At 39.9% G+C, this 57,119-nt stretch overlaps 5 protein-coding genes and 3 long non-coding RNA genes across 14 annotated transcripts; 6 read left to right on the top strand and 2 right to left on the bottom strand.

The window, feature by feature from the left end:
* Positions 1 to 264: 264 nt before the first annotated feature.
* Positions 265 to 2,572, top strand: LOC143413639 (tripartite motif-containing protein 16-like). Its single transcript, XM_076876943.1, has one exon. It carries the CDS (start codon positions 444 to 446, stop codon positions 2,100 to 2,102), a length of 1,659 nt encoding a protein of 552 aa, XP_076733058.1. The 5' UTR covers positions 265 to 443; the 3' UTR covers positions 2,103 to 2,572.
* Positions 2,573 to 4,049: 1,477 nt separating this feature from the next.
* On the bottom strand, positions 4,050 to 7,039 carry LOC143413702 (uncharacterized). Of its 3 annotated transcripts, none has more exons than XR_013094315.1 (4): positions 6,976 to 7,039; positions 5,329 to 5,913; positions 5,155 to 5,235; positions 4,050 to 4,149 (listed from the first exon to the last, which is right to left on the bottom strand). It is a non-coding gene; the product is annotated as an uncharacterized LOC143413702 (long non-coding RNA). The 3 variants fall into 3 exon arrangements; XR_013094316.1 differs by lacking the exon at positions 6,976 to 7,039 and having other exon boundaries at positions 5,329 to 5,529; positions 5,749 to 6,028; XR_013094314.1 differs by lacking the exon at positions 6,976 to 7,039 and having other exon boundaries at positions 5,329 to 6,028.
* Positions 7,040 to 10,180: 3,141 nt separating this feature from the next.
* LOC112432078 (tripartite motif-containing protein 16-like) lies at positions 10,181 to 12,495 on the top strand. Its single transcript, XM_024800723.2, has one exon. It carries the CDS (start codon positions 10,368 to 10,370, stop codon positions 12,024 to 12,026), a length of 1,659 nt encoding a protein of 552 aa, XP_024656491.2. The 5' UTR covers positions 10,181 to 10,367; the 3' UTR covers positions 12,027 to 12,495.
* Positions 12,496 to 15,099: 2,604 nt separating this feature from the next.
* On the top strand, positions 15,100 to 15,794 carry LOC105940518 (uncharacterized). Of its 2 annotated transcripts, none has more exons than XR_013094162.1 (3): positions 15,100 to 15,245; positions 15,328 to 15,400; positions 15,684 to 15,794. It is a non-coding gene; the product is annotated as an uncharacterized LOC105940518 (long non-coding RNA). The 2 variants fall into 2 exon arrangements; XR_013094163.1 differs by having other exon boundaries at positions 15,506 to 15,794.
* A 773-nt stretch (positions 15,795 to 16,567) lies between these two features.
* LOC106674464 (serine/threonine-protein kinase pim-2) lies at positions 16,568 to 27,658 on the top strand. Of its 3 annotated transcripts, XM_076876549.1 has the most exons (12): positions 16,568 to 17,609; positions 19,021 to 19,094; positions 20,088 to 20,213; positions 22,605 to 22,841; positions 22,967 to 23,092; positions 23,216 to 23,310; positions 23,449 to 23,496; positions 23,581 to 23,799; positions 23,889 to 24,069; positions 24,156 to 24,326; positions 24,416 to 25,512; positions 27,463 to 27,658. In XM_076876549.1, exons 3-11 carry the CDS (start codon positions 20,195 to 20,197, stop codon positions 24,505 to 24,507), a joined length of 1,188 nt encoding a protein of 395 aa, XP_076732664.1. In that variant the 5' UTR covers positions 16,568 to 17,609; positions 19,021 to 19,094; positions 20,088 to 20,194; the 3' UTR covers positions 24,508 to 25,512; positions 27,463 to 27,658. The 3 variants fall into 3 exon arrangements, with proteins under 3 accessions (XP_076732664.1, XP_076732665.1, XP_076732663.1); XM_076876550.1 differs by lacking the exons at positions 16,568 to 17,609; positions 19,021 to 19,094 and adding an exon at positions 19,273 to 19,289; XM_076876548.1 differs by lacking the exons at positions 16,568 to 17,609; positions 19,021 to 19,094; positions 20,088 to 20,213 and adding an exon at positions 21,281 to 22,218.
* An 849-nt stretch (positions 27,659 to 28,507) lies between these two features.
* Positions 28,508 to 40,753, top strand: LOC143413669 (uncharacterized). The gene is made up of 3 exons (XM_076877001.1): positions 28,508 to 30,346; positions 32,342 to 32,381; positions 38,584 to 40,753. Exons 1-3 carry the CDS (start codon positions 28,695 to 28,697, stop codon positions 40,282 to 40,284), a joined length of 3,393 nt encoding a protein of 1,130 aa, XP_076733116.1. The 5' UTR covers positions 28,508 to 28,694; the 3' UTR covers positions 40,285 to 40,753.
* Positions 32,390 to 35,286, bottom strand: LOC143413582 (uncharacterized). The gene is made up of 3 exons (XR_013094186.1): positions 35,223 to 35,286; positions 33,581 to 33,781; positions 32,390 to 33,487 (listed from the first exon to the last, which is right to left on the bottom strand). It is a non-coding gene; the product is annotated as an uncharacterized LOC143413582 (long non-coding RNA).
* A 6,287-nt stretch (positions 40,754 to 47,040) lies between the features above and the next one.
* LOC101480093 (tripartite motif-containing protein 16) lies at positions 47,041 to 52,993 on the top strand. 2 transcript variants are annotated; one of them, XM_014413269.3, is made up of 2 exons: positions 47,041 to 47,169; positions 50,643 to 52,993. In XM_014413269.3, exon 2 carries the CDS (start codon positions 50,826 to 50,828, stop codon positions 52,521 to 52,523), a length of 1,698 nt encoding a protein of 565 aa, XP_014268755.3. In that variant the 5' UTR covers positions 47,041 to 47,169; positions 50,643 to 50,825; the 3' UTR covers positions 52,524 to 52,993. The 2 variants fall into 2 exon arrangements, with proteins under 2 accessions (XP_014268755.3, XP_076733004.1); XM_076876889.1 differs by lacking the exon at positions 47,041 to 47,169 and adding an exon at positions 47,643 to 48,086.
* The last annotated feature ends 4,126 nt before the right edge of the window (positions 52,994 to 57,119 follow it).

The following is a 57,119-nucleotide window of genomic DNA, read 5'->3' as shown; positions in this document are numbered from 1 at the left end:
TTAGAAAATGTCAAAATATAAAGTTTGATTTATTTTTATTCATCACAGCATCCTAAACTTTGCTGAACTTTTTGAAATATAAAATGAACTCGCTGAGTGTTGACTGTCACATTTCAAGGGACCAAGTAAAGATAAACTATTAAACTTTAACTGGGTCAGACTTGTTACTGCATGTTGTAATCACACATAACACACCCTGCATCATGTGATTGGCTCTTGGTCGCTCTGTAAGAATATTTCTTTCGTGCCTCCCTTCACAGATGTGTCTGTATCAGGATGGGTCTAAACAACATGGTGTAAATGCAGTTGCTGGTGAGCCTCATTTCCTGTAGGAGGTGAACAAGAGCAGAGATCTGTTTCCCTTCAGAGCACAGAGGTTGTTTCTGTTCAGAGGAAGTGAAACTGTCTGACAGTCACTGAGAGACGGTGAAACGGCACAGCACATGAATCAAATGGATCAAACAAAATTCTGCTGTTCAGTCTGTTTGGATCTACTGAAGGATCCGGTGACTATTCCCTGTGGACACAGCTACTGCATGAACTGTATTAAAAGCTTCTGGGATGAAGAGGAAAAGAAGAAAATCTACAGCTGCCCTCAGTGCAGACAGACTTTCACAGCGAGGCCTGTCCTGGTGAAAAACACCATGTTAGCAGATTTAGTGGAGGAGCTGAAGAAGACTGGAGTCCAAGCTGCTCCTGCTGATCACTGCTATGCTGGACCTGAAGATGTGGCCTGTGATCTGTGCTCTGGCATGAAGCTAAAAGCCGTGAAATCCTGTCTGGTGTGTTTGGTCTCTTACTGTGAGAAACACCTTCAGCCTCATTATGATGTGGTTCAATTAAAGAAACACAAGCTGGTGGAGCCCTCCAAGAAGCTCCAGGAGAACATCTGCTCTCGTCATGATGAGGTGATGAAGATGTTCTGCCGTACTGATCAGCAGAGTATCTGTTATCTCTGCCCTGTGGATGAACATAAAGGCCACGACACAGTCTCAGCTGCAGCAGAAAGGACTGAGAGGCAGAGAGAGCTGGAGGTGAGTCGACAAAACATCCAGCAGAGAATCCAGGACAGAGAGAAAGATGTGAAGCTGCTTCAACAGGAGGTGGAGGCCATCAATCAGTCTGCTGATCAAACAGTGGAGCACAGTGAGAAGATCTTCACTGAGCTGATCCATCTCATCCAGAAAAGAAGCTCTGATGTGAAGCAGCAGATCAGATCCCAGCAGGAAACTGAAGTGAGTCGAGTCAAAGAGCTTCAGGAGAAGCTGGAGCAGGAGATCACTGAGCTGAAGAGGAAAGATGCTGAGCTGAAGCAGCTCTCACACACAGAGGATCACATCCAGTTTCTACACAACTACCCCTCACTGTCAGCACTCAGTGAGTCTACAGACTCATCCAGCATCAATATCCGTCCTCTGAGCTACTTTGAGGATGTGACAGCAGCTGTGTCAGAGGTCAGAGATAAACTACAGGACATTCTGAGAGAGGAATGGACAAACATCTCACTGACAGTCACTGAAGTGGATGTTTTACTGTCACAACCAGAGCCAAAGACCAGAGCTGGATTCTTACAATATTCACGTGAAATCACACTGGATCCAAACACAGCAAACAAACAGCTGTTATTATCAGAGGAGAACAGAAAAGTAACATACGTGAGAACACAACATTATTCTGATCATCCAGAAAGATTCACCAATTGGTTTCAGGTCCTGAGTAGAGAGAGTCTGACTGGACGTTGTTACTGGGAGGTGGAGTGGAGAGGGGGAGGAGTTTATGTAGCAGTCGCATACAAGAATATCAGCAGAAAAGGAGGGAGTGAATGTGTGTTTGGACGTAATGACAAATCTTGGTCATTAAATTTTTACAACAACAGTTATACATTTCGGAACAACAACATTGAAACTCCTGTCTCAGGTCCTCGTTCCTCCAGAGTAGGAGTGTACCTGGATCACAGAGCAGGTATTTTGTCCTTCTACAGCGTCTCTGAAACCATGACTCTCCTCCACAGAGTCCAGACCACATTCACTCAGCCGCTCTATGCTGGACTAACATTTTGGTTAAATTATGGAGATACTGCTGAGTTGATTAAGCTCAAATAGACTGAAGTCTTTCATATTGTGGGTTTAAATCTGTATTTTAGTTTTCATTTTATTTTCTCTCCATCATTTCTGCACAGAGATCAGCTGTCAGTCAAACATTATGGGTGGTACCTCCACATCTTCTAGTTGTTCTCTTGATGTTTCTCAGTTTTTAAAGGAGATCTTTCCTGTGACTGTTTATGGAGGCTATCACTGCTCATCATCATTTTGATTTACTAAAATATTTCTCCACATGAAAATGTAAACTTCTCTATCCTCTAAATGTTTCTGGAATATTTGTATTGAAAAATGTCGACATTTCTCTTTATGAGTATGGCAGACCATGTGTGTGTGTTTGTGTTTGTTTTTGTCAAAATCATCAAACAAATGAGGAAAAACTGTGATTTTAATGAATGAATTCATATATTGTGTTGATGTTTTATTGTGTGAATAAACTGGAAGGTTTGACTATAAATCAAACTTTGAACAAAGTCTTTTCTTCTGTCTTCATTCCAGGATCTCACTCAAATCTGATGCAGAAAATATGAAACTAATCTGAGAGAATAACTGAAGCAGTTTTCCTCCTGAAGCATCACAAAGTTCAGAGTTCATGTTTAGAGCAGAAGATTCAGCAGTCGCTCTGTGACCTTTCAACTTTCTTCACTAAAACAGCCTCATTACAGAGAAACAAGTCACATTTTCTTCATGTTCTTAAGTCCTTTCAAATGTTTTTAATGGTCCTTGAATGCAGCATCAGTGTCGCAGGTTTAAAAGGTCACTTTCTGTTGTGTTCAAAGATTTCCTTCAGATATGGTCTTTAATCAGTAAAGCCAGTGATACAGCAGTGTCATTAGCTGTGTTATTGGCACCAGGCTGTGTTTATGTATGTATTTAATTCTGTCTGAGGATGTCTTCAGCATGAAATGATCATTTGCTCAGCTGCTGTGTCTCATCTCTTATCAGACATTGGTTGGAACAGAGTTTTGTTGCTGACCATCTGACAAGAGGGTGAAGAAAAGCTTCAGGCTTCATTTGGACACTACGTTGGACAGAAGTCTCCACAAAAATGACTCAGAAACACAAATATTATTAATGAAAGTCCAAATGTCAAAAAGGGGTCATACATGATCCTGAGAAATGTCCTTGAACATTTGAACATGAGTCAGAGGGTTGTCAGGTTTCTACACTGCATCGTGGCATCAAGCCTGAGATGTCTGTGGAAACAAGTATGGAGGACACAAATGCACAGACGCAGTCGAGCTGTTTACTGCTGATGAGGAAGGAAAATAGTCTGTTGGATATTAAAGCAGCATTTATTAGAGTAAGAACAGATACTTGTGTCCTTCATTTGATCCCCGTCAATTTACAGAAGACTTAAGGACCCTTTGACTTCTAACATACAGCTGCATGTTTACAATTTTATTATTGATTTATTTCTAGCAAAGCGAGACTTTACTGATTAAAGACATATAATCAGACATATTACTGTTACTCTCTGAAAAAGACTCACATAAAGCAGATTTATCACAAGCAAACATCAAGACACATCCTTCATGGCTTAAAGTTGCAGTGGGACTCTTTCGCCATCTGGTGGTTGTAACAGTTATGACAACTGTTCCTGCATATATGTCCCTCCTCAGTGTGAAGAAGACTGGACTCCAAGCTGCTCCTGCTGATCACTGCGTGTTCCTCCTGTGTCTAAAATCTATTTCCATTATGAATCAGGAAACTGTTTGCACCAATCATAAAGCCAATAAAATACGTCACACACTAAGAAATAACAAAAAGGAATTGTGCATTTCAAGGAGATTTTTCCCTCGTTTTTTGAAATCATAAGAATACAAACTAATGCAAGACTGTCATGTTTTCATAAGTTTGTAGAGACACTGTTCTGTTGTATTCTAGGACATCAGTCACTTTTTAAATGCATGCTACTCCTCATCATCATCATCAGCATCATCATCAGCACCCATGACCTCCTTTTAGTCTTTGTTTTGTTATTTTTCAGAGTTCAGGAGACGTTCTTATGGGATTTCCACAGTGTACAAGTACTGTTTAGAGCCTTTACCTAAAAGAAAAGAGTAAAGTACAAAGTAGATTTACTCACTGCAGGAAAATAATGCCTCAATCTGATATATTGTCTTATATGACAAACTGAAAGTGATGCATCAAAGTGTAAGCAGCATTTTCCTGTTACAGCTTGTCTAGATGGAACTGATCTGATCTCCTTTATGTGCAGGTCGATATCCAGTGGGTTTGCTAAGGGTCACAGATGAGGGGCTGTGTGAGATGTTTAATGGGAAAGGAAATAAAACCATTGTTCCAGACCTGCAGCTAAGATACTCGAGTATCTTCAAATATGAAGCTGAGTATTACTTCCATACTTTCCTCCACTGCTGATGACCTTGTTACCTGCTGCTCCCTGTTAATGATCAGCCTCAGTTCTGATAGTAAACTGTTGGCTCTCTGGGGGGAAGAAAGAAGTTTGTATTTGTTTAAGATACAATGAAATCATATTTTGACATATTGGAAGATGACATGGAGCTGAAAAAATACTACAGGTATAAATGGAAACTACAGTTTATTTCTGTTATTTCCTGTGATAGTGTTTGTACACTCGCTCATGATAACTGTTCATTCAGCTGCTGTTTTTGTCTGCTGGACATCTTTAGCTTTCAGTAAGGATGCATTCATAGATCAGCACATCTTTTTGAACCACATTTCTTATGAGACTCAGAGTTTACATTTTGGAAATGTGGTGAGACCTGGGGTAGAAAGAGACTGAAGCTTCAACCTCGGCAGTTTTGTGTGTGTCTGAAGCAGAAAGATAAGAACTGTGTGGCCAACTCATCACACACATAATCCTGAATCAGAAAAACAGCATCAAGTGTTGTAATTGTTAAACACAGAAGTGTGATTTATATGTGGTTTTACTGATGGTTAACACAGTCGCACAAACACCTGAAACTGATCAAAATATAAAACAACATATTAAACATAAATATGTGCCAGTTACCAGAACTTATATGTGGTTTCACTGAGGTTTAATTCTGCTCAGTTTATCAATACTCACTCATACAAAAGTTTGTTATGTTTTATTGATTATTTGGCTTTAGGTTTTCCAGTTTTCCAGCTGCTGCTGTTTAATGTTTGCCTGGGAAAAGAAATTTCAGTTAGTGTGGGAAGTTTGGTTAAGCTGGTGGAAAACAATACTGTTACACTGACCTTTTGGATAAGATTGTCTTACCTGTGGTTTCTCTGATGTGCACGACAAAACAGTCTCCAGGCAGCTTGAGTGCCCATTTAAAGGTTCCTGGTGGTACCAAGTGATTGAAGAGAGGATTGAAAAGCCATATTAGTTTATTGTAGATTGTAGTCAGTTGGCCAAGCTTGTAATGAAAAACGGTTCATTACTCGAAGCTTTCATCACAGTCCTCTTTGGTGACATCTGGTGGACAAATATATGAAGAGCAGCTTGAGTCTGCAGCTTATAATGAACTGCTTCATTATGATTGCCCACTCTGCAGAGCTGACAGCTTGTGTTTGATGTCATGTGACAGTTCTGTGTGATATCGGGCTGATATGTTGCTTTGAACGTGAATTTTTGGGGGGTGAAAAAATTATGTTATCATCAATCAATCATGTGGTCAGAAGAATCTGTGCTTACCTTGCAGGAATGTTTTCAATTGACAGATTGGGAAGTTTTTATTCAGTCTTGATGCTTTGGTGGATGTTAGCTCATATGCAGGTTTTGTAAAGACATGATTATACCCCTTAAGCGTGCTAAAGTGTACCCTAACAATAAGCCATGGGTCACCAAATGCATCAAATCCTGTTTAAGGAAAAAGAGACAGGCTTTTAAAGAGGGGGCTGTTACTGACTTTCAGGCAGTCACCAAAGACTTGAAAATCGAGCTCTTGAAAGCAAAACAGATCTACAAAAACCTTCTTGAAAGAAAATTTGCTGCAAAAAATTTGGGGTCTGCCTGGACTTGTATGAAAACCATATCAGGGTTTCAAAATCCCCAGAGCAGCAGTCAGATCATTGTAGACGGTTTTAAGCCAGACAGAGATTTGAATATGCTTGATGCTCGTTTTAGTTCTTCTGAACTGAAACAGAAACTGAAAGTTACTCAACACTTCATCACTGAACTCAGCGATGTCCAAAAGGCCTTTCATACAGTTAATGTGAACAAGAGCCAGGGCCCTGATAACATTAGTGCCGCCTAATTAAATCTTGTGCTAAAGAGCTCAGTCCTAAATTTCAGCTTATTTTCAATAAATTCTTTCAAATACAAAATGTGCCCTCGCTTTGGAAGGAAGCTGTCGTCGTTCATGTCCCTAAATCTAGTCGTCCAAACGTCCTGAATGACTTCAGGCCTGTTGCCTCACCTGAGTTGTCATGAAAGTCTTTGAAAAAATCATCAGAAATGTGATTATGGAAGAGATTGAATATCAGCTGGATCCAATGCAGTTTGCGTGCAGGCCCAACAGAGGAGTGCAGGACGCGCTTTTGACTCGACTAAATCTGATTCTTAAACATGTAGAGAGTAAAGGGACTTTTGCAAGACTTCTTTTCATTGATATTTCTTCTGCTTTTAATACAATACAGCCCCATATTTTAATGAAAAGACTTTTAGAAGAGTTTGAAATCAGGAAAAACCTGGTTTGCTGGATTTTAGATCTTTTAACTGACAGGTCACAAAGAGTGAGAATAAATGGGGTTCTGTCTGACCCAGTGTTCTCCTCCACAGCTTCTCCTCCAGGGTCTCTTATCGCCCTTATTATTCATTCTCTTTACAAACACGTGTCAGAGCAGATATGAAAACAGGGCCATCATTAAATTTACAGATGACTTTGTTATTGTCAGCTTACTGAAAGAGGGTGAAACTCACCACGGTCCAATCATTGATGACTTTGTTCAGTGGTGGGAGGAGTCTTATCTCCAATTGAACATATCTAAAACAAAAGATAGGGTTATTGATTTTAGGAAACAACTAAATGGGCACAGAGTCACTTTAATTAAAGGTCAGAAAATAGAGCAAGTGCAATCATATAAATATCTTGGGACCATAATCAATGAAAAACTGAACTTTTATTGCAAATCGGTCTGTAAAAAGGGTCACCAGTGCCTTTACTGCCTCAGGAAACTTGCTCATTTCCACATTGAGCGAAAGATTTGAACTTTGTTTTCTTGTTCTTTTATTGAGTCTGTTTTATCTTTTTGTTTGGTGCCATGGTTCAGTCAGACCTCTGTCACAGAGAAAAATTGACTGAATTAGTGAGTGAGATGGTCCAGTCGTCTGATAGATGAGTCACAGGCCTGTTTAGACTCCCTGTACTCTAAACAGGTACCACAGATGCTTAATCAATCCTTAAAAATGGTTCCCATCCTCTACGGGGTGGATTTAGCTTCTTTCTTCAGGACGGAGGTTTCTAGTTCCAAGATGCAGGACAAAGCATTATAAAAACAGCTTTGTCCCTGCTGCTGTCACTGAACTCAATAAGAATTGTTTTTGATTTGATTCACTTTGTTTAATTACTAAATATGTGTTTTGTCAGGTTTCATTAGGTGTGTGTGTTTGTGAAGGGAGGCCAAATGCTATCATTGTTCTGTAAAGCAAATTTACCTGTGGGTATAAATAAAGTAACCTTAACTTAAAGCTTATAGGAGGTTGTGAGGTCACTGCTTCCACCTGATTATGTAATTAACCAGCAGACTGGTACGTTTATATATAATATACTATAAGTTATATCATTATAATTATGTGTACATCATATTTCTTATGTACATTTTAGACCTGGGAGCAGAAATGCTGATGAACTGGTTTTTATTGAGGAACAGGCAGAGCGTCCTCTCTTCCTGGCTCCATGTCTATAATTATGTCACACACTGATTCGCTCACACAAAACCACCAAAACACGGCACAAATCCCACCAATGGTTCAATTCCTTATAAATCTTTGAATCAGGTACTGAAGCAGTGACGTGCTGAATGAAGCTTCAGACGTCATTGATCACGTGACTCTGTTCAGTCAAACCAAGCCTCAGCACAGCGTTTCTGAAGCAGTGTGTTGATTTTTTGACACACGTGCCGGAGCTTCAGCTTCAAACGGGCCGTCACCATCAGAGTTGCTGGAACCATGTCCCACTACTGGCTACTCTGTTTTATTCTGTGTTAAGTTTTTGAATGTGAATTTTCTGTGTTAAGAATAACAAAGAAAATGTAATGAAGTGATTTTAAAGTTTAAACTTTGTGTTAAATCTTGTGAGTCAGAGAGAGAGAGAGAGATGAGGTGTGGGTGGACATCAGATGATCAAATGTCAACAACCTGATTGGCCCAAGTGTGAAGATGTGACGTCCAGTGAGGGAAGGGGGGAGAAAGGGTGAGCAGGTATAAAAGTGAGGTGAAGAAGAGATTCGGGGTTCTTCCCTTTTGTCCTCTGTGAGATGAGCAGTTCAGAAGTTTGGATCTAAGAGGTTCACAGTTAAAATTCCAGCAGAGACGCTAAAAGGAGAACCACAGTCCAACCTGTGAATGTTTTTAACCCTTTGTGAAACAACAAAGGCATAAATATGATCATATCAATATTATCTACTGGGTCAGACTCATAGGATCAGGGATTAGAACTCCTTTTATCAGAGAGATGAAATCTACTTCCTGTACAGGGTTTTTTTGTGGGCCTACCGATCGACAGAAACTAGAGTCAATAAAAAAACTGGACATTGGCTCAATGTGTGTGTGGCACAGGCAAACAAGGACTGAGCGCTGTGTAGTCCCACATAAAGTCAGACACCTGCTCACCCTAGGTGGACCATGGCATGGTCTATATGGAGGACACAGACACTGCTGAAAACATGACTCTGTCTGGTTTAGATGATCAAATGTCTTTACTTTAGGAGGCTGTGGCTCAGAGTACATTCACATAATGCCTTTGAATAAATGTAAAAAGCTTGTTTTGCTCCTGCTTTGATTTCTTTGTCCAGGTAGAAATTCTGCTTTTTGCCTCTAAACTCTGAAACAGTTTGAAACAAAGTTTGGCGCTCTAATCCTCTCTGTGTTTGTCCTTTGGTCAGATGGTGATATTGAATGAAATATTCCAGTATTCAGTAGCTCAGCAGCTTTGTAACATGTGGTTTTGCACACTGTTCAAACCTCAGATGTTTGTGTAAACAAGTGTGGAGGACACAAACTGACGGGGGGAGGAACGACATTTACTGTTGATGTGTCTGACATTTAGTCTCCATGAGTTCTCATAAGACTGAAGAACTCTGTGATCTCTAACATGCAGCTGTATGTTTTGAAATCATGTGTCTCATTCTCTGGACTTTACTAGACAACGAGTGAAGAACATATAACGAATATCATCTTTAAAGTGATGAATAATAACTCTGCCTCTGTGTCTTCATAAAAAGATCGTACTTCTGAAAGGTCAGAGGGCAGCATCCACTCTGGGTTTACACAGTTTTGCAGGTTTAGCTCTTCTGAAGTTCAGCACCTGCTTTTTCAACCAATCAGAAGCCAGTATTGTAGAGAGTTCATATTTCATTTCATGCAATTGAATAATTTTGAATGTTTAGGTGAATATTTATATTTAGAGTATTTTCTCGATCAGTGTCTTCAGTCCTGACCCTGAGTGCGTACATTTAAAAATAAAGTGATATAACTTCTTTTACATTACTGTGAACTTCTTGTACAGTTTGACAGCTGATTGTTGTCGTGTTTGTCGTCATATGAAGATCGTTTCCTAAAGAGGACTGAACAGTCATTTAGCCTCTGGCTCCATCCATGAATCTGATGTTTGCTGTATAATCTGTGCTGTTAATAGTGTAATGGAACATATAATTTGCACATATAATTTCATATGTAATTATGATGATCTTTACCCATGAAGATTTTAAATGAACGATAAACAAAGGCCAAGAAAACTGAGTTAAACTCCTGAGTCTACTATATATTTGCACCATGAAGAAATGAATTGTTAAAGTTTAACTGGGTCAGACTTGTTACTGCATGCTGTAACCAAACATACCACACCCTGCATCATGTGATTGGCTCTTGGTTGCTCTGTAAGAATATTTCTTTAGTGCCTCCCTTCACAGATGTGTCTGTATCAGGATGGGTCTAAACAACATGGTGTAAATGCAGTTGCTGGTGAGCCTCATTTCCTGTAGGAGGTGAACAAGAGCAGAGATCTGTTTCCCTTCAGAGCACAGAGGTTGTTTCTGTTCAGAGGAAGTGAAACTGTCTGACAGTCACTGAGAGACGGTGAAACGGCACAGCACATGAATCAAATGGATCAAACAAAATTCTGCTGTTCAGTCTGTTTGGATCTACTGAAGGATCCGGTGGCTATTCCCTGTGGACACAGCTACTGCATGAACTGTATTAAAAGCTTCTGGGATGAAGAGGAAAAGAAGAAAATCTACAGCTGCCCTCAGTGCCGGAGGACTTTCACAGCGAGGCCTGTCCTGGAGAAAAACACCATGTTAGCAGATTTAGTGGAGGAGCTGAAGAAGACTGGACTCCAAGCTGCTCCTGCTGATCACTGCTATGCTGGACCTGAAGATGTGGCCTGTGATGTCTGCACTGGAAGAAAAATGAAAGCCTTCAAGTCCTGTTTATTCTGTCTGGCATCTTATTGTGAGAAACACCTTCAGACTCATAATATTGTTGCAGCTTCATTCAAGAAACACAAGCTGGTGGAGCCCTCCAAGAAGCTCCAGGAGAACATCTGCTCTCGTCATGATGAGGTGATGAAGATGTTCTGCCGTACTGATCAGCAGAGTATCTGTTATCTCTGCTCTGTGGATGAACATAAAGGCCACGACACAGTCTCAGCTGCAGCAGAAAGGACTGAGAGGCAGAGAGAGCTGGAGGTGAGTCGACAAAACATCCAGCAGAGAATCCAGGACAGAGAGAAAGATGTGAAGCTGCTTCAACAGGAGGTGGAGGCCATCAATCAGTCTGCTGATCAAACAGTGGAGCACAGTGAGAAGATCTTCACTGAGCTGATCCATCTCATCCAGAAAAGAAGCTCTGATGTGAAGCAGCAGATCAGATCCCAGCAGGAAACTGAAGTGAGTCGAGTCAAAGAGCTTCAGGAGAAGCTGGAGCAGGAGATCACTGAGCTGAAGAGGAAAGATGCTGAGCTGAAGCAGCTCTCACACACAGAGGATCACATCCAGTTTCTACACAACTACCCCTCACTGTCAGCACTCAGTGAGTCTACAGACTCATCCAGCATCAATATCCGTCCTCTGAGCTACTTTGAGGATGTGACAGCAGCTGTGTCAGAGGTCAGAGATAAACTACAGGACATTCTGAGAGAGGAACGGACAAACATCTCACTGACAGTCACTGAAGTGGATGTTTTACTGTCACAACCAGAGCCAAAGAGCAGAGCTGGATTCTTAAAATATTCATGTGAAATCACACTGGATCCAAACACAGCAAACAAAGAGCTGTTATTGTCAGAGGGGAACAGAAAAGTAACATTAATGAATCAACAACAGTCTTATTCTGATCATCCAGACAAATTCACTGGATCGTGGCAGGTCCTGAGTAGAGAGAGTCTGACTGGACGTTGTTACTGGGAGGTGGAGTGGAGAGGGGGAGGAGTTCATGTAGCAGTCGCATACAAGAATATCAGCAGAGAAGGAGGTGAATGTGTTTTTGGACGTAATGACAAATCTTGGTCATTAAATTGTAACAACAACAGTTATACATTTTTGTACAACAACATCCAAACTCGTGTCTCAGGTCCTCGTTCCTCCAGAGTAGGAGTGTACCTGGATCACAGAGCAGGTATTTTGTCCTTCTACAGTGTCTCTGAAACCATGACTCTCCTCCACAGAGTCCAGACCACATTCACTCAGCCGCTCTATGCTGGACTGTTGCCTTATTATTATGGAGCCACTGCTGAGTTGATTAAGCTCAAATAGACTGAAGTCTTTCATATTGTGTGTTTAAATCTGTGTTTTAGTTTCATTTTATTTTCTCTCCATCATTTCTGCACAGAGATCAGCTGTCAGTCAAACATTATGGGTGGTACCTCCACATCTTCTAGTTGTTCTCTTGATGTTTCTGAGTTTTTAAAGGAGATCTTTCCTGTGACTGTTTATGGAGGCTACCACTGCTCATCATCATTTTGATTTACTAAAATATTTCTCCACATGAAAATGTAAACTTCTCTATCCTCTAAATGTTTCTGGAATATTTGTATTGAAAAATGTCGACATTTCTCTTTATGAGTATGGCAGACCATGTGTGTGTGTTTGTGTTTGTTTTTGTCAAAATCATCAAACAAATGAGGAAAAACTGTGATTTTAATGAATGAATTCATATATTGTGTTGATGTTTTATTGTGTGAATAAACTGGAAGGTTTGACTATAAATCAAACTTTGAACAAAGTCTTTTCTTCTGTCTTCATTCCAGGATCTCACTCAAATCTGATGCAGAAAATATGAAACTAATCTGAGAGAATAACTGAAGCAGTTTTCCTCCTGAAGCATCACAAAGTTCAGAGTTCATGTTTAGAGCAGAAGATTCAGCAGTCGCTCTGTGACCTTTCAACTTTCTTCACTAAAACAGCTTCATTACAGAGAAACAAGTCACATTTTCTTCATGTTCTTAAGTCCTTTCAAATGTTTGTAATGGTCCTTGAATGCAGCATCAGTGTGGCAGGTTTAAAAGGTCACTTTCTGTTGTGTTCAAAGATTTCCTTCAGATATGGTCTTTAATCAGTAAAGCCAGTGATACAGCAGTGTCATTAGCTGTGTTATTGGCACCAGGCTGTGTTTATGTATGTATTTAATTTTGTCTGAGGATGTCTTCAGCATAAAATGATCATTTGCTCAGCTGCTGTGTCTCATCTCTTATCAGACATTGGTTGGAACAGAGTTTTGTTGCTGACCATCTGACAAGAGGGTGAAGAAAAGCTTCAGGCTTCATTTGGACACTACGTTGGACAGAAGTCTCCACAAAAATGACTCAGAAACACAAATATTATTAATGAAAGTCCAAATGTCAAAAAGGGGTCATACATGATCCTGAGAAATGTCCTTGAACATTTGAACATGAGTCAGAGGGTTGTCAGGTTTCTACACTGCATCGTGGCATCAAGCCTGAGATGTCTGTGGAAACAAGTATGGAGGACACAAATGCACAGACGCAGTCGAGCTGTTTACTGCTGATGAGGAAGGAAAATAGTCTGTTGGATATTAAAGCAGCATTTATTAGAGTAAGAACAGATACTTGTGTCCTTCATTTGATCCCCGTCAATTTACAGAAGACTTAAGGACCCTTTGACTTCTAACATACAGCTGCATGTTTACAATTTTATTATTTATTTATTTATTTCTAGCAAAGCGAGACTTTACTGATTAAAGACATATAATCAGACATTACTGTTACTCTCTGAAAAAGACTCACATAAAGCAGATTTATCACAAGCAAACATCAAGACACATCCTTCATGGCTTAAAGTTGCAGTGGGACTCTTTCGCCATCTGGTGGTTGTAACAGTTATGACAACTGTTCCTGCATATATGTCCCTCCTCAGTGTGAAGAAGACTGGACTCCAAGCTGCTCCTGCTGATCACTGCGTGTTCCTCCTGTGTCTAAAATCTATTTCCATTATGAATCAGGAAACTGTTTGCACCAATCATAAAGCCAATAAAATACGTCACACACTAAGAAATAACAAAAAGGAATTGTGCATTTCAAGGAGATTTTTCCCTCGTTTTTTGAAATCATAAGAATACAAACTAATGCAAGACTGTCATGTTTTCATAAGTTTGTAGAGACACTGTTCTGTTGTATTCTAGGACATCAGTCACTTTTTAAATGCATGCTACTCCTCATCATCATCAGCATCATCATCAGCACCCATGACCTCCTTTTAGTCTTTGTTTTGTTATTTTTCAGAGTTCAGGAGACGTTCTTATGGGATTTCCACAGTGTACAAGTGCTGTTTAGAGCCTTTACCTAAAAGAAAAGAGTAAAGTACAAAGTAGATTTACTCACTGCAGGAAAATAATGCCTCAATCTGATATATTGTCTTATATGACAAACTGAAAGTGATGCATCAAAGTGTAAGCAGCATTTTCCTGTTACAGCTGGTCTAGATGGAACTGATCTGATCTCCTTTATGTGCAGGTAGATATCCAGTGGGTTTGCTAAGGGTCACAGATGAGGGGCTGTGTGAGATGTTTAATGGGAAAGGAAATAAAACCATTGTTCCAGACCTGCAGCTAAGATACTCGAGTATCTTCAAATATGAAGCTGAGTATTACTTCCATACTTTCCTCCACTGCTGATGACCTTGTTACCTGCTGCTCCCTGTTAATGATCAGCCTCAGTTCTGATAGTAAACTGTTGGCTCTCTGGGGGGAAGAAAGAAGTTTGTATTTGTTTAAGATACAATGAAATCATATTTTGACATATTGGAAGATGACATGGAGCTGAAAAAATACTACAGGTATAAATGGAAACTACAGTTTATTTCTGTTATTTCCTGTGATAGTGTTTGTACACTCGCTCATGATAACTGTTCATTCAGCTGCTGTTTTTGTCTGCTGGACATCTTTAGCTTTCAGTAAGGATGCATTCATAGATCAGCACATCTTTTTGAACCACATTTCTTATGAGACTCAGAGTTTACACTTTGGAAATGTGGTGAGACCTGGGGTAGAAAGAGACTGAAGCCAGCTTCAACCTCGGCAGTTTTGTGTGTGTGTGAAGCAGAAAGATAAGAACTGTGTGGCCAACTCATCACACACATAATCCTGAATCAGAAAAACAGCATCAAGTGTTGTAATTGTTAAACACAGAAGTGTGATTTATATCAAAGTCAAAGTCAGCTTTATTGTCAAGGACCATATACATACAGTCATACACAAGAATTTGAAATTGCAATCCTCCCATGGCCCCCAGTGTACACTAAAACAATATAAAGATAAAAGGATAAAAATAAAATAAAAGTTTTATGCACAACACAATACAATTGTAACAAGTGTCACCTGGCAGTTTGTTGCTCGCTGCCAGGTGATTGGCTGAAGAGCTGTGAAAAGGTAGTGGGTGTGTGGGGTGAAGTCAGCGCTCTTCTGTGGAAAAAACCAGAGGCAATTAATTCACTCAGGTGCGAGTGGGTATACTGTCGGTAAGAGACTTTTGCCATTTTTTGTTTGGATCTTTTGCTATTGCATGTGCCTATTTTTTAATGTGTCATTGGACTTTTTTAGTGTGACCACGAATTTTAATAGAAGAATTGATCAAGCCCTAGATCGACTGCGCGCAGGGAAACTGATCAATATTGTAGGTATATTGAGTGTTTGTTTTAGTTTCATGATTTTGAATGGTTTTATAAAATTGCTATTTTATTGGGTAATATTTTAATTGATAATGTTGTTTGTTTTTCAGCTGTGCTGTCTCTGCTGTCCTTTTTTTTGTTCTTTTGATTGATTTGTAATTTTGTTTTGGTTAGTCCGTCCAGCCGTAGAGGCGGTTATTGATTGAGAGTAAGTTTTGTAAGGGCGGACTAACCTCTCTTTTGTTTTTTTTATTTTAATTGTTTGTGCCACTTCCCTTTATCTCTCAGATCACAGGCCATACATAGCACTGATTCCCAGCTGCGCTGAGACCCGAATTGTTTGCAGTGTGTGCCACGATTGCAGTGTCACTAAGCGGGGTGTGACGGGTTGTAGTGTTATTTCGCACCGTTTGTGTGGTAAGTCTCATGCGCAGCTGGGATATCGGCAGGATGTGTTGTAAGTCCTGTCTGGAAACGACTGGGAATTTGTATGTTTAACTTATGTAATAAATAAATGATCAATTATTTCTTTGCCCTGTTTACTCATCCCTTGTCCTCGGTTACACAATACTATACAGTTATTTAAACAGCAGTGTCCAACACAATCATAGTGATTGTGGACAAGTTTGTGTGCAAGTGGGGGTGGGGCGGACAGTGAAAAAGTAATAGTGTTGGGTCAGAGTTCATATGTTTGGGGGGTGGGGGGTTCAGAGGAAAGAGGTTAATGCAGGTCTGGAGTTCGTGTGTGAGAGCAGGGAGTGAATTCAGCATCCTGACAGCCTGATGGATGACGCTGTCGCTCAGTCTGCTGGTTCTGGCCCGAAGGCTGTTCAGTCTCCTTCCTGATGGCAGCAAACTGAAGAAGGTGTTGGACGGATGAGTGGAGTCACCTGTGATGCAGATAGGGTTTCCAACCGTCCCTTAAAAAACGGAATCGTCCCGTATTTCGAAACAAAAGTACACGTCCCGTATTGAGCTAATAAGGGACGCACTTTGTCCCGTAATACAGTGAGAATCAAAAGTAGTCTATAAATGTTAATGGAATTAACGCTTTGTTTGAAAACATAATTCCCAGCCCCTCTCCTGCTTTGTGACCAATGAGCTGACAGCACACTTATGACAATTCGAGTATGACAATTCAGATTACCGCTCATCTCATTGGTCGAGGAAAGGTCGCTTACGGAGAAAATACCGGAAGACAACAGATGACCACAACAACAAGCATGGCCAACAGGGAAACAAACGCCGACACTGCGGTGCAAGTCTCGGACGACAGTACACCTGGGCAGTAAAGCTGGGCAGACACTGTGCGATTTTTTTCAGTCACGTTATTCAGCTCCTGCTCAAACTGCACGATTGACGCGCAGGGGTTAGAAGTTGGTAGGTCACGATGCAGGGTCTCACACTATACCGCCCGATGCTCTGATGCGACCTGAGTGCTCACACTGTGCGTCCATAAAATGAAGGTTATAACAGAAAATCTGTCGCTCGCTCTCTCTGTCTTTCACTCACACAGACACGCACACCACCAACATCAACTTTGCTAAATTGCTAATGAAAAACATGATCAGGCAGCTGTGATTGAGCAGCAATGTAAATCCAACTATTTTCACGGTTGTTGTGGTCGTGATAATTTTGTGATGCCACATCGAAAAGGCTCGGATGAGCTTTCCAAAGTTCTACAAGTTGTGCCTCCATCGCTTGTGTCCAGTTCACACGCTGCACAGCCGTGCTGCTCCATCTTTTTCACCGACGTTTACGTGTTTGCGCGTGAGCAGTGTTAGCGGCTCACGAGCGATTGATATCGGGAGCTGGTCGTGAGGTGTTAATCGCTTCTCGTTACCCCACGTATACTACACGATGCACGATGAAGGCCCAAATCGGGCCGATCGCCAAATCGGTCGCACGACTCAAAAGTCGGCTCAAAATGGGCCAAAAATCGCACAGTGTAAGCCCAGCATTAGAGCAGCAATGTTTGTTTGTTCAGACAAAGAAAAAAAAGGCTGCAAAAGTACAGGGAGGAATGGGAAAAGGAAAACACCTGGCTGGGAAAATGCACGATAACACCTATAAAGCGCACTGCACTGTGTGCCGGCGCACTTTTTCCATAGGCATGCTTCTAGTGGTGGGCACATGAAGAACATTAGGGGCGTGAAAGCTCGGAGAACCCTTAACCAATTTTTTGTCCACCAGGCCACGGCAGAAGCAGATATGGTATGTAAACACTGGTTTGTTTTTTTCAAACCCTCTGGTTAAGGTTAATATGGGCATGTGCAGTGAATATCAGCGCTATGTGGCCAGAAGTGTGATAATATAATTTATTTTGTGTAATAAACAACTGCAAGGATAGATGATTACAACAAATAGGTGACTAATACATAAAAGTAATACATAGATTAATAATGATGATGAGTTATGATGTGTAATCATGGGAACAAGTGGGTTTACAAACAGGAGCAGCTGATTAGCATTAGAAAAGCTGAAATAATACCTCAACTGAAGCCAATTGTACTAAATGCACTATATGTGCACTGTTACAAGAATATTTTTCGTTCTATTGTTTTCTATTAATTTATATAATTTTAAGTTAAGCAGGACAGAGTTCTTTTAAAGAAAGATTTACTTATATTCTCAAAAGTTAAGCATGACAGGCTTCTATTTAAGAAAGAGACCTGTTTTACTGTGTTAATGTTGTCATTTTGAGCTAAAAATAAATGGCTAAATGATCATTTGTTTCCCATATGGTCATATCACAAAGAATATGCATCTGCTTAAATCAAATTCAAGTCAAATGGTTAAAAAATAATTTCACACACAAAAAAAGGGCTACAAAATTCACCACACTGGGAAGGGTGAACTGGGTTGCCCGGCCCTGGCCACGAGGTGTCTCTTATTTATTTTTCAGGGAGTTGGCAACCCTACATAGCAGCCACCCAGCCCAGCTCTAGAATTTTCTTTTCCTCCCTTGATCTGATGAGGAGTGTTGTTCTTGTGCCCACTGCCAGCTGGAAACTTGGGTACATTTAATATGAGCCGCTGTAGATAAGTTTATGAAACATTTGTACTTGAAACTGATGTTTTAATGTGTTGTTAGACAGAGAAGTCATGAGCCGAATCCGACAGGCATTGGCCATTGCATGAACTCCTCTGGGGAGTTAGCTTGCAGCACATGTTCAAATTGAATGTTCTGGGTCTTATTATGTTGCAGCGAGATTCAAATCCACAACTGCGATGTTTTTGTTAAGGAAGAAAGCTAAATGTTGTAAAATACGTGAATGAAGTTATTACCGGGCTGGATAGCAGACTGTTAGCAAGCTAGCAGCTAAGGAAACCTGGCTACCTTTCCAATATGGCGGCTGATACAAGGTCAAATATCAAGATTATGTGCTTTTGCCTAAGAAAATTTGGTTAACAGCATTTATTTTTTCTGTTAATATTTTTTATATGGACCAGCCTGTACCTTTATGATGTTAAGACTGCTAGATGAGCTGTTAGTGACACTGAGTTAGTCATGACTATGCTTTCTGTGTTTTTTCCCTCCCCTTTTGGTATCCTGTTCCTGCTGGATGAACCACTTCATGATCATCCTCATCTGATGACTCCGCTGCGCTATCCTGCCTGGTAGATTCTCCTTGCTGCAGGTGTATGCTTCTGCCAGCTGGATGCTGTTACTGGATAGTACACTGTTCCAATGGAGTGGTAGGAACAAATTGAAACACACTAAAAGAAAAGGGTTATTGTTTAAAATTGTGTTTTAATAAATGTGTTAATGTTAATTAAGTGTTCATTGTGTGCTGGAGGTCCTACTGGTCCTATGGTGGAGCAGCTACTACCTCTCCTTTAAGAAACTTGCCTCTGATGGGATCCAGATATTTGGGACACATTTCAATTCTTGTAAGGGTTTAAAAAATACACAAACTTGGAAGAGTTGACTGGATTTGTACAAAATGAGATGGCTGGCAATGGAAAGATGCAATTCGATTGTTACATGTTTAACTCTTTAAAGCCGGTCGGAGCGGGCACGCTCTGTTTTGCGTAACTATTTTTAAATCCCTGTAGAACCGGGAACCGCGTAAGCTAGCGCAATAATTTTTTTGCATATGAATCCAGAGGAGTTGTACTTACATCTTATGCCATCAGCTTGTCCTAGGTCACAGTTTCCTTCCACATATAGCTTTGCAAAAATTGCATAAAAAGCGCTTGCAGTAACAAAAACATAATATTCCAGAAACACGCTTTGCCGATCCGATCAGCTGTTCGTATTCCAGATGTATTTAATTTTCAATCAAGATGGCAGAGCTGTAATCATGCTCTAAAATTATATATTGTAATATGACAATTGTAAAGTTACTTAACCTGTGAGTCCTTGGTAAAGACATTCTCTTCAAAGTGAACGCTGCAAAGATGAGATGCAAGTTTCAAGTACAGTACATTTCAAGTACATCCTTCTTATGTTAGCTAGCCACTAGTTCAGTCTCTGTGCTACACCATCACCTACAGGACAACTGCAAAACAACAACAACAACAACAAAGAACAAAAAAACAAAACATGTAGTTAAGATGATGGTTTTTAATTAGCTGCTGTAAAACAATGTAATAACAATAAATAAATGCAACATGACATTAACTGCTTTTTAGGTAAGTACTTTATGTACTTTTGGAGAACTGTTAGATCATCCATGTTTTCTACAGTCATTGGTTTGCTGGACAAAGTGGCCCACCCGAGGGGTTCCCTGCCATTGACCAGCAAGCCACCCTGGCTGAGGATCATCTGATTGCCAGGGCAGAAGGAGCAGAGCATGCCAGGCAGTCATGGAGGTACAGCATCCTAATAAGGTGTCAAGGGGGTATACACCAGGCTTTGGTGGACACGGGCTGCGCACAGCTCCTGGTTCACCAAACCCCGCTTTGCCCCGGGACATTATTGGTGTTGCAGTGGGTGGAGGTTACATGTGTACATGGGGGCATTCACAGACAAAACACATGGAATAAAGGCTGCAGTCAGTTATATTTTATCTCAGATAAACTAGTCAGTGTTTATTAGTGTTTGCTCAACTAGAAGTCTTCATAGTAGCATCCACACATCAAGTCTTTAAACAAATAATGAAAGGATAATGAAAGAAAGTTTAATGTGAAATTACTGAATTATATGAAATATTATGGCTTTGTCTGCCAGAGTGTTTTTCTTTAAACTACTTGGAGCACTTTTACTGGCAGTCAGTGATGTCACTAAAAGGCAAGCTTCTTATGTTGTGTTGCCATAGTCTCCGGAGTTGACTTTTAAAGCTCACTTACAGAACTGACTTATACAGCTTAGTTAGAAAAGTCAAGCATCCAGACATTTGAAGGACTATTCACTCATTAAGGTGACATTTTCTATTTTAAAAGTTCTCAAAAAATTAAAATGAAAAAGGAAACAAGAAAAGTTACGACTGAGGCAGATAAGAAAGATCCAGGAGATCAAAGTAAGTAAAAAAAAAAAAAAAAAATCCCCCAAATAACAGAATCTACATTTCTAACAAGGTTGAGGCTCTGTGTATAAAATGATTCATTTTTAGAGGATTTAAATCCTGGTTTTGATTGAAACTAACGTAAGTGCAACATGTCTAATCAAAGAAAGGTTACTGGGGCACTTTGTCTTTTGGTAAAATAATGTGACAGGTTTATTCTTGGACTGAGCAGTGAAAACAGAGCAACAAGTGTCATCAGTATCTAGACTTAGTAGACCTAGTATGGACTCGTGTTGGTGTGTGTGAGGGATAACTGAGGGAATAAGACACAGGATGAGAGCACAGCTGCGAGAAATCACAAACAACAAGACCATGGGGAAGGAAAACTGAAAACACTAACATAGTCTAAGGAGCTTAGAAAGAAAACGTCTGGACTTCTTTAAGTTGCTTGAAGACGTTCAAGCAAAGTTGAAGTTCTTTTCATCCGAGAAGGTGAAACATCTTCAAGCAACTTCAAGTCCAGACGCTTTCTTTCCAAACTCCTTAGACTACGATGACCTAGATGACTGAGAACCTCCAGAGACATGAAAACACTAACATAGCACACAAGACTATCAAAGTAAAACAGCAAACAAGAGACTTTTACAAAGACACAGAGTTGACACAGAGACATGACTGACTGGGGAGAAATTGGGGAACATGGAAACAAGAGTGACTAGACATGACACGTGGGACACAGGGGCAAGGCAAAGTAACAGAAACCTAAAGCCTAAGAATATAACACAAGAAGAAAACAATAAAGAGAACCATAAACATACATAAGAATAATCAATGAATATAAATGAACAAACACAAAACACTGGGTCACAGACTCACTACCATGACAGTTAAATGTACAATAATAAATACTTTAAATCAGATGACAATGTAGCTGACACTGTGTTTATTAGTGTGTGGTCAACCACAAATCTTCATACTGTCATCCATACATGAGGTCTTTATACAAACGATGAAAGATAATGAAAGAAACTGTTTAATTGATATGAAATGATTGAATTATATGAAATATTATGGCTTTGTCTGCCAGTGTTTTTCTGTAAACTACTTTGAACTACTGGCAGTCAGTGAAGTCACTGAAAGGCAAGATTCTATGTTGTGTTGCCGTAGTTTCCAGAGTTTACTTATAAAGCTCACTTACAGAATTCAGTTAGAAAAGTCAAGCATTTGAAGGGCGCACATTTGAAGGAGTATTAACTCAATATTAACTCATTACGGTTTACATTTTCGAGTTTAAAAGTTCTCCGAAATTACAATGAGAAGGGAAACAAGGAAAATTACCACTCCAGCCGATAAGAAAGATTCAGGAGATCAAGGTAAGTAAAATAATAAAATCAAATCCTGGTAAAATCCAAATCCTAGAAACGTTGACACTGTGTGAATCACTTTTAGAGCAATTGAATCATATGTTTGATTGAAAATAGCTTTAATACAAGATGTCTAATCAAAGAAAGGTTACCGGTCTTTTGGTAAAATAATGTAATAAGTTTATTCTTGGACTCAACAGTAAAAACAGACCAACAAGTGTCATCAAGATCTAAGACTTAGTAAACCTAGTATCAATTCGCACTGGTCAGTTTTTTTTATCCCAAGAATAAACTTGTGATAATTTAAGCAAAAGCAATTTCAAATTCTTTGCCAAACTGCTTCCAGTCCTGATGTCGGGGACTCTTTTTCACCACTGTGTTGTTGTTGTTTATAGATTGTAAGAGCAGGACTGCTAAAAGAAAGGCCAGTCCTGAAAAGAAGACCCCAATAAAAAGGAGGAGGGTCGCTGAGCAGGCTGGTCCTTCCACCAGCTCAGATGTGGTCAAAGGAGTGAAGCGCAAGGTTGTGCAAGATGAAGAGGGCACAACAAAGAAAGCAAAGAAGGCTAAACTTCTCGACCATATGAGCGGTGACAAGGAGCAAGCATCCTCCTTGTTGGACTCTGGTAAAGGTAGGCTAATTAGTTGAATAAGGGGGTAGATTAAGTGTGGTTGCTAGGTTTAAGATATTAGTGTTTAGTGTTTGTGTCTATCATCCAGTGAGCTGATGTGCTTTTGGTGTTTTCCACATCTCCAGACTTGAACAACAAACAGGTGTGTGCAAAAAATGGCAAAAGAAAGGCCACGGGAGACAACAGAGAGCCACCCAAGAAAAAAAAAAGGAATGTGGACCAGGACAAAAAATCAGTGGCAGACCAAAAACGTAAGTAGCAAGCAGCTTGGGTTTTATATTCAGGGGAAGGGCAAAAGGAACATTTATGCTACAGAGGAGAGTAATTTGTGTCACAGCTGTAATAAAACAAGATTTGTTGTTTTGTCTGTTCAGGTGAATTCCAAGCCAGATATGTGGAGGAGCACCAGCTCGGAGAAGGAGGCTGCGGAGCAGTGTTTGCTGGCTACCGGATAGAAGATCGTTTTCCAGTAAGTGTTCAGATGATGGTAGTAAGACAGGCAGTAACGCAGATAATGGATAATATCGTAAACTGAGACGTCTGCTGTGTTTCCACCTTTCATTATGTCATACTGAGGAAATGCTCACCAATGCTCTGTGTCTTCTAGGTTGCCATCAAACACATTCCCAAAAATAAAGTCTACTGCAAAGTGGCGGTAAGCATCCAACACTTGAATCAGTTTTACATTACTGGATTGAATGCGGCGTTCCTCATCATCCACTTTGTTGTAATATTTCAGGATGAAAGCGGGAAGAAGCTCTCAGTGGAAGTGGCCATTATGGTTAAACTTGCAGGTGAAGCAGAAGGGTCAGTGGGAATATCTGCACCTGTGTCCTTGCTGGAGTGGTTCGACCTTGGCAAAGAGCTGATCCTGGTGCTGGAGAGACCTGTCCCCGCTGTGGACCTGCAAAAATACAAAGCAGAACATGGAAGAACTTTAACAGAGGACAAGGCCAAGGTAGGTTGACTGGGAGAGCCTTAGACTGTACAGCATTCAATCAAGGCAGAAAAGCATTAACTCATTATTGTGTTTTTCATCTTTTCCAGGTCATTCTGAAGCAACTAGTTGATGCTGTAAAGGAACTTGAGGATAAACACATCTTTCATCGGGACATCAAGGGACCAAACATTCTGATTGAGACCGGCTCAGATGTGCCTCGAGTTCGCATCATTGACTTTGGACTGAGCTGCTTTGTTAAGCAGCGATCTCTGTATCGCATCTTCTATGGTAACATATTCTGCTCCTGCTTTTCACAGATGTAACAATTTGTGTCTTTTGTTTTAGAAGAAATTGCAATTGTGTCTGTTTGTTAGGCACTCCTCTTCACATCCCTCCCGAGTGGTACATTAGGAGCTGCTACAGGTGTGGACCCACCACGGTGTGGCAAATGGGAGTGGTGTTGTATGAAGCGCTTCATGCACGATACTTTAGTACCGCGAGGTTCCTCACAAAGAAACTGAGCATCAAAAAGCGTCTGTCCACAGGTAAGAAAACTTCACACTTCCAGATTCACTGATGCCTTGGATCACTAGAACTATCATCTTCATCTTTTTGATCTTTTCTTTCTTTCAAGAATGCCGGAATTTCTTGGACGCATGTTTAGCTTTAGTCCCGGAGAAGCGCCCAACACTGGAGGAGCTCCAGCTTCACCCCTGGCTAAGATAACACACACAAACACACAATTCACACCTCATCATATAAGTATGATACGTTGTAGTAACTTCCTTCCTTTTTTCTGTTGGACAGGAGTAGATAGAATGGGTCAATATTAAAAAATAATAAATAAAAGTTTAGCTTTTTTGGAGTTCCTGTAACCCCCCCAGCCATCCCAGGAAAGGGGATCTCTCTTTGAATGGGCTTTCCCGAGGTTTCTTCCCATCGATCTGGCCCCCTGGGGAGTTTTTCCTCGTCTTCATAGAGAGCTTGGGCTGGGTCAGGAGCTCCATCAAAACTGTCTTTATTTGATGACATTAAAGTCATCAAATAAAGATGTGTTTTACTTAAAGTAAAATTGGATCAGAATAAAACTTGTTTAATTCATCTTTGCTGAGGATTCTCCTTCATTACTATTTTGTTTTGTTTTGTTTTTACCCATGGTGCATTTTGACAAATAAGAAAACTGAATCAGGTTAAAGTGTGCACAAAGACAGTCACACTGCAAATGATCTGAAGACTTGCATCTGTTGCTCTAACCCCCAACTAGTTTAGACAGATTTCCTGGTTCTACCAGAGGTTTTTTCCTTCAAGAAGGGAGTTCTTCCTTCCCACTGTTGCTGAGTGTTTGCTCATAGTGGGTTGTAAAAGCATAAAAGTTAATAACAGGCATTCATAGCAGAGTTATCACAGCGGGAACTATATAGCTTAAATGTACAATTTCTACAGGATGAATTATAACTTCATTATGTATAAAAGCTCCTGTGGATAATTACTCCTATTTGTAACTTTACACAAGAGAAAGTTTGCTGTCACACTATTTATAACAGGTTGGATTTTGTCCTCTGAGTTGAGCCTTTGGTTGCAGTTTATTGAAGAATTTCCTCTAAAGTAGCTGTTGATAAAGATTTAAAGTCCTGTTTATATACAGAAATATGCTTTAGTTCATGTTTTTTACATGTCTGCCTCAGTGGATCAGTAGAAGATCTGGCACAGGAAACTAGATGATGAAAAAGGGTACGAATACACATATATATCTATATCTATATAGATACAGATATATATACACACACACACACACACACACAGGTTGCAATGTAGTATTTTCATTTTTTCTTAGCATTTCTTTAACGTCTTGGTGCAAAAGAATACCTGCATTTGTGTGTAAAGAAATGTTACATATATACTAAAAACAGTTGGAAAAAAGAACTACAAATTTGGAAAGGAATTTATTCATGTTCTTACTCATAGATGGAGTACATGGTTTAAAAAACACTGAGGAAACAGATATGAGGCGGCTGTATCAACATAAAAACATTAATACAGTTAAAAATGAATAAAAAGTTGCACGCTTAAACTTATTTCTCTACAGTTTGTACAATTCATCCATGTAACAATAGGTTCTCTCTTAATATAGTAGTTAATTAAAATATCTTTACATAAAAATACATTTTTAAGTACTCTCCGGTGGAAGTCTGTTGTGGCTTATGTTTCTAAATGACACAACCATAAAGCAGCCCACAGAATATACAAATATGTCTTTGATAAGTGAATGTTGGCTCCCACAATGGCCTGTTAAATTATTGCAAAAATAATTTACTGCATAATATGTCAGATTAGAACATGTTATAAGCACAAAACTGAAGGGGAAACAATAAAAACAAAAATGAAAAAACAAATACTAAATTAAGTTAAAGGATATTTCTTACTATACTATATAATTGTATAATGTTGCGTTTGATTGCAAATGAAAACCCACCAAGAAAAAAAGAAAGAAAGAAAAAGAGAGAATAGAGTTTAATTTATTCAAAACACATTCTTTTCTTTTATTTAAGCTGTAGCGAGATTCAAATGGACAAAAGAGAAAGAAAAATATTACAGATTTGTTTTATTAATCATGAATAAACTTTATTATACACAACTCTAAATTTCAGTTGGTCTTAGTCAGATGTGTTTTTAATTAAATCCTGCAACACTGTGCTCGCTGCCATCACTTTATAGCTTAGTGTGCAATTCAAATATATACTTATTACAATATTTTTCCCCCTTAACTCTCAACTCGCGTTTTTAAAATGTCTGTGATCATATTTGTCCGTTGACTTCTGTCTGGGCCTCGAACGATTCATCAGACAGGTTGGCAGCCTCCAACTGATGCTCCAGACTTTCATCATCGCCTCTATTCTGATCAACTCTTATCTTAAACTTAGTGATGAACTCATTACTGGCCAGCGCGCCCTCCTTTTTAGGGCATGTGGGCTTTGATAACAGCCGGCTTTCCAGTCGCTCTGCAAAGAAAATTCACAAAACATTTCTTATTTGGTAAGCTTGTTAACAAATTTTAGTTCAGTTTTGCTGAAAGTTATAGCATGCATCAGGTAAGAAGCAATTGGTTTTTAAAAAGCATATACATTCCCCAAAACATTTTTATTATGTGCATTCTGGAGAATAAAAGATTGTACACAATTTCCCTTTTTAAAGTAAAAAGATTATTAAGTCTAATTCTTACTTATTCAGTAGATTAAAGTATTGAAACATCATTATTCATAAAATATGCACATTACAAAATTAAAGTTATTCAAAAATTACTCAAGTACTTACTCCAATACTCACATTATTCAAGTAAATTTAATTTTTGCCAATGTAATGTCACATAAAATCTTAATCTGAATAAGGGATTTGAACCCCACTGTCACGGCCAGGGGATCAGCAGGCCGCTGACTAGTAGTGTTCTCTCTCTCGCTCTCTCGCCAGGGCGGAACTCATGGTGGGTTCACGCCCTCGGGCCACGCCCCTCTGAAGAGGAAACACCTGGGCCTCATCAGTGCAGCCAGCATTTAAGCCAGGGAGTGGCTTCTACTCATCGCTGGATCGTTGTGTGTGACTCGCGTCAGTGCAGCCCGGCTCTGAGCAAGTTCTCTTTTGCTTCCCTGTGCAAAACCTCTAACGTGTGTTTCCTTCTGTACATAGATCCCCTGGACCCGACTCTGCATTCCCCGAGCGGATTCCCTTTTTGTGTGAGTGTTTGGAGAGGAGCAAGTGTCTTTTCCCTACCTGGATTTCCCCGGAGCCTTTTCCCTGTCACCGCTTTGTATATAGCACTATCCCCTGCACTGTTTGTATATACACCTGGTGGAACTGTAATAAATACTGACTGTGCCTCTGAGTCCTGCGTGTGAGTCCTCAAGCGAACCGTGACACCCACACAGATGAGAGCTTAGCAGTGAAGCTCTCTCTTAAAGGGACGTCCACACACTGTCTGGGGATAGTCTCACCACCCGATCGTTGGGGGGGTCCTCTGTGCGGGGGTGAAGGTCTGTGCCTCAAAGCGAGCGAAGAATTTGTTTAGCTCATCCGGTAAAGACATGAAACCAATATTAAATTCAGTTCTTTTGAACTTGAACTTCTTATTTGTAAATATGTGTACAAATGGTTGGTTTTTTGTACTGTTTTTATCAATAAATCTCAGCAACAAAGGACCTACACCCATGTGTGTTGATTTCTCCCTAAGATGGCAAACTGAAACACTCCAAGTTGGTGACTTTTGGAGATTTATTTCCCTGGATGATTGAGAATGCATCAAGATGAAACACAAAAGGAAGTTCACAGCTTTTAGCAGCTCCCCCACCCCCTCATCCACACACCCCCACTCCCCTCCCTCCAGAATTCCCAGCTAACAACCCAATTTACATATGAATGACTAGCCAATTTAGCTTCCACTTGGCTGAAGCTAAAGCTTAGCTAAAAGCCTACCAGCCATTTGGCTGGTGGCGGGTTTTAAAGGTAGAAAGGTAGAAGCCTGGGACTCCTAGTGTTAAATGAACGATAAACAAAGGCCAAGAAAACTGAGTTAAACTCCTGAGTCTACTATATATTTGCACTATGAATAAATGAATTGTTAAACTTTAACTGGGTCAGACTTGTTACTGCATGCTGTAACCAAACATACCACACCCTGTATCAACTGATTGGCTCTTGGTCGCTCTGTAAGAATATTTCTTTAGCGCCTCCCTTCACAGATGTGTCTGTATCAGGATGGGTCTAAACAACATGGTGTAAATGCAGTTGCTGGTGAGCCTCATTTCCTGTAGGAGGTGAACAAGAGCAGAGATCTGTTTCCCTTCAGAGCACAGAGGTTGTTTCTGTTCAGAGGAAGTGAAACTGTCGGACAGTCACTGAGAGACGGTGAAACGGCACAGCACATGAATCAAATGGATCAAACAAAAATCTGCTGTTCAGTCTGTTTGGATCTACTGAAGGATCCGGTGACTATTCCCTGTGGACACAGCTACTGCATGAACTGTATTAAAAGCTTCTGGGATGAAGAGGAAAAGAAGAAAATCTACAGCTGCCCTCAGTGCCGGAGGACTTTCACAGCAAGGCCTGTCCTGGAGAAAAACACCATGTTAGCAGATTTAGTGGAGGAGCTGAAGAAGACTGGACTCCAAGCTGCTCCTGCTGATCACTGCTATGCTGGACCTGAAGATGTGGCCTGTGATCTGTGCTCTGGCATGAAGCTAAAGGCTGTGAAATCCTGTCTAGTGTGTTTGGTCTCTTACTGTGAGAAACACCTTCAGCCACATTATGATGTGGTTCAATTAAAGAAACACAAGCTGGTGGAGCCCTCCAAGAAGCTCCAGGAGAACATCTGCTCTCGTCATGATGAGGTGATGAAGATGTTCTGCCGTACTGATCAGCAGAGTATCTGTTATCTCTGCCCTGTGGATGAACATAAAGGCCACGACACAGTCTCAGCTGCAGCAGAAAGGACTGAGAGGCAGAGAGAGCTGGAGGTGAGTCGACAAAACATCCAGCAGAGAATCCAGGACAGAGAGAAAGATGTGAAGCTGCTTCAACAGGAGGTGGAGGCCATCAATCAGTCTGCTGATCAAACAGTGGAGCACAGTGAGAAGATCTTCACTGAGCTGATCCATCTCATCCAGAAAAGAAGCTCTGATGTGAAGCAGCAGATCAGATCCCAGCAGGAAACTGAAGTGAGTCGAGTCAAAGAGCTTCAGGAGAAGCTGGAGCAGGAGATCACTGAGCTGAAGAGGAAAGATGCTGAGCTGAAGCAGCTCTCACACACAGAGGATCACATCCAGTTTCTACACAACTACCCCTCACTGTCAGCACTCAGTGAGTCTACAGACTCATCCAGCATCAATATCCGTCCTCTGAGCTACTTTGAGGATGTGACAGCAGCTGTGTCAGAGGTCAGAGATAAACTACAGGACATTCTGAGAGAGGAACGGACAAACATCTCACTGACAGTCACTGAAGTGGATGTTTTACTGTCAGACCCACCAGAGCCAAAGACCAGAGCTGGATTCTTAAAATATTCATGTGAAATCACACTGGATCCAAACACAGCGTACAAACAGCTGTTATTATCAGAGGGGAACAGAAAAGTAACAGTAGTGTATCAACAACAGTCTTATTCTGATCATCCAGACAGATTCACTGGATCGTGGTCGGTCCTGAGTAGAGAGAGTCTGACTGGACGTTGTTACTGGGAGGTGGAGTGGAGAGGGGGAGGAGTTGATGTAGCAGTCGCATACAAGAATATCAGCAGAACAGGGAGTGATTGTAGATTTGCACGTAATGACAAATCTTGGTCATTAGAGTGTTACAACAACAGTTTTACATGTTGGTACAACAACATCCAAACTCGTGTCTCAGGTCCTCGTTCCTCCAGAGTAGGAGTGTACCTGGATCACAGAGCAGGTATTTTGTCCTTCTACAGTGTCTCTGAAACCATGACTCTCCTCCACAGAGTCCAGACCACATTCACTCAGCCGCTCTATGCTGGACTTTGGCTTTACTATAATTATGGAGACACAGCTGAGTTGATTAAGCTCAAATAGACTGACGTCTTTCATATTTTGGGTTTAAATCTGTGTTTTAGTTTCATTTTATTTTCTCTCCATCATTTCTGCACAGAGATCAGCTGTCAGTCAAACATTATGGGTGGTACCTCCACATCTTCTAGTTGTTCTCTTGATGTTTCTGAGTTTTTAAAGGAGATCTTTCCTGTGACTGTTTATGGAGGCTATCACTGCTCATCATCATTTTGATTTACTAAAATATTTCTCCACATGAAAATGTAAACTTCTCTATCCTCTAAATGTTTCTGGAATATTTGTCTTGAAAAATGTCGACATTTCTCTTTATGAGTATGGCAGACCATGTGTGTGTGTTTGTGTTTGTTTTTGTCAAAATCATCAAACAAATGAGGAAAAACTGTGATTTTAATGAATGAATTCATATATTGTGTTGATGTTTTATTGTGTGAATAAACTGGAAGGTTTGACTATAAATCAAACTTTGAACAAAGTCTTTTCTTCTGTCTTCATTCCAGGATCTCACTCAAATCTGATGCAGAAAATATGAAACTAATCTGAGAGAATAACTGAAGCAGTTTTCCTCCTGAAGCATCACAAAGTTCAGAGTTCATGTTTAGAGCAGAAGATTCAGCAGTCGCTCTGTGACCTTTCAACTTTCTTCACTAAAACAGCTTCATTACAGAGAAACAAGTCACATTTTCTTGATGTTCTTAAGTTCTTTAAAATGTTTTTAATGGTCCTTGAATGCAGCATCAGTGTCGCAGGTTTAAAAGGTCACTTTCTGTTGTGTTCAAAGATTTCCTTCAGATATGGTCTTTAATCAGTAAAGCCAGTGATACAGCAGTGTCATTAGCTGTGTTATTGGCACCAGGCTGTGTTTATGTATGTATTTAATTCTGTCTGAGGATGTCTTCAGCATGAAATGATCATTTGCTCAGCTGCTGTGTCTCATCTCTTATCAGACATTGGTTGGAACAGAGTTTTGTTGCTGACCATCTGACAAGAGGGTGAAGAAAAGCTTCAGGCTTCATTTGGACACTACGTTGGACAGAAGTCTCCACAAAAATGACTCAGAAACACAAATATTATCAATGAAAGTCCAAATGTCAAAAAGGGGTCATACATGATGCTGAGAAATGTCCTTGAACATTTGAACATGAGTCAGAGGGTTGTCAGGTTTCTACACTGCATCGTGGCATCAAGCCTGAGATGTCTGTGGAAACAAGTATGGAGGACACAAATGCACAGACGCAGTCGAGCTGTTTACTGCTGATGAGGAAGGAAAATAGTCTGTTGGATATTAAAGCAGCATTTATTAGAGTAAGAACAGATACTTGTGTCCTTCATTTGATCCCCGTCAATTTACAGAAGACTTAAGGACCCTTTGACTTCTAACATACAGCTGCATGTTTACAATTATTTATTTATTTATTTCTAGCAAAGCGAGACTTTACTGATTAAAGACATATAATCAGACATATTACTGTTACTCTCTGAAAAAGTCTCACATAAAGCAGATTTATCACAAGCAAACATCAAGACACATCCTTCATGGCTTAAAGTTGCAGTGGGACTCTTTCGCCATCTGGTGGTTGTAACAGTTATGACAACTGTTCCTGCATATATGTCCCTCCTCAGTGTGAAGAAGACTGGACTCCAAGCTGCTCCTGCTGATCACTGCGTGTTCCTCCTGTGTCTAAAATCTATTTCCATTATGAATCAGGAAACTGTTTGCACCAATCATAAAGCCAATAAAATATGTCACACACTAAGAAATAACAAAAAGGAATTGTGCATTTCAAGGAGATTTTTCCCTCGTTTTTTGAAATCATAAGAATACAAACTAATGCAAGACTGTCATGTTTTCATAAGTTTGTAGAGACACTGTTCTGTTGTATTCTAGGACATCAGTCACTTTTTAAATGCATGCTACTCCTCATCATCATCAGCATCATCATCATCAGCACCCATGACCTCCTTTTAGTCTTTGTTTTGTTATTTTTCAGAGTTCAGGAGACGTTCTTATGGGATTTCCACAGTGTACACGTACTGTTTAGAGCCTTTACCTAAAAGAAAAGAGTAAAGTACAAAGTAGATTTACTCACTGCAGGAAAATAATGCCTCAATCTGATATATTGTCTTATATGACAAACTGAAAGTGATGCATCAAAGTGTAAGCAGCATTTTCCTGTTACAGCTGTTCTAGATGGAACTGATCTGATCTCCTTTATGTGCAGGTAGATATCCAGTGGGTTTGCTAAGGGTCACAGATGAGGGGCTGTGTGAGATGTTTAATGGGAAAGGAAATAAAACCATTGTTCCAGACCTGCAGCTAAGATACTCGAGTATCTTCAAATATGAAGCTGAGTATTACTTCCATACTTTCCTCCACTGCTGATGACCTTGTTACCTGCTGCTCCCTGTTAATGATCAGCCTCAGTTCTGATAGTAAACTGTTGGCTCTCTGGGGGGAAGAAAGAAGTTTGTATTTGTTTAAGATACAATGAAATCATATTTTGACATATTGGAAGATGACATGGAGCTGAAAAAATACTACAGGTATAAATGGAAACTACAGTTTATTTCTGTTATTTCCTGTGATAGTGTTTGTACACTCGCTCATGATAACTGTTCATTCAGCTGCTGTTTTTGTCTGCTGGACATCTTTAGCTTTCAGTAAGGATGCATTCATAGATCAGCACATCTTTTTGAACCACATTTCTTATGAGACTCAGAGTTTACATTTTGGAAATGTGGTGAGACCTGGGGTAGAAAGAGACTGAAGCTTCAACCTCGGCAGTTTTGTGTGTGTCTGAAGCAGAAAGATAAGAACTGTGTGGCCAACTCATCACACACACAATCCTGAATCAGAAAAACAGCATCAAGTGTTGTAATTGTTAAACACAGAAGTGTGATTTATATGTGGTTTTACTGATGGTTAACACAGTCGCACAAACACCTGAAACTGATCAAAATATAAAACAACATATTAAACATAAATATGTGCCAGTTACCAGAACTTATATGTGGTTTCACTGAGGTTTAATTCTGCTCAGTTTATCAATACTCACTCATACAAAAGTTTGTTATGTTTTATTGATTATTTGGCTTTAGGTTTTCCAGTTTTCCAGCTGCTGCTGTTTAATGTTTGCCTGGGAAAAGAAATTTCAGTTAGTGTGGGGAGTTTGGTTAAGCTGGTGGAAAACAATACTGTTACACTGACCTTTTGGATAAGATTGTCTTACCTGTGGTTTCTCTGATGTGCACGACAAAACAGTCTCCAGGCAGCTTGAGTGCCCATTTAAAGGTTCCTGGTGGTACCAAGTGATTGAAGAGAGGATTGAAAAGCCATATTAGTTTATTGTAGATTGTAGTCAGTTGGCCAAGCTTGTAATGAAAAACGGTTCATTACTCGAAGCTTTCATCACAGTCCTCTTTGGTGACATCTGGTGGGCAAATATATGAAGAGCAGCTTGAGTCTGCAGCTTATAATGAACTGCTTCATTATGATTGCCCACTCTGCAGAGCTGACAGCTTGTGTTTGATGTCATGTGACAGTTCTGTGTGATATCGGGCTGATATGTTGCTTTGAACGTGAATTTTTGGGGGGTGAAAAAATTATGTTATCATCAATCAATCATGTGGTCAGAAGAATCTGTGCTTACCTTGCAGGAATGTTTTCAATTTACAGATTGGGAAGTTTTTATTCAGCCTTGATGCTTTGGTGGATGTTAGCTCATATGCAGTTTTTGTAAAGACATGATTATACCCCTTAAGCGTGCTAAAGTGTACCCTAACAATAAGCCATGGGTCACCAAATGCATCAAATCCTGTTTAAGGAAAAAGAGACAGGCTTTTAAAGAGGGGGCTGTTACTGACTTTCAGGCAGTCACCAAAGACTTGAAAATCGAGCTCTTGAAAGCAAAACAGATCTACAAAAACCTTCTTGAAAGAAAATTTGCTGCAAAACGTTTTGAGTCTGCCTGGACTTGTATGAAAACCATATCAGGGTTTCAAAATCCCCAGAGCAGCAGTCAGATCATTGTAGACGGTTTTAAGTCAGACAGAGATTTGAATATGCTTGATGCTCGTTTTAGTTCTTCTGAACTGAAACAGAAACTGAAAGATACTCAACACTTCATCACTGAACTCAGCGATGTCCAAAAGGCCTTTCATACAGTTAATGTGAACAAGAGCCAGGGCCCTGATAACATTAGTGCCGCCTAATTAAATCTTGTGCTAAAGAGCTCAGTCCTAAATTTCAGCTTATTTTCAATAAATCCTTTCAAATACAAAATGTGCCCTCGCTTTGGAAGGAAGCTGTCGTCGTTCATGTCCCTAAATCTAGTCGTCCAAACGTCCTGAATGACTTCAGGCCTGTTGCCTCACCTGAGTTGTCATGAAAGTCTGAAAAAATCATCAGAAATGTGATTATGGAAGAGATTGAATATCAGCTGGATCCAATGCAGTTTGCGCACAGGCCCAACAGAGGAGTGCAGGACGCGCTTTGGACTAAATCTGATTCTTAAACATGTAGAGAGTAAAGGGACTTTTGCAAGACTTCTTTTCATTGATTTTTCTTCTGCTTTTAATACAATACAGCCCCATATTTTAATGAAAAGACTTTTAGAAGAGTTTGAAATCAGGAAAAACCTGGTTTGCTGGATTTTAGATCTTTTAACTGACAGGTCACAAAGAGTGAGAATAAATGGGGTTCTGTCTGACCCAGTGTTCTCCTCCACAGCTTCTCCTCCAGGGTGTCTCTTATCGCCCTTATTATTCATTCTCTTTACAAACACGTGTCAGAGCAGATATGAAAACAGGGCCATCATTAAATTTACAGATGACTTTGTTATTGTCAGCTTACTGAAAGAGGGTGAAACTCACCATAGTCCAATCATTGATGGCTTTGTTCAGTGGTGGGAGGAGTCTTATCTCCAATTGAACATATCTAAAACAAAAGATATGGTTATTGATTTTAGGAAACAACTAAATGGGCACAGAGTCACTTTAATTAAAGGTCAGAAAATAGAGCAAGTGCAATCATATAAATATCTTGGGACCATAATCAATGAAAAACTGAACTTTTATTGCAAATCGGTCTGTAAAAAGGGTCACCAGTGCCTTTACTGCCTCAGGAAACTTGCTCATTTCCACATTGAGCGAAAGATTTGAACTTTGTTTTCTTGTTCTTTTATTGAGTCTGTTTTATCTTTTTGTTTGGTGCCATGGTTCAGTCAGACCTCTGTCACAGAGAAAAATTGACTGAATTAGTGAGTGAGATGGTCCAGTCGTCTGATAGATGAGTCACAGGCCTGTTTAGACTCCCTGTACTCTAAACAGGTACCACAGATGCTTAATCAATCCTTAAAAATGGTTCCCATCCTCTACGGGGTGGATTTAGCTTCTTTCTTCAGGACGGAGGTTTCTAGTTCCAAGATGCAGGACAAAGCATTATAAAAACAGCTTTGTCCCTGCTGATGTCACTGAACTCAATAAGAATTGTTTTTGATTTGATTCACTTTGTTTAATTAAAATATGTGTTTTGTCAGGTTTCATTAGGTGTGTGTGTTTGTGAAGGGAGGCCAAATGCTATCATTGTTCTGTAAAGCAAATTTACCTGTGGGTATAAATAAAGTAACCTTAACTTAAAGCTTATAGGAGGTTGTGAGGTCACTGCCTCCACCTGATTATGTAATTAACCAGCAGACTGGTACGTTTATATATAATATACTATAAGTTATATCATTATAATTATGTGTACATCATATTTCTTATGTACATTTTAGACCTGGGAGCAGAAATGCTGATGAACTGGTTTTTATTGAGGAACAGGCAGAGCGTCCTCTCTTCCTGGCTCCATGTCTATAATTATGTCACACACTGATTCGCTCACACAAAATCACCAAAACACAGCACAAATCCCACCAATGGTTCAATTCCTTATAAATCTTTGAATCAGGTACTGAAGCAGTGACGTGCTGAATGAAGCTTCAGACGTCATTGATCACGTGACTCTGTTCAGTCAAACCAAGCCTCAGCACAGCGTTTCTGAAGCAGTGTGTTGATTTTTTGACACACGTGCCGGAGCTTCAGCTTCAAACGGGCCGTCACCATCAGAGTTGCTGGAACCATGTCCCACTACTGGCTACTCTGTTTTATTCTGTGTTAAGTTTTTGAATGTGAATTTTCTGTGTTAAGAATAACAAAGAAAATGTAATGAAGTGATTTTAAAGTTTAAACTTTGTGTTAAATCTTGTAAGTCAGAGAGAGAGAGAGAGATGAGGTGTGGGTGCACATCAGATGATCAAATGTCAACAACCTGATTGGCCCAAGTGTGAAGATGTGACGTCCAGTGAGGGAAGGGGGGAGAAAGGGTGAGCAGGTATAAAAGTGAGGTGAAGAAGAGATTCGGGGTTCTTCCCTTTTGTCCTCTGTGAGATGAGCAGTTCAGAAGTTTGGATCTAAGAGGTTCACAGTTAAAATTCCAGCAGAGACGCTAAAAGGAGAACCACAGTCCAACCTGTGAATGTTTTTAACCCTTTGTGAAACAACAAAGGCATAAATATGATCATATCAATATTATCTACTGGGTCAGACTCATAGGATCAGGGATTAGAACTCCTTTTATCAGAGAGATGAAATCTACTTCCTGTACAGGGTTTTTTTGTGGGCCTACCGATCGACAGAAACTAGAGTCAATAAAAAAACTGGACATTGGCTCAATGTGTGTGTGGCACAGGCAAACAAGGACTGAGCGCTGTGTAGTCCCACATAAAGTCAGACACCTGCTCACCCTAGGTGGACCATGGCATGGTCTATATGGAGGATACAGACACTGCTGAAAACATGACTCTGTCTGGTTTAGATGATCAAATGTATTTACTTTAGGAGGCTGTGGCTCAGAGTACATTCACATAATGCCTTTGAATAAATGTAAAAAGCTGGTTTTTCTCCTGCTTTGATTTCTTTGTCCAGGTAGAAATTCTGCTTTTTGCCTCTAAAATCTGAAACAGTTTGAAACAAAGTTTGGCGCTCTAATCCTCTCTGTGTTTGTCCTTTGGTCAGATGGTGATATTGAATGAAATATTCCAGTATTCAGTAGCTCAGCAGCTTTGTAACATGTGGTTTTGCACACTGTTCAAACCTCAGATGTTTGTGTAAACAAGTGTGGAGGACACAAACTCACGGGGGGAGGAACGACATTTACTGTTGATGTGTCTGACATTTAGTCTCCATGAGTTCTCATAAGACTGAAGAACTCTGTGATCTCTAACATGCAGCTGTATGTTTTGAAATCATGTGTCTCATTCTCTGGACTTTACTAGACAACGAGTGAAGAACATGTAACGAATATCATCTTTAAAGTGATGAATAATAACTCTGCCTCTGTGTCTTCATAAAAAGATCGTACTTCTGAAAGGTCAGAGGGCAGCATCCACTCTGGGTTTACACAGTTTTGCAGCTTTAGCTCTTCTGAAGTTCAGCACCTGCTTTTTCAACCAATCAGAAGCCAGTATTGTAGAGAGTTCATATTTCTTTTCATGCAATTGAATAATTTTGAATGTTTAGGTGAATATTTATATTTAGAGTATTTTCTCGATCAGTGTCTTCAGTCCTGACCCTGAGTGCGTACGTTTAAAAATAAAGTGATATAACTTCTTTTACATTACTGTGAACTTCTTGTACAGTTTGACAGCTGATTGTTGTCGTGTTTGTCGTCATATGAAGATCGTTTCCTAAAGAGGACTGAACAGTCATTTAGCCTCTGGCTCCATCCATGAATCTGATGTTTGCTGTATAATCTGTGCTGTTAATAGTGTAATGGAACATATAATTTGTACATATAATTTCATATGTAATTATGATGATCTTTACCCATTAAGATTTTAAATGAAACGATAAACAAAGGCCAAGAAAACTGAGTTAAACTCCTGAGTCTACTATATATTTGCACCATGAAGAAATGAATTGTTAAAGTTTAACTGGGTCAGACTTGTTACTGCATGCTGTAACCAAACATACCACACCCTGCATCATGTGATTGGCTCTTGGTCGCTCTGTAAGAATATTTCTTTAGTGCCTCCCTTCACAGATGTGTCTGTATCAGGATGGGTCTAAACAACATGGTGTAAATGCAGTTGCTGGTGAGCCTCATTTCCTGTAGGAGGTGAACAAGAGCAGAGATCTGTTTCCCTTCAGAGCACAGAGGTTGTTTCTGTTCAGAGGAAGTGAAACTGTCTGACAGTCACTGAGAGACGGTGAAACGGCACAGCACATGAATCAAATGGATCAAACAAAATTCTGCTGTTCAGTCTGTTTGGATCTACTGAAGGATCCGGTGACTATTCCCTGCGGACATAGCTACTGCATGAACTGTATTAAAAGCTTCTGGGATGAAGAGGAAGAGAAGAAAATCTACAGCTGCCCTCAGTGCAGACAGACTTTCACAGCGAGGCCTGTCCTGATGAAAAACACCATGTTAGCAGATTTAGTGGAGGAGCTGAAGAAGATTGGACTCCAAGCTGCTCCTGCTGATCACTGCTATGCTGGACCTGAAGATGTGGCCTGTGATGTCTGCACTGGAAGAAAAATGAAAGCCTTCAAGTCCTGTTTATTCTGTCTGGCATCTTACTGTGAGAAACACCTTCAGACTCATAATATTGTTGCAGCTTCATTCAAGAAACACAAGCTGGTGGAGCCCTCCAAGAAGCTCCAGGAGAACATCTGCTCTCGTCATGATGAGGTGATGAAGATGTTCTGCCGTACTGATCAGCAGAGTATCTGTTATCTCTGCTCTGTGGATGAACATAAAGGCCACGACACAGTCTCAGCTGCAGCAGAAAGGACTGAGAGGCAGAGAGAGCTGGAGGTGAGTCGACAAAACATCCAGCAGAGAATCCAGGACAGAGAGAAAGATGTGAAGCTGCTTCAACAGGAGGTGGAGGCCATCAATCAGTCTGCTGATCAAACAGTGGAGCACAGTGAGAAGATCTTCACTGAGCTGATCCATCTCATCCAGAAAAGAAGCTCTGATGTGAAGCAGCAGATCAGATCCCAGCAGGAAACTGAAGTGAGTCGAGTCAAAGAGCTTCAGGAGAAGCTGGAGCAGGAGATCACTGAGCTGAAGAGGAAAGATGCTGAGCTGAAGCAGCTCTCACACACAGAGGATCACATCCAGTTTCTACACAACTACCCCTCACTGTCAGCACTCAGTGAGTCTACAGACTCACCCAGCATCAATATCCGTCCTCTGAGCTACTTTGAGGATGTGACAGCAGCTGTGTCAGAGGTCAGAGATAAACTACAGGACATTCTGAGAGAGGAATGGACAAACATCTCACTGACAGTCACTGAAGTGGATGTTTTACTGTCAGATCCACCAGCAGAGCCAAAGACCAGAGCTGGATTCTTAAAATATTCATGTGAAATCACACTGGATCCAAACACAGCAAACACACATCTGTTATTATCAGAGGGGAACAGAAAAGCAACAGTAATGAAACAACAACAGTCTTATTCTGATCATCCAGACAGATTCACTAGATGGTGGCAGGTCCTGAGTAGAGAGAGTCTGACTGGACGTTGTTACTGGGAGGTGGAGTGGAGAGGGGAAGGAGTTGATGTAGCAGTCGCATACAAGAATATCAGCAGAAAAGGAGAGGGTAATGAATGTAAATTTGGATGTAATGACAAATCTTGGTCATTAGATTGTAACAACAACAGTTATACATTTTGGTACAACAACATCCAAACTCCTGTCTCAGGTCCTCAGTCCTCCAGAGTAGGAGTGTACCTGGATCACAGAGCAGGTATTTTGTCCTTCTACAGTGTCTCTGAAACCATGACTCTCCTCCACAGAGTCCAGACCACATTCACTCAGCCGCTCTATGCTGGACTGTCGCCTTATTATTATGGAGCCACTGCTGAGTTGATTAAGCTCAAATAGACTGAAGTCTTTCATATTGTGGGTTTAAATCTGTGTTTTAGTTTCATTTTAGTTTCTCTCCATCATTTCTGCACAGAGATCAGCTGTCAGTCAAACATTATGGGTGGTACCTCCACATCTTCTAGTTGTTCTCTTGATGTTTCTCAGTTTTTAAAGGAGATCTTTCCTGTGACTGTTTATGGAGGCTATCACTGCTCATCATCATTTTGATTTACTAAAATATTTCTCCACATGAAAATGTAAACTTCTCTATCCTCTAAATGTTTCTGGAATATTTGTATTGAAAAATGTCGACATTTCTCTTTATGAGTATGGCAGACCATGTGTGTGTGTTTGTGTTTGTTTTTGTCAAAATCATCAAACAAATGAGGAAAAACTGTGATTTTAATGAATGAATTCATATATTGTGTTGATGTTTTATTGTGTGAATAAACTGGAAGGTTTGACTATAAATCAAACTTTGAACAAAGTCTTTTCTTCTGTCTTCATTCCAGGATCTCACTCAAATCTGATGCAGAAAATATGAAACTAATCTGAGAGAATAACTGAAGCAGTTTTCCTCCTGAAGCATCACAAAGTTCAGAGTTCATGTTTAGAGCAGAAGATTCAGCAGTCGCTCTGTGACCTTTCAACTTTCTTCACTAAAACAGCTTCATTACAGAGAAACAAGTCACATTTTCTTGATGTTCTTAAGTCCTTTCAGATGTTTTTAATCGTCCTTGAATGCAGCATCAGTGTCGCAGGTTTAAAAGGTCACTTTCTGTTGTGTTCAAAGATTTCCTTCAGATATGGTCTTTAATCAGTAAAGCCAGTGATACAGCAGTGTCATTAGCTGTGTTATTGGCACCAGGCTGTGTTTATGTATGTATTTAATTTTGTCTGAGGATGTCTTCAGCATGAAATGATCATTTGCTCAGCTGCTGTGTCTCATCTCTTATCAGACATTGGTTGGAACAGAGTTTTGTTGCTGACCATCTGACAAGAGGGTGAAGAAAAGCTTCAGGCTTCATTTGGACACTACGTTGGACAGAAGTCTCCACAAAAATGACTCAGAAACACAAATATTATTAATGAAAGTCCAAATGTCAAAAAGGGGTCATACATGATCCTGAGAAATGTCCTTGAACATTTGAACATGAGTCAGAGGGTTGTCAGGTTTCTACACTGCATCGTGGCATCAAGCCTGAGATGTCTGTGGAAACAAGTATGGAGGACACAAATGCACAGACGCAGTCGAGCTGTTTACTGCTGATGAGGAAGGAAAATAGTCTGTTGGATATTAAAGCAGCATTTATTAGAGTACGAACAGATACTTGTGTCCTTCATTTGATCCCCGTCAATTTACAGAAGACTTAAGGACCCTTTGACTTCTAACATACAGCTGCATGTTTACAATTTTATTATTTATTTATTTATTTCTAGCAAAGCGAGACTTTACTGATTAAAGACATATAATGAACATCAGTTCAAAGCTGATGAACAATAACCGCACTTCTTCATATATATAATACATCACAGTACAGAGGGAAATTTCTGGGTGCTTGAATTTTGCAGGTTTAGCTTTTGTTCTTTTTGTTTTTTAAATATTTTTAATTAATAAATAATACATTTTAATTATTTATTCTAATGTCTGTGTTTGTGATGCAGCGGTTGCCTTATCTTTGATCTTATCTGAAGCTCAAAAGCTTTTTTTTCAAACAAACAGAAGCCAGTATTCTAAAGAGTTCATATTTATTTTATTCAGGTGAATAATTCAGAGCTTTCAGGTGAATATTTAAATTTAAACTACATACTGTCTCAACCAATGGTTTCAAACTGATCCTGAGTGAATACATCTAAAAATGAAGAAATAAAAACTGGCTCCTTTTACATTTGTGTTACTGTTACTTTCTGAAAAAGACTCACATAAAGCCGATTTATCACAAGCAAACATCAAGACACATCCTTCATGGCTTAAAGTTGCAGTGGGACTCTTTCGCCATCTGGTGGTTGTACAATTTTTTCTCGTCTCTTATTTGTTGTGTGTGATCAGGACAATTCTGGAGAAGATGAGCCTGCAGGGGAAAGTCACCCCCAAAGACACAAGGGGGGAAATACTAACTAATACAAATCTAAACAGGGACAACCTCGGCACTAGAGAATCAACTTAACCAAAGACGACTTAAACATGAAACATAATACAAAATGACATCAAAACACAAGAAAACTGAAAACGCTGCGTCAATGATCCAGGATCGTGACAGGTTTGAGGCCTCAGTGTTGTCACTGCAGTAGATCAAGCAGTCAATATAATAATCCTGACATGTTTGTATAGTTGCATGTAGATCAAGTGTAAGCATACCACAGGTTATTATTTATTTATTATTTGCTACTACATATGTCATATTAGGTAAACTGACATAAGATTTGTTGCCAAGAAGCATTTTTACAACAAACAAATAAATGACCAGACACAACTTTCCTTACATTTCATACAAAGTTTGGATGGTTTTCCATGTTTTTGTTTGTTTGTTTCAGAAATACTAGAACATGGATTCTCCTTTATCGAGCTATTTCACTGCTAACCTCTAAATCCTCTCATCTCCAGAAACCCTGGATGGATGGATGTTAAGACATTATTACTTTATTGCAACAGCAGAGAGTCCAGCCAAACTGATCATTTCATCAGAGCACATTTTTAACTTTTCAGTGGTTGTTTGTTTTGGGGAACTGAGCAGCAGTTAGCCTGGGAAATAGCTAGCAACACTAGATTTAAGGAGATAGCAGCATAACTAAAGGCTGGTTTAGCATCACTGCCCTTTTTATTTAAAAATAAAGTTTTATACCCTATATCTTAAAAGTGGCGTTTGGCCTCAATTATGATCTCTGGACCTGAACTCCACGTAAGACTGAATGATGAATAATTCAACATAACACTGGATGAGAGAAATTAAGGCATGCACCCTGGCAAAATAAAAACACAATGAAAGTGAAAAAAGTGAAAATGAAAAGTGTTGGTTGTTTGTAAATGATGTCGTACTTGCATAGGTCCTGTCTACTCACAGCACTTTCTGCTACATGTCTCATGTACCCAGTCACACACATTCATGCAGCACTTCTATCTGTGCCTGAGGGCTTTAGCCAACATTCACACACGCTGATGGACTTGGGGTTCAGTGTCTTGTCCAAGGATACTTTGGCATGTGGGCTGGAGGAAACTGTGGACCAATCCACTGACCCTGTGACTGGTACCAATTGTACCACCTGAACCACAGCTGGGACAAGATTAAAGCTGCTTAATAAAAGAAAACAGCAAGAGCAAAAAATAAAGAACACTTGGGAAAGTCCGAATAGAGATAACATGTGTTCACTGCTTGAGCCGCAATCTACTAGCTAACCTGAGTGAAGGAAAAGATTTGTCACGATTAACCTCTAAAGTTGGCAGCTCCTTGTAATGAATCATTTGACATTTCCATTTACTGCCAGTCTTTAGTGACTGAAACACTAACATTTGAAATTGGCTGTCAGAATTCACAGTTATGTTCTGCAGCAGATTTTAATCAAACTTTATGCTGCCTGGCGGGTGTTCATCGGCCTTCCTGATGATTTAATTGGCCAGCACCTTAGCGTGCAAGGTGAATACAGCATGAATCACACAGGCTGCCATAAACAAAGTTACGCCCAAGACACATATTTGAAATTAAAATCAGCTGAGGACCTCGGTGCTGCTGCATACACACCTCCACACCACGTTATACCACCACAGGGCTAGTGATGGAAATTCCAGCTGTTTTTAGAGAACCGGCTCTTTTGGCTCCTAACCGGCTCTTCAGGTTGTTTTGTTGCTTTAATTAATTTCTTATCAACAAAAATATGAAATTATGCACAAAAGGAATTACTAATGTAAAAAAGATTGTGGTTTTATTTATATATGTTTACATATAAATATAGACGGTGGCCCCTAGAGACAAATCACGTACAAAGCTCAACATTGCCCCTAGCATCCTGGAGCACTTCCGTTGTGTTTTGTACGTGTTTTGGAGTTTGTACGTGCTGCTTTGTCTCTAGGGGCCACAAGGTGTAGGTCTATTAGGTGTTGATGCTGGAGTGAAAAATTCCTGATGGACAAAAATGGACAAGAAAAGGTCAAAGCCATCAGGTCCTTGGTTTAGAAAAAAACAGAAAAGGAGAAACAAGCAAACGATACAGGTAAGCAGATGTGTCTTTAGATAACGGCAGGTATTATGTATCCTGAAACAAGGTAACATTCATTAGTAGAAATTGGGAAAATTTCCAAAAGATTAAAAGATTATTGAATCTTTTGGACTGTTCAGCATAATATTTATTCGATTTTACAGTCCTGTGGTCTCAGCCTCAGATACTTATCAAATCAAACAAAGCTCATAAAAAACAAACAGATGGACGCTGAATGAATTATTAGATTAATTGGAAGAGGTGTTTTATTGATTTGTCTGCTACTCTCAGTGTATGATGAATTATAATGGCTGTTTGTCATTTACTCTCTTTCTCTCACTATATCAAATATTTATCTGGTTAAATTCAGTATGGTCCCGATAGCAGTTTCCACAATAACATATGTTAATGTACAATCCTTAATTTGGTGTGTGTGTGTGTGTGTGTGTGTGTGTGTGTGTGTGTGTGTGTGTGTGTGTGTGTGTGTGTGTGTGTGTGTGATTTACATTGCTGTGCTTGTGAGTCACCATCTACCGCACATATACATGGCCAATAAACACAATTCTGATTCTTATATTTCTGTTTTGCCTACGTCGTTGGGTTCGAAGGATCTCTTCACGTGTGTCTTGCTGGTGTCTGCTTACATCTGCTATTTGTCTGTTTGACTTGCTCCAGTCGCCACAGATGGCCCCATGCTGCATTGTGTTCTAGCACAAAGTGTGTTTGTGCTAGGATCAGTTATAACAACCATCATTCACCTGTGGAGTGTAAATTACTATTTGACTTGTGTATTTTTTATTTTCTTTGTTTTAAAAGCATGTGTGATGTTTTAAAATGCTTGGAGTAGATTTTAGTAGTTCTTCTTGTATGACTGTGAGCAATGAGCCTGGTGGTAAGTGTCCTATTACAGGTTTAAAAGTAGGATAAGCTAGTAGCCGTGGGGCCTTCATGCCAGTGGGTTGTTTTCCACATTCCTTTTGTTTTACACCACCTTGTGTATATAGGTGGTTGGTTTGTACGTGTGCCTTTTTTTCTCCCCATGGTCCTCAGCTACTGGTAAGTCCAGCTCAATATTTGGTTGTTTTACTTCACAGTCAACCTTTATACTGATTCATGCCGCACTTGTTTTAACTTCTGTTTTATTTGTATTTGTTTGTTTGTTTTTAACAAATATATTGAATAAAAGTATTTTGATATTGAAACCAGTCTGCATCAGTAGTGTATTCGAGCCTGCGTTATCATTTGTTTGGCTTGTTTGAAACTACAATCTTTATATTTCATAGCGGTGAAATTCCCCTAGGTTGCGGTGTTGCATTTTAATCATAACCCCCCCTGAAAAACCTCACCAGACATTATGTTTTTGAGACCTGGGTGGAGATTCAGTTCAATTCAGTTTTCACTTCCATCATACAATGTGAAATCCTTTGGTTCCTAACATAGTACTCAGTTCATATCAGCTCAGATATCCAGCATGTGTTTTTTTTCCCTTTTCAGATCTGAAGTGTGTTCAAAGCATTGTTTTAATTTGTTTCAGATATAATGCCTATTTATGTCCTGTTTCATATGTAACATGAGTTCGCCTTCTGAGGCTGCACATTAAAATGTACTCTCAGCTATTTGTTCAAAAGTCACTGAAAACAAGTGAAATAGTGCAGCAAGGAAATCAGATGGACGAAATAAGATTCTATTTTGATCTGTTTGGATCTACTGAAGGATCCGGTGACTATTCCCTGTGGACACAGCTACTGCATGAACTGTATTAAAACCCTTCTGGGATGAAGAGAAGAAAATCTATAGCTGCCCTCAGTGCAGACAGACTTTCACATCGAGACATGTCCTGATGGAAAACACCATGTAAGCAGATTTAGTGGAGGAGCTGAAGAAGACTGGACTCCAAGCTGGACCTGAAGATGTGGCCTGTGATGTCTGCACTGGGAGAAAAATGAAAGCCTTCAAGTCCGGTTATGATGAGGTGATAAAGATGTTCTGCTATAGGAAAATTTATGCAGATGTGTTTACATTTTTATGTTGAATATTCTTTTTAAGATTTGCTACAAAAACTGAGGCAGGATTTAAATGGCTAGTTTTGATCTTTTTATCTATAATTTGTTAAATTTTAAATTCCTTCAAGTTTTTTGTAAACTGGAGTGCCCATTATGAATAATTGAATTATTTGCACTGGTAATAAATACAGTAAAATACATTCACGAATAACAAAAAGTTTTTTCGTTTTCAATTTTTTTAAAAATATAACCAAACAATACAACAATGCACCAAAATTTTCAGGACTGTGGATGATACAAAGTGCTGCTGTAACTGTGACAGGGTGGAAAACTACCCTTATAGCCCCTTAGCAGTACCAAAAGACTCCATACAGGTGTTATTCATAAGTTGATTTTGTACTAAAAGAGTTGACAGTAAAAAAAAAAGGCACTCAGTTAATACAAATTCTTAAGCCTGAAAACAATGTAAATACACTGCGAAATTGTTTTAAATTGGTTATTTTTCATGTTGCATTAATGGTTGTCATTTGATTCAAGAGAACTGCGATCTGTACATCAGTAATCGGCTAGTAAGTCTTTTCTGGGATCGATTGGTAATGGCTTCTTTCTCTACCAGGGGGCTTTCGCGCGCTCTCTCCTCATTACAAAACTACTGCAGAAGAGAAGCATCTCAAAATCACCCTCGTCATTCTTTCCTCCGTGTTTTAAGGTAATGGTGATCAAAACAGGATATTTTATACTCTGTACGTTGTTGAGATATTTTATAGGTAGTCTTTCGTTATTTTGTGAGCTTCAGAAACATTTTATTATAGATTTTTAGTGGGTAGACCGCGGTTTTGAGCCTCAGTTGCACAATGGCCATTAAGCTAACGGCAGAAGCTATAAACGTTTCTATTGTTATTATTTTGTACGGAAACATGTTCAGATACAAATAGTAAGCACTCAATTGTTATTTTTGGGTTATTAATTAGCTCTTTCTTCCACTGTGTGACATTGAGCAGTACGCAATGTGAATTACTTATGTTCATTTTTCATTGCATTAAACTACTGCATGAGAGAATCACTTGAAAATCACTCGTAATTTCCCCTCTGCTTTCAGGGGTGTAACATAACTGCGCAATACAGCTGCAGTGAGCAAAGCTTTGGATGTACAGTTAGGAAATTATACTAAAGCTAAGTAGGTGAAGCAAGCATGCAGTTAATGACTTTTTTACACCACAGTACACTTGGCATTAGGGCTGCCAAGATTAGTCGACTAGTCATTATTACGTCGTTTATCAAAATCGTAAACCACTAATTTAATAGTCGACGCGTCGTTTGAAGCTTTGTAAGATCCTGAAAGACAGGAATAAGCAGTAGGATTTAAGAGTGTAATAACGGACTGAAACAGAAGATGGCAGCAATGCATGTTCAAGGATGCCAGCTGCCGTTAAAGGCAAAAGAAGAAGAAGCAGTCTCCGGCATCGTAGCTCTGTCCAAATTCAGGGGCGGCATCCTTCTGAGGCCGCATTTGTAGGCCGATTGCGTTACAGCGACGCGACGAAGGCTGTCCATTTCGAAGACTCCGACAAATGCGTCGTCCTTTTCCCCGGATTTGGAGGATGGGTCATGCTAGTGCAGTAAGCTGTGCGTCCAATGGATGCATGATCTGATCAGTCAACTAATCGCAAAAATAATCGGTGACTAGTCGACGATCAAAATCATCATTTGTGGCAGCCCTACTTGGCACTGGTCATTTGTATAACAATTCTTACATAATGAGTAAAACATATGTTTGATTTATTGTAGACAGTTGTTCCCATGCTTATTTTGAGAAAAAGTCAACACGTGAGATTAGTTGTTTCAAGAAAAACTGCCATGGCTGCTGTACCCTCTACAAAATGCCTTGTTTAGATGAGTTAAGAGTGTAACAAATTCATCCTGTTTAATCCACAAGGGCAGGGGTGTCAAAGTCCTGAAACTTTTACATGTGTCCCTGCCGCGACACACCTGAATAAAATGAGTAGGTCATTAGCAAGAGTCTTGACTACATGCTGAGGTGGGAACCCCTAAACCTCAACATTTTTAACTTAACATTCAGCAATTATTTCAACTCAAAACGTTCAGTTATCAGCATTCACACTGCAGTTTCTTCAGAAAATGCATTTTCTAGTTTTAAATAAATGAAAGTGTTTGGAAAAAAATGTACTTCAACAATAAAAATGCTTATATTGTGCCACGTTCATTCATGAGCTGCTATAACATGAATCTAATGGCTGAATTGCCACCTCAGTATGCAGTCAGGGCTCTTGCTAATTGATCTAATTTTATTGAGGTGTGTTGGAGCAGCGACACATGTAAAAGTTTCAGGACCTCAAGGACTGGAGTTTTGACACCTGTGCACAAGGGTGTAACCAGCGTTATCATGGAGTGCTTTATTATCTCAAAAGGTACTATACCAATAAAGTAGAGCTGGGCGATATAAGATTTTTTCATATCACGATATGTTTTCATTTCAGGCGATAACGATATCTATCACGATATAAGCCAAATAACTATATTTGTAAGATTTAAATGTGCCGTTGCTCACAAGTAAAATGTGAAATAATCAGCAGCTTGTTTTTATTTAAATATTTATTTCCCATAATAAGTTCAACAGGGTAGATGTACTTAAGGAACATGAGACTTAAACTACACAAAAGGCAGCCGCTAAAGCGTTTAAGTTTCAAAATAGAACAAACGAAACGGACTACTAAATTGTCAATTCCACTTAGAAACAAAATATTAATTCTAAAAATAAATCTTAGTTTGTTTTACAGAAGAACAGACAAAACTGACTAACTTTTGTCAATATCAAATAAACTGAGAACTAAAAGGAAATTCTCAATCTCTCCTTGTTGTATAGCTTAGCTTTTCAAACAGTTTTAACAGTTACTTTAGTCTGACAAAAGCCGAATGACGAATTAGCGCTTCCAGTCAGAGACTGAGGCTACGTCCACACGTACACGGGTATTTTTGAAAACTGAGATTTTCCGTTTTCGTTTTAAAAATAATCCTGTCCACACATAAAGGGAGAAATGAAGGAAAACGCTGCTATGAACATGCCAAAGCAGCAGGTGGAGCTAGATTCCTAACCGTGCAGAAATGTTGGCCAATCAGAAGTCTAGAAGCCTCGGTGGGAAAAAGTAAACAAAGCTGGGGCATAGAAGCAGAACAGTCGTATGTGTGGAGGGACAGTAACTGTGTGTATATGTAAGCATTTAAACACTGCAGAAATTAGAATTAACAGTAACAGTATTGTAGAAATTCATTTCACCGACACAATAACGTGGCGCGCAGTGTGACGTCAAAAAATCCTTTGACGCTGCGTTTTCTCCGTTTTTCTAGTCCACACCTAAATGCAAAAACGGAGTTTTCAAAAGTCTTCGTTTTCAGTGACCAAAAACGCCGTTTACGTGTGGACGAAAGGTGAAAACGCATAGAAAAATCTGCGTTTTCAAAAATACCCGGGTACGTGTGGACGTAGCGCATGCACCAGTTTATTGTATTTCCAGACTTGCTTTTGGCACAATTTACAGTGCACGCTACTGTTTTTTGTCAGACTTGAAATAGCCGAAATACCTTCACACTACGGAACTTCTATGGCTCTTCCGTTCGACAATCTCTCCGGCATTGGAACCATCATCTGTTTTCTCTTCGGTAACCTTTGGTCACGCTCGGTTGATTTTTCTAGTCGGCACACTCATTTCCTCCATTACCCGGGCGGTACGGTGGCTGGCTGCTTGCCAAACAAATACACATGTGCGGCTTGGCACTTGTGCTGTACGTAACAAGTCACGTGACACTGCGGCTGTGATTGGTTCGGCTCTGCACTACTTAATTTGGATTGGCTGTTCTTTTTTTTTTTTTTCTTTTTTCTTTTTTTTTTTTTTTTTAAGAGGACAAGAGCGGCGAGGTCTATCGCGATAGTTTAATTTTTCTATCGAGAAAAAGTTATATCGCGATACATATCGTTATCGTTCTATCGCCCAATAAAGTTTTACCTTACTTAAATCATCGCCACAAGGCATTTCATATAGGCTAAGTTACTAGTTAACAAGGTTAGCTAGGTCACAGTTTTAACTGCATATTGTAAATCAAACATAACAAACCCTGGCACTGATGAAATAAGCATTTATGACTTGTTGTTGCCTCCCTTCACAGATGTGTCTGTATCAGGATGGGTCTAAACAACATGGTGTAAATGCAGTTGCTGGTGAGCCTCATTTCCTGTAGGAGGTGAACAAGAGCAGAGATCTGTTTCCCTTCAGAGCACAGAGGTTGTTTCTGTTCAGAGGAAGTGAAACTGTCTGACAGTCACTGAGAGACGGTGAAACGGCACAGCACATGAATCAAATGGATCAAACAAAATTCTGCTGTTCAGTCTGTTTGGATCTACTGAAGGATCCAGTGACTATTCCCTGTGGACACAGCTACTGCATGAACTGTATTAAAAGCTTCTGGGATGAAGAGGAAAAGAAGAAAATCTACAGCTGCCCTCAGTGCCGGAGGACTTTCACAGCGAGGCCTGTCCTGGAGAAAAACACCATGTTAGCAGATTTAGTGGAGGAGCTGAAGAAGACTGGACTCCAAGCTGCTCCTGCTGATCACTGCTATGCTGGACCTGAAGATGTGGCCTGTGATGTCTGCACTGGAAGAAAAATGAAAGCATTCAAGTCCTGTTTATTCTGTCTGGCATCTTACTGTGAGAAACACCTTCAGCCTCATTATGATTCACCTACATTCAAGAAACACAAGCTGGTGGAGCCCTCCAAGAAGCTCCAGGAGAACATCTGCTCTCGTCATGATGAGGTGATGAAGATGTTCTGCCGTACTGATCAGCAGAGTATCTGTTATCTCTGCTCTGTGGATGAACATAAAGGCCACATCACAGTCTCAGCTGCAGCAGAAAGGACTGAGAGGCAGAGAGAGCTGGAGGTGAGTCGACAAAACATCCAGCAGAGAATCCAGGACAGAGAGAAAGATGTGAAGCTGCTTCAACAGGAGGTGGAGGCCATCAATCAGTCTGCTGATCAAACAGTGGAGCACAGTGAGAAGATCTTCACTGAGCTGATCCATCTCATCCAGAAAAGAAGCTCTGATGTGAAGCAGCAGATCAGATCCCAGCAGGAAACTGAAGTGAGTCGAGTCAAAGAGCTTCAGGAGAAGCTGGAGCAGGAGATCACTGAGCTGAAGAGGAAAGATGCTGAGCTGAAGCAGCTCTCACACACAGAGGATCACATCCAGTTTCTACACAACTACCCCTCACTGTCAGCACTCAGTGAGTCTACAGACTCATCCAGCATCAATATCCGTCCTCTGAGCTACTTTGAGGATGTGACAGCAGCTGTGTCAGAGGTCAGAGATAAACTACAGGACATTCTGAGAGAGGAATGGACAAACATCTCACTGACAGTCACTGAAGTGGATGTTTTACTGCCACAACCACAGCCAAAGACCAGAGCTGGATTCTTAAAATATTCATGTGAAATCACACTGGATCCAAACACAGCAAACAAACTGCTGTTATTATCAGAGGGGAACAGAAAAGCGCAAGCAGTGAATCAACAACAGTCTTATTCTGATCATCCAGACAGATTCACTGGATGGCGGCAGGTCCTGAGTAGAGAGAGTCTGACTGGACGTTGTTACTGGGAGGTGGAGTGGAGAGGGAGAGGAGTTTATGTAGCAGTCGCATACAAGAATATCAGCAGAGAAGGATGTGGTAATGAATGTTTGTTTGGACATAATGACAAATCTTGGTCATTAGATTGTAACAACAACAGTTTTACATTTTGGTACAACAACATCCAAACTCCTGTCTCAGGTCCTCGTTCCTCCAGAGTAGGAGTGTACCTGGATCACAGAGCAGGTATTTTGTCCTTCTACAGCGTCTCTGAAACCATGACTCTCCTCCACAGAGTCCAGACCACATTCACTCAGCCGCTCTATGTTGGACTTTGGCTTCACTATGCTGGACTGATGGTTTACTACCATTATGATGATTATTGTGGAGCCACAGCTGAGTTGATTAAGCTCAAATAGACTGAAGTCTTTCATATTGTGGGTTTAAATCTGTGTTTTAGTTTCATTTTAGTTTCTCTCCATCATTTCTGCACAGAGATCAGCTGTCAGTCAAACATTATGGGTGGTACCTCCACATCTTCTAGTTGTTCTCTTGATATTTCTGAGTTTTTAAAGGAGATCTTTCCTGTGACTGTTTATGGAGGCTATCACTGCTCATCATCATTTTCATTTACTAAAATATTTCTCCACATGAAAATGTAAACTTCTCTATCCTCTAAATCTTTCTGGAATATTTGTATTGAAAAATGTTGACATTTCTCTTCATGAGTATGGCAGACCATGTGTGTGTGTTTGTGTTTGGTTTTTGTCAAAATCATCAAACAAATGAGGAAAAACTGTGATTTTAATGAATGAATTCATATATTGTGTTGATGTTTTATTGTGTGAATAAACTGGAAGGTTTGACTATAAATCAAACTTTGAACAAAGTCTTTTCTTCTGTCTTCATTCCAGGATCTCACTCAAATCTGATGCAGAAAATATGAAACTAATCTGAGAGAATAACTGAAGCAGTTTTCCTCCTGAAGCATCACAAAGTTCAGAGTTCATGTTTAGAGCAGAAGATTCAGCAGTCGCTCTGTGACCTTTCAACTTTCTTCACTAAAACAGCTTCATTACAGAGAAACAAGTCACATTTTCTTCATGTTCTTAAGTCCTTTCAAATGTTTTTAATGGTCCTTGAATGCAGCATCAGTGTCGCAGGTTTACAAGGTCACTTTCTGTTGTGTTCAAAGATTTCCTTCAGATATGGTCTTTAATCAGTAAAGCCAGTGATACAGCAGTGTCATTAGCTGTGTTATTGGCACCAGGCTGTGTTTATGTATGTATTTAATTCTGTCTGAGGATGTCTTCAGCATAAAATGATCATTTGCTCAGCTGCTGTGTCTCATCTCTTATCAGACATTGGTTGGAACAGAGTTTTGTTGCTGACCATCTGACAAGAGGGTGAAGAAAAGCTTCAGGCTTCATTTGGACACTACGTTGGACAGAAGTCTCCACAAAAATGACTCAGAAACACAAATATTATTAATGAAAGTCCAAATGTCAAAAAGGGGTCATACATGATCCTGAGAAATGTCCTTGAACATTTGAACATGAGTCAGAGGGTTGTCAGGTTTCTACACTGCATCGTGGCATCAAGCCTGAGATGTCTGTGGAAACAAGTATGGAGGACACAAATGCACAGACGCAGTCGAGCTGTTTACTGCTGATGAGGAAGGAAAATAGTCTGTTGGATATTAAAGCAGCATTTATTAGAGTAAGAACAGATACTTGTGTCCTTCATTTGATCCCCGTCAATTTACAGAAGACTTAAGGACCCTTTGACTTCTAACATACAGCTGCATGTTTACAATTTTATTATTTATTTATTTATTTCTAGCAAAGCGAGACTTTACTGATTAAAGACATATAATCAGACATATTACTGTTACTCTCTGAAAAAGACTCACATAAAGCAGATTTATCACAAGACACATCCTTCATGGCTTAAAGTTGCAGTGGGACTCTTTCGCCATCTGGTGGTTGTAACAGTTATGACAACTGTTCCTGCATATATGTCCCTCCTCAGTGTGAAGAAGACTGGACTCCAAGCTGCTCCTGCTGATCACTGCGTGTTCCTCCTGTGTCTAAAATCTATTTCCATTATGAATCAGGAAACTGTTTGCACCAATCATAAAGCCAATAAAATACGTCACACACTAAGAAATAACTAAAAGGAATTGTGCATTTCAAGGAGATTTTTCCCTCGTTTTTTGAAATCATAACAATACAAACTAATGCAAGACTGTCATGTTTTCAAAAGTTTGTAGAGACACTGTTCTGTTGTATTCTAGGACATAAGTCACTCCTCCTCATCATCATCATCATCATCAGCACCCATGACCTCCTTTTAGTCTTTGTTTTGTTATTTTTCAGAGTTCAGGAGACGTTCTTATGGGATTTCCACAGTGTACAAGTACTGTTTAGAGCCTTTACCTAAAAGAAAAGAGTAAAGTACAAAGTAGATTTACTCACTGCAGGAAAATAATGCCTCAATCTGATATATTGTCTTATATGACAAACTGAAAGTGATGCATCAAAGTGTAAGCAGCATTTTCCTGTTACAGCTGGTCTAGATGGAACTGATCTGATCTCCTTTATGTGCAGGTAGATATCCAGTGGGTTTGCTAAGGGTCACAGATGAGGGGCTGTGTGAGATGCTTAATGGGAAAGGAAATAAAACCATTGTTCCAGACCTGCAGCTAAGATACTCGAGTATCTTCAAATATGAAGCTGAGTATTACTTCCATACTTTCCTCCACTGCTGATGACCTTGTTACCTGCTGCTCCCTGTTAATGATCAGCCTCAGTTCTGATAGTAAACTGTTGGCTCTCTGAGGGGAAGAAAGAAGTTTGTATTTGTTTAAGATACAATGAAATCATATTTTGACATATTGGAAGATGACATGGAGCTGAAAAAATACTACAGGTATAAATGGAAACTCCAGTTTATTTCTGTTATTTCCTGTGATCGTGTTTGTACACTCGCTCATGATAACTGTTCATTCAGCTGCTGTTTCTGTCTGCTGGACATCTTTAGCTTTCAGTAAGGATGCATTCATAGATCAGCACATCTTTTTGAACCACATTTCTTATGAGACTCAGAGTTTACATTTTGGAAATGTGGTGAGACCTGGGGTAGAAAGAGACTGAAGCTTCAACCTCGGCAGTTTTGTGTGTGTGTGAAGCAGAAAGATAAGAACTGTGTGACCAACTCATCACACACATAATCCTGAATCAGAAAAACAGCATCAAGTGTTGTAATTGTTAAACACAGAAGTGTGATTTATATCAAAGTCAAAGTCAGCTTTATTGTCAAGGACCATATACGTACAGTCATACACAAGAATTTGAAATTGCAATCCTCCCATGGCCCCCAGTGTACACTAAAACAATATAAAGATAAAAGGATAAAAATAAAATAAAAGTTTTATGCACAACACAATATGGTAAATGGCCTGTATTTATATAGCGCTTTACTAGTCCCTAAGGACCCCAAAGCGCTTTACATATCCAGTCATCCACCCATTCACACACAGGTGATGGCAGCTACATTGTAGTCACAGCCACCCTGGGGCGCACTGACAGAGGCGAGGCTGCCGGACACTGGCGCCACCGGGCCCTCTGACCACCACCAGTAGGCAACGGGTGAAGTCTCTTGCCCAAGGACACAACGACCGAGACTGTCCAAGCCGGGGCTCGAACCGGCAACCTTCCGATTACAAGGCAAACTCCCAACTCTTGAGCCACAATCGCCTATACTATACAGTTATTTAAACAGCAGTGTCCAACACAATCATAGTGATTGTGGACAAGTTTGTGTGCAAGTGGGGGTGGGGCGGACAGTGAAAAAGTAATAGTGTTGGGTCAGAGTTCATATGTTTGGGGGGTGGGGGGTTCAGAGGAAAGAGGTTAATGCAGGTCTGGAGTTCGTGTGTGAGAGCAGGGAGTGAAGAGATAAGATAAGATAAGATAAAACTTTATTAATCCCTCGGGTGGGTTCCTCTGGGAAATTCGGTTTCCAAAAGCACAGCACCGACAGAAGTTACAGTTACAGAATGTTATATATACATACATATATATATATACATACATATATATATATATACATACATATATACATATATACATACATACATACATATATATATATATATATATATATATACACACATATATATATACATATACATACATACATACATACATACATACATACACACACACACACACACACACATATAAATACAGAGACAAATAAAAATAAAATATACAAAGGGGATAAATAGAATAAATAGGAATAAAAAATAAAAATACAAGTGAATTGCACATTTCAAGTATTGAGGTCTATTGCACCATTGACTATTAACAAAAGTATTGCACAAAAGTATTGCACAGTGAGGTGAAGAGGCACTACAGCTTAGTTGTTCCCCCCTCCTTTGTCCTCCTGTTTCCCCTCCCTCTCCCCTCCAGAGAGGAGTTAAACAGTCTGATGGCGTGTGGGACAAAGGAGTTTTTAAGTCTGTTAGTTCTTGTCTTGGGGAGAAGCAACCTGTCACTGAACAGACTCTTCTGGTTGTTAATGACTGTGTGCAGAGGATGCCCAGCATTGTTCATAATGTCCAGCAGTTTTTTTAGTGTCCTTTTCTCTGCCACTGTCACCAGAGTGTCCAGCTTCATGCCGACCACAGAGCCAGCCTTCCTGATCAGTTTCTCCAGCCTGGATGAGTCCTTCTTTGCTGTGCTGCTCCCCCAGCACACCACAGCATAGAAAAGTACTCCAGCAACCACCGACTGGTAAAACATCCTCAGGAGCTTCCTGCAGATGTTAAAAGACCTCAGCCTCCTGAGGAAGTACAGTCGGCTTTGGGCTTTTTTATACAGGTGCTCTGTGTTGCATGACCAGTCCAGTTTATTGTCCACCCACAGCCCGAGGTACTTGTACTTGTTGACCACCTCCTCCCCCTCTATCTGAACCGGCAGTGGACCTTCTCTGGACCTCCCGAAGTCCAC

The sequence above is a fragment of the Maylandia zebra genome, linkage group LG18 (genome assembly GCF_041146795.1).
Source record: "Maylandia zebra isolate NMK-2024a linkage group LG18, Mzebra_GT3a, whole genome shotgun sequence".
NCBI classification, from domain to species: Eukaryota; Metazoa; Chordata; class Actinopteri; order Cichliformes; family Cichlidae; genus Maylandia; species Maylandia zebra.
Note: the sequence above shows the minus strand (reverse complement) of the source record. Positions and strands in the feature narration are given on the sequence as shown.

Bases quoted from the DNA above. Each gene is read 5' to 3' on its own strand.
- LOC143413669 (XM_076877001.1), top strand. From the start codon at position 28,695: ATGAATCAAATGGATCAAACAAAAATCTGCTGTTCAGTCTGTTTGGAT. The intron at 30,347-32,341 runs GCTCAAATAGAC...GTTATTTTTCAG, and splicing joins GACACAGCTGAGTTGATTAA to AGTTCAGGAGACGTTCTTAT. The intron at 32,382-38,583 runs GTACTGTTTAGA...ACTGTCTGACAG, and splicing joins GGGATTTCCACAGTGTACAC to TCACTGAGAGACGGTGAAAC.
- LOC101480093 (XM_014413269.3), top strand. From the start codon at position 50,826: ATGAATCAAATGGATCAAACAAAATTCTGCTGTTCAGTCTGTTTGGAT.
- LOC143413639 (XM_076876943.1), top strand. From the start codon at position 444: ATGAATCAAATGGATCAAACAAAATTCTGCTGTTCAGTCTGTTTGGAT.
- LOC112432078 (XM_024800723.2), top strand. From the start codon at position 10,368: ATGAATCAAATGGATCAAACAAAATTCTGCTGTTCAGTCTGTTTGGAT.
- LOC106674464 (XM_076876548.1), top strand. From the start codon at position 22,158: ATGAGAAGGGAAACAAGGAAAATTACCACTCCAGCCGATAAGAAAGAT. The intron at 22,219-22,604 runs GTAAGTAAAATA...TGTTGTTTATAG, and splicing joins GAAAGATTCAGGAGATCAAG to ATTGTAAGAGCAGGACTGCT. The intron at 24,327-24,415 runs GTAAGAAAACTT...CTTTCTTTCAAG, and splicing joins CAAAAAGCGTCTGTCCACAG to AATGCCGGAATTTCTTGGAC.